This window comes from Cryptomeria japonica, chromosome 11 (genome assembly GCF_030272615.1).
Source record: "Cryptomeria japonica chromosome 11, Sugi_1.0, whole genome shotgun sequence".
Classification (NCBI taxonomy): Eukaryota; Viridiplantae; Streptophyta; class Pinopsida; order Cupressales; family Cupressaceae; genus Cryptomeria; species Cryptomeria japonica.
Genome location: NC_081415.1, coordinates 455,902,294 through 455,974,382, shown reverse-complemented (window position 1 = coordinate 455,974,382; position 72,089 = coordinate 455,902,294). Strand labels below are relative to the sequence as shown.

The following is a 72,089-nucleotide window of genomic DNA, read 5'->3' as shown; positions in this document are numbered from 1 at the left end:
TATATGAGTCATATTACATTCTGCCATGTTGGCTTACAAAAGATTTTACAATCAATTACAAAATATATCTATACAAAATTCATGTCAGCCAGGGTGTCGATAATCTTCTTTTTGGTGCCGGTGAACTGTATGCTGGTGTAGAGTTTGTCAATGTCGGTGCCTGTGTCTGCCTGTCGGTATCACATGATTGTAAGGTTGGCATCAATGACAATACCTTCAATCACCTACAATTTCTTATTGGAGTGTGCATTTGCCAACAATCTCCCCCTTTGGCATTGATGGCAACACTCATGAGAAAAATAAAAAAGTGTCCAAAATGATGTCCAAAAAGAATATGCCAAAATTGTCTTACAAAAACTATGTGCCCAAAAATGTATGCTCCCCCTGAGTTGATGATGTCATGTTCTGATCATTTTTCTCATCGCACTACTCCCCCTTTGACATCAATGACAAAGGTTATCATTCGCTGTCAGTGGAGTGGGGTTCCTGCCTAGATTTTTGTAACTGGTGGGTTACAATCTCGAAAATATCTGCCAAAACCAAATTTAAAATGTCGCTAAATATTTTGCTTTCTTGTAATGCCTCTTGTGTTCTCTGAACTGTACCGGTGAGTATGTGCATTTTCTCTTCTGATGTCTTAAGTCTGGGAACCAAAGCCTCGGAAATTTCTTTTCTCAAAGAAATGAGGTAATCTAGTTTAGGACCAAGTTTACATTTTAAGCTCTTTGCCTTATCCTTTATTCTCTCTTTATCCTTTTCTAACTTCTCAATTTTATCTTCAAGATCTGCAATTTTCTTTTCTATTTCCAAAAATGAATTTGATGTGCCTATTAGATTGTCAGCAATATTGTTAATCTCAGTTTGTGTTTTGCTATCTCCAAATCTATGTCTTGTGTCAAGATGTCAGTTTTGTAAATATCCCTGTACATTTTCTTAAAATCCAAAATTGTTTTTCCTAGTATCGGTAATAAGGTTTCTGTTTGTTCCTTATTTCTTCTTCACTTATTCTCCTTAATCATCCTCTCTTTGAATGTGTCTTCATTTATTTGATCAACAGTCAAAATGTTGTCGGTGATGAATTTAGACAATGTATCTAGTTGACCTAAAGAATCTTTATTATCCACAATGCACTTGGGTGCTACCAATTTGAGAATAGGAATTGTGTCATCGATAGCCTTATAGGCTTGTGCATTACACTCTGTGATTTTCTTTATTGAGTCCAGTAAGACCTCTGTCACATTTGTAAACCAGAATTCTGCTATTGAAGTACCAGATGTCTACCCAACTATTTTCACAATATCCATGCTATCGGTTGTAGTGATAACCTTGCTTGTTTCGACCTCTGGTAGGTCAGTTTGTGTTTGCATTTCTATTAGCAAAGGTTTAGGCTTTTTAGTTGTAGTCGATGGCACTATCTCGATCTGAACCTGTGTCTGAACCTGTTTCTGTTCCAGTTTCTCCATCTGTGTCTCAGAAGGTTTCTCTAAGCTCTCAACTGTCAGTTTCTCAAATGTAGTCTCTGTATGCACTTTCGGTTTCTCTGTTTGTACCTCTGCACTGTCCATTTCTGATTCTCCTGATTGTTTTTCAGTTTTATCTACCGGTTCTTCTAATATTTTACCAGTGGTTTCTTTTGTCGGCTGCTCTATTTGAGTAGGTTTTTCTATGCTTATGTTTACAGTATCATTGACCTCAACCTCAACATATGGAGTTGGTGGCTCAGTAGCCACATCTTTCTTTTTATCCTCAGTGGTTTCTCTGTCAACCACAACATTTACTTCTTGTGTGTCTATATTCATAGTGTACAAAATTTCAAACTCAGGATTTGTATCCTCTTGAGGAGTCTCCATACTCTCTGTAGCTGGTTGATTGTCTATAGTTTCTACTAGTGGAGTATCTGAAGGAGGTGGGGGTAAGTTATCAGTTATCTTTAGGCTTGGAGGTCCACCTACCTTACCTTTTCCTTTATCCTTGTCCTTTTGGTATACCCTAATGGTCTTAGGTCTTAGTAGCTCTTCTTGTTTCTCTTTTTCAACAGAGAATATGTCCCATTGGTCTGTAGTTTCTTCTGTTATCTCATTCACTCTTCCTTCCATCAGTGCTACATGTCGGTGAGCAGTTGAAAATACTGTCCGGTTGGCCTCAGTGATTAATTTGTCTATCTCATCAGGTGAGTTTACTGGATGCACTGCAAGTAATTTTTCAATTTTTATCTTCTTGTCCAGCTCAACAATGGCTACCCTTCTAGCTTCAAGTCTTCTGTAAAAATCATTGGGTATTTCATCAACAATTTCCATAAAAAATTTCTTGTATATATCCAAGTGTAAAATTACACTATTTTCTATACTTTCTTTGTCATCAGCGAAAAGTGTGTTGTATAGTTTGCTAATGTTTTTCAACTTTCCATCTTCTGTTATTTCACTAAGGAGTTTATCTAGTGGAGCAATATCTTGTTTTACCTTCTTCTTCTTCTTAGGGGTCAACTTCTTAATTGGAGGCCTCACTGCCTGTTGCTTTTGTCTTGTTTTTCTAGGAGTGGGTGAGGGTACCGGTGAGGGTTTTCTTTTCCTTTCCACCCTTTTGAATACCACTGGCATATCACTCTTAGAGGAAGTTGCAACCGGTGAAAGATGAGTTTCCAGTTGAAGTCCTTCCAACTCACTTTCTTTGATACCAATTTGCTTCAATACATCTCCCTTAAGTGCTTTTGCTTGTCTAGTGCCTTTCCTTACTATTTGTTCAACTTTCTTGACTCTTTTCCTAGATTGAATACCACTTTCTATTGTTTCAGCACTACCAAAGACTTTCTCAGGTGGTTGTTTTGGTGCTTCAAGGAGCGCTTTTGCATAAGTTTCAATAATGTTATCATCTGTTTCATATCCCATTTTAGTTACCTAGATTGTCCTAGGTACAACTGCCTCCATCCAGATTTCATCCTTTTTAATTACAAAGCATATTTCCTTCTGATACTTATCTAAAATTTCCTGTGACAGACTTATTCTTGTTTTCATTCGAGCCTTCAGTGCTTGAAAGTGTTCGTTTATGTTTTTCTCTTTGTTTTCTCTCATATTGTTTAATAGATCCAATAGTTGCTTTCCTACCGGTATATCAAAGCCAAAATCTTTTCTACCAATACCAGGTACTTGCTTAGTAATGTACAACATTAAACATACAAGCAAATTTCCAAATCTAAAGGTTCCTTTCTTATCTACTTTGATCTTTTCCAAATTGTCTATCAATTCATCTTTGAGCCATTCACACACATCTATTCTAGCATTATCATTGACCATGTCATATGCAATTTTAATACATAGGCTAGATATTGAGTTCAACCTATTTGCATGTGTAGCTTTGTAGCCTAAGACCATACTAATAAATCTGACATTGATGTCCTTCACATCATTTACCCTTAGAGACCTTTTGTCAAATGTTGTGCCAGTTAGATCCATCACTGTGTCATTTGAGACTCTTTTAGTTTTGTCAGGTCTATTACCGGTGGAAGGTAACCCTATTACTACTTTAACGACTTCTTTGGTGATTTTATGAATTGAATCCAACCAAAAGAATTCACCATGGACTCTGCTTAGGACTATTCTTATCACATCTTCAGGAAAATCAGGAATGCTAAAAATATCCAGAAAACCTAGGGTTTCTACTACCTTGTGTTCCGGTTTGATATTACCATTTTCATCACAAATCACAGTTCTATACATTTTCTTAATTTCATCATCTCCTAATTCCTCTATATGACAATGTATGTATATTATAGGATCTTCAGTATATACTACTCCTTTAGGAATTTGAGAGAATGCACCTATGTTATCATCTTTCTTAGCTATTTCGAGAACAAGCTTGAATACGAGTCTAGGGTGCTTGATAACCTCAATTACAGTAAGGTTTGCTATAAATTCAGGAACAAAGGAGGATGCCATGTTTATAAATACCTCAATCTGCCTTATGGATGAGTGCTTGGATGAACTTCTTCTCTTCTTCACTAAGAATTCCTTCACTCGGGAATTTTTGCGCTCTCGAAGATTTGAATGCTCGGTGAACAAAAAAGAGTCAAAACACTTGCTTTATAATGTTATTTTCTCCAACTACCGCATTTAATGCTTGTCGGTTAAGTCTCAACTTAACTCATCTACTGGTAAAGAAGTAATTCAACTTCTCACCATCAACTGAGGGTATAATAGCATATTTTTCAGTTTGTTGCTAAACCCCCAAAGGATTTTCCTTTAGTTAGATGAAGAGTCTCCTACCGGTGGAGTGTTACTTTGTTCTATTGGTGGAGGAGTATTCCCATCAACATTCTAATCTGAGTTTCTGATCCATTGTTTTGATAATTCTTGCTTTACCTCTTCAACCTTTTCTTTACCTTTTAAACTAGGACCTTTGTTATTTGTCGGTGGGGTCTTGCTTCTACAAAATTTTGCAATATGTCCATTCTTGTTACAAGCATAACAAGTCACATTATTTTTCTGAATATCTTTCCCATATCCTATGCTAGTATGTGTTCTGCATTGATTAAATAGGTGTCCAAATCTTCCACAAACATAACATCTAACATTCATTCTGTAATTTTCTGAATTATGACCAACTTTGTTGCATTTAGAACATTGATCGGTGGGTGTATTAGTGTTCTAATAATTTCTAGATCTACACTGATTTACTCTATGACCATACTTGTTACAGTTAAAGAATTTCCCATTGATTTTGTAAGCATTAGGTTGTCTTATCAGTTTGCTATGATCATGATTGTTTGCAGTACCGGAGCTTTCACCAACTTCAAAGCCAAGGCCATTTGTATCACCATTAGGTTTTGGATTCTTTAGCATGTCAACAAGTTCTTCTGAACTTTTCTTGAATTTCTCCTTGTGTTGATTTGCAGCAATCAGTTCATTCTCCAAGATTCCTTTTTGTCTCATGAGTTCAGTTCTGTCATTTTGTGTATGCATCAAGTTTGTCTTCAACATATCATTTTCATGACTGAGTCTTGTGTTTTCATTTCCAGCATCATTTAGTCTTCTAGTCAAATCATCTTCATTCTTCTTTCTATCTTCAATATCTTTACAAAATATCATAGTCATATCTTGCATCTCATTCTTTATTGTACAGTTATCTTGTCTCAATTGGTTCACCAGATCATTAAGAGTTTCCTTTTCATCTTCCTCATTCTGCATCTTCTCACAAAGTTCTCTTCTTTTATTCCTTTCTATAGTGAAATTTTCTTGAAGTCCTCGAATAATATCCTGTGCAGCCTTCAGATCATCCTCAAGTTTGATATTCTTTACTTTTTCTGCATCATAGTCTGAAAGAGCTATTTCTAATTGCTTTCTCAAGTTTTCCATCTCTACCGATGTCAAGATCTTCCTCAAGTTGTTAGGCTTTTGAAAATAGAGGACCAAGCTCTGATACCAATTGTTAGGATTCCCAACGATACTGAGAGGGGGGGTGAATCAGTATTTGACCGGTAAGATAATTTTCTTAACGTATAACATGAAAAACATATTAAAACTGTGTACCGGTAAACCAGAAATAATGCAGCAAATAAGAACAACAACCACAACATGAAAAGCACACCATAACACAATATTTTAATGAGAAAACCCGGTGTGGGAAAAACCTCGGTGGGATTTTTGACCCACAATATTCACTTACTGGCTAATAAGAGAATATAACTGCTTACAATAGGGGCTTGCACATGCAGGAAGGCCAAGTGCCTAGAGCTCACTGCTCAGTTACAAAAGAAGTCACATTGACTTACAAAAATGGATTATACTAATCCAATGTCTTGTACTACTTCAGATTAGCATCTGCTATGCTAGATTTAGTACCGGTTTAAGCTCTACAATATACATAAACCCTTATCCAATAATTTACATATTAGGTCTACTACCTTCTTTTCATTCTTCACATTTTTTCCTTCTAAATGATCTACAATGATCTCATACATATATGAGTCATATTACAATCTGCCATGTTGGCTTACAAAAGATTTTACAATTAATTACAAAATATATTTATACAAAATTCCTATCGGCCAGGGTGTCGGTGAACTGTATGTCGGTGTAGAATCTACTGGTGTCAGTGCTTGTGTCTGCCTACCGGTATCACATGATTGTAAGGTTTCCATCAATGGCAATACCTTCAATCACCTACAATTTCTCATTAGAATGTGCATTTGCCAATAGACACATCACATATACTGAAAACATAGTCATAAACATTAACACACAAAATAGTCACAAAACATTATCACATATTATTAAAAAATTTGCCTCTAAATATGGTCAAATCAGCTTTTGGCTATTTGATTATACAAAAAGATGTCTTACAAATCATCTCATGGGATTTTATACAAAACTTGGCATTACAATATGTGTGATTCAACTCATCGCCATTTTGATATACAAATCATCTCATGGGCTTTTATACAAAATTTGGCATTACAATATGTGCAATTCAACTCATCGCAATTTTAATATACAAAATTTGGCATGTACATATGTACAAATCAGCTCATTTCCATTTAAATATACAAAATTATGCCCCTAAACTTGTAAAAATCAGCTCATGGGCATTTATATATACAAAAAATGAATATAGAACAATTCATCGATGATTTATACAAAATTCTCAAAATTATTCTACTCTGAACCATAGAATCAATCAAGTGAGCCTTCAAGATCGGCTCTAACCTATATTGTGTCAAGTATTGCCTCGTGGTCATATTCACAAACTTTCCATAAAATCTTGTTATGAGGTCTACCACGATACTTCATCAAATGAATATTTGTTGCAACAACAAGGTTAGAGAAATGAAGAATATGTCTGTGTGTTTCAAAGTCCTCGAACAACCAAACATTAGAATTATTGATAGGGTATCTCCGAAGCCATGTTCCCATCACGACAACAGACCCTATTAGGTACTCAATACCCTCTCCATCAATGATTGTGGTTGTCAATTTTCTTTTAGGCTCAACACAACGACACAAATAGTAATTTGTTCCTTCTTCATTGTTCTCTTCTGTAACAACTGCATACACATGACCTGCATTTTATAAAGTGTTAATTAATACCAAAAATAAAGTATGATGTACAACAAAATGAACCAAAAAGAATACTTGCAAAATAATTAACTCAAAAAATCACCTGAATCCACTAGGTCGGATACATGGTCAAAATCCACTAATGTCTCCATCTAGCTCAATTTGTAGTACTTTGGGAATTTGATATGAACCAATGGGAACCAACGGTCTACAAGACCATTTGTCAACCCACTCTTGTGATTCACATTCTTCCCACAAACAATACATGCATGAAGAGAAAAAACATACCATCTATCTCGTATAAATTACCAATGAACTTGAATTTGAACTCACAAATGAGTGCATGTCACTCGATCCTGCAACTGTACAACAATCTAGATAGTTTTCAATGTTAGATTCAGTGATCAACCAAAAATATCTACAAACCAATGACATACCTGGATTACCAGGACTCATTGTAGACTTACACCATCGCACAATTGTTTCTACATCTACTAACTCAGCACCACCTTCGTACTTCAATTCTTTCCTAGCTAGGGCTCTTTTCACACATGCTCCTACACCATCGTGCTCTCCCTTACCATGTCCAGCCTCAATGAAATTCCAAAAATCTTGTACACCGCTTGTCACATGCATCCTTGTAAACCAATAAAACATCCTTGCATTCTTGAATTGTGCGGTGCAATTATCTGACCATATTAACTGTCGGTTGTATCGTATGTTCCTTTCCCTTAAACTATCATAGAAAAATTTAAAGCATCCTTGTACAAACTCTGATGAATGAGTATGATCATCACTTATGTAGAAGTGATACTCTCTTACAACCTTTCTATCCTCCTCTGTGCTATCATCTGCATGCATGAATGCTATGTGTACAAAAATAGAAACTTGTGTAGAGTGATAATACATGGATTGCACTTCATTTTGAGGTTGTAGTGTATAATTTTCAGCGAAATCAATGGTAGAGACAATGGTGCCAAGATGAAATGTGTCCTTACATAACTTGAATTGCTCATCTAACCATCGAGCTCTATGTGTATGCATTATGTACTCATTAACTAGTTTCTCTTGAAACATTTTCATAAATTGAGCTACACATATATCATTTTTCACTAGCTCACATCTCTTCAAATCTTTTCTATCTTTAACTCCATATGTGATTGTCTTGTATTTTCCAAAAGAAACTAGTTTCATACCAATTTTATGTGTGCTCTCCACATCTTGGTAAACGTTGCAAACCACCACATATAGCACAAGAACCTTCCAAACAAGACATCTTATAATAAATGCAACCATCATGTCTATTACATAGCACACTTGAAATAAATTCTCTTACCGACTTAGGAGGTGCTTGTATATTACATTCCTGCAAAACATCGTTAGTGTGCAAAGTAGAACAAATATGACGAAAAATATCATAATGCATGGAAAATTCAATATGCATCCTACAACAACACGTGGTGCGTACATGATTAATCTTAATATAAAAAGGTTTTTCCATTTCAAAAAATCTTTGAGAAATTCTTATTTGAGGAAATTTTTGAAGGAATCTTTCATAAAATTTAGTTTGAGTCATATCCAAATAGTGTTTGGCATGTGGCTCGTGATTTTTAGACCTAATTCGCCTTCTAACAACATCTCTTTGGTTGGGCGATACTCATGCCAAAAAATTTCAATTAATGTTTTTAGTGCATCAACAACAACCTTGTCTTTGCGTGGTAGTCTACCCGAGAATGCCCAAAGAGAATTATTGCTAGGTTCCTCTATTTGTTCCCGCCTCTTTAATGCTTTACTTAATGTTGTTTTACTACCATTTAATGACTTACTCGTTTTGCTTATCAAACGATCTTTTTTTTATTTTCTTGCTCATTATGGTTGATGTAATGACATGTCGAGTAGCATTAAAATCTTTACTACATGATTTTGAACCAAAAGATTGATATGCATCAAATAGATTTATGACAATAGTTCTTTCACTGTTACTTTCAGATGAACTTAGGCCTAGAATTTTGATTATCTCTCTAAAATTCAAATTTTTAATCATTTGAACAATTAATTGACATCTTGCGGTTTGATTTAAGTTTTTAAAATAGTTTTGCCATATTATTTTTACCAATCTCCTACAAGTTCGTTCATTCATTTTATTGGCCATTGACTTCAATATATTCTCATCAATGTCAATTATATACTTTGGTTTCCTACGAATGATTCTAGGAGGTGTTAACATCGATGCATTATGTACATTCAATTCATCAAGTAGAGAAGGTGTAATATGTTCACCATTTAATTGATTATTCAATGTGGTATCTTATTCAATTGCACTAGGTTCAAATGGTAAATTATCAAATGTTTCTTCTTCAATTGCATTAGGTTCAAACGGTAAATTATCAAATGTTTCTTCTTCAATTGCATTAGGTGCATTATATTCGTTTGGTAAATTGAATTGAGATGTTGAAGATGACATACCTTCTTCTCCCATTGTTCTTATTTCACGCAATTTCTTCATACGATGCCTTTGTCTTTCCTTTTGAGCCTCTCATTGTTCCATCGTTCCTTGCTTGTTCTTTCCCATGGTTGATATCGGTTGACCTAAATAGAATCATATTACACATATATGTAAAGAAAAGTTCATAAACAAACAAATAACCATAAATATGCATCTTATCACTATTTTTTGGAATCAAACTATTAAACAATCACAATTCAATCATTTGAAATCATGCAAAAACAAAAAAATAATAAAAACAACAATTCAATCATTTGAAATCATGCAAAAACAAAAAATTCACTTACTTTTATGTATACAACAGTGATAGAAATGCAGACACGGTTCCAGTGGGGTCTTCAACGACCTCAAAAACTTCTTTTGAGGTCGTTGAGGCTCTTGGGAAACTAAAACTATGTCTATAAACCACGTACGCACTACATTAATAACCGCGTACACGCTATTAGACCATAAAATATTGACAAGCCCAATAGTATTCTTTTTTCTCATTCTGGACTGATAAGTAGCGCGTACGTGCTACTAAGCCTAAAAAATGTTATCGCAGGGTAACAAATAATGGGAATAGTACCCCATATGCGCTTATGAGTAATAAGTACCACGTAGGAGCTCCTTTGCCTTAAAAAATTTATGGCACGATAGTGAACTAATAGTTTCAGTACCCTGTACGCGCTATTGGTAGTAGAAAAGATGTGAATGAAAAGGGAGAGGGAGAGAGAGAGAGAGAGAGAGAGAGAGAGAGAGAGAGAGAGAGAGAGAGAGAGAGTAGGGGAGAGGGAGAGAGGAGGGAGGGCGGTGGGAGATAAAGAGAGGGGGGAGGGAAGATGAGAGAGGGAGATAGGTAGAGGGGGAGAGAGAGAGAGAGAGAGAGAGAGAGAGAGAGAGAGAGAGAGAGAGAGGAGAGAAGAAGGGGTATGGAGGAAGGGAGAGAGAGAGTAGGGGGGAGGGAGGGAGAGGAGAGAGGAGAGGGAGAGAGAGAGAGAGAGGGGGGAGGGAGAGGGAGGGCGAGGAGAGGGGAGAGGGAGAGAGAGGGAGAGGGAGAGAAGAGGGGGGAAGGGAGAGGTAGAGGGAGGGAGAGAGGGAGAGAAGAGGGGGGAGGGAAGGTAGAGAGAGGTAGAGGGAGGGAGAGAGAGAGAGAAGAGGGGGGCTGGGAGAGAAGAAGGGGTATGGAGGAAGGGAGAGGGAGAGAGGGAAGGAGAGAGAGGGAGAGAGGGAAGGAGGGAAGGGGAGAGAGAGAGAGAGAGAGAGAGAGAGAGAGAGAGAGAGAGAGAGGTAGAGGGAGGGAGAGAGGGAAAGAGAGAGAGGGAGAGGGGGAGAGTAGGGGGGAGGGAAAGAGGAGGGGTCTTAAGGGGCCACAGGAGGACACCATATGACCTCTTAGGAAACAATACAACCTCTAATGATGCTTAAGGGGTCATATGGTGGGCTAATAAAATGATATATTAAATTTAAAGTTATGAATAGAACATCATACAACAAGACTCCAAGAAAACAAACAATGAGGCTTCGCTAAAAAGCAAGTGTAAGAGCTTGACCTAACCCTAAGAGTACTGCCTAAGTTCTAAAACATATGATGCTATTAAATTTGCAAGGTTATAAGAATGATCTCGATTGTGACTATAGGAATTACACACTTGATTTCTTTCATGGGAATGTACTGTTCCAAGTTGTTTGATAAGTGATGATCATCATATACTACCATTGCCATGCATACAACAAACTTTAATTTCTTTAGGTGACAGGTGTTGTGTAACAACATGGGAACTCTCGCATACCCACCACTATCATTCTACAAGACATCATCTGTGTTACTCTTTATCTTCCTACCTATTGTTTCCTTCTGAAAAACATATTGCAGGTACTCTGACTCATCATGTTGCTTTACTGACACTATTTTCCATATATGCTCTACTCATTAAAAACACATTCTTGAAGAATATTGCTACAAGTTTCCTTGTTTGTCACGGTAATACACCCATGGTTCAATTTCAAACCCTATTCCTCCCATTCAATATACACACACAAATCCATGAGTCATCGAGACTCCAAGTGAACAAACAATGAAGCTTCACTAAAAAGCAAGTGTAAGAGCTTGACCTAACCCTAAGAGCACTACCTAAGTTCTAAAACATATGATTCTATTAAATTTTCAAGGTTATAAGATTGATCTCGATTGTGACTATAGGAATTACACACTTGATTTCTTTCATGGGAATGTACCGTTCCAAGTTATTTGACAAGTGATGATCATCATATACTAGCATAGCCATGCATACAACAAACTTTTATTTCTTTAGGTGATAGGCGTTGTGTAACAACATGGGAAATCTCGCATACCCACCACTATCATTCTACATGACATCATCTGTGTTACTCTCTCTCTTTCTCTTCCTACTTGTTGTTTCCTTCTGAAAAACATATTGCAGGTACTTTGACTCATCATGTTGCTTTGTTGACACTATTTTCCACATCTGCTCTGCTCATTAAAAACACATTTGAGAAGAATATTGCTATAGTTTTACTTGTTTGTCACGGTAATACACCTGTGGTTCAATTTCAAACCCTATTCCTCCTATTCAATAGACACACACAAATCCATCACTCATCGAGACTCCAAGTGAACAAACAACGAGGCTTCGCTAAAAAGCAAGTGTAAGAGCTTGACCTAACCCTAAGAGTACTGCCTAAGTTCTAAAACATATGATGCTATTAAATTTTCAAGGTTATAAGACTGATCTCGATTGTGACTAGAGGAATTACACACTTGATTTCTTTCATGGGTATGTACCGTCGTCATATACTACCACTGCCATGCATACAACAAACTTTAATTTCTTTAGGTGACAGGCGTTGTGTAACAACATTGGAACTCTCGCATACCCACCACTATCATTCTACAGGACATCATCTGTTAGGGTTTCAAGCAAATCTGAAGCAAATATGAACTAACAATTATATGTAGATCTAAATACAAAAGATAAAGAAATAAAACAGGACATAGATAACATAGAGATTTAATGTGGTTCACCCAGATTGGGTTACGTCCACCATACACAGTCGTCCAATCTTTCTTATTATCCAGCAAAAATAGTACATCAACCTTCTAATGCCTTAAGCATCCTAGCCACTTATAACATGCATTTTTAGGGCAACAACCAAAGTCGGCCTTTTTAGGGTTTTATTACAATGTCGGTTTTCATCAACAAAAAATACCCCCAAAATTTTTTTTCTCGGGGGCTCTCGCCCCCGAACCCCCGCTTTTCTTGGGGGCTACCGCCCCCAAACCCCTGCTCGGGGCTTGGACCAGCCCCAAACCCTAGCGAGGATACGTGCTGAGTGTACAGTACTTTTTTGATCAGTCGCCACATTTCAACATCATCTGTGTTACTCTCCCTCTTTCTCTTCCTACCTATTGTTTCCTTCTGAAAAACATATTGCAGGTACTCTAACTCATCATGTTGCTTTGTTGACACTATTTTCCACATCTGCTCTGCTCATTAAAAACACATTCGAGAAGAATATTGCTACAGGTTTACTTGTTTGTCATGGTAATACACCTGTGGTTCAATTTCAAACCCTATTCCTCCTATTCAATATACACACACAAATCCATCACTCATCAAGACTCCAGGTGAACAAACAATGAGGCTTCGCTAAAAAGCAAGTGTAAGAGCTTGACCTAACCCTAAGAGTACTACCTAAGTTCTAAAACATATGATGCTATTAAATTTGCAAGATTATAAGAATGATCTTGATTGTGACTATAGGAATTACACACTTGATTTCTTTCATGGGAATGTATCGTTCCAAGCTGTTTGACAAGTGATGATCATCATATACTACCACTGCCATGCATACAACAAACTTTAATTTCTTTAGGTGACAGGCATTGTGTAACAACATGGGAACTCTCGCATACCCACCACTATCATTCTACATGACATCATTTGTGTTACTCTCTCTCTTTCTCTTCCTACCTTTTGTTTCCTTCTGAAAAACATATTGCAGGTACTCTAACTCATCATGTTGCTTTGTTGACACTATTTTCCACATCTACTCTACTCATTAAAAACACATTCGAGAAGAATATTGCTACAGGTTTCCTTGTTTGTCACGATAATACACCTGTGGTTCAATTTCAAACCCTATTCCTCCTATTCAATATACACACACAAATCCATTAGTCAATTTTTTAGGAGAGCATACATGATAAAAATCAAAGAGGAAGTTGCAAACAAGAAATAAATTCACTTACTTCTATAGAAGTGCAGACACAGTTGCAGTGGGGTATGGAGGGAGGGAGGGGGAGAAGAAGAGAAAGAGGGATGGGATATGGAGGAAGAGAGAGAGAGAGAGAGAGAGAGAGAGAGAGAGAGAGAGAGAGAGAGAGAGAGAGAGAGAGAGAGAGAGGCACCTTGTATGCATTTGAGAGGGGGAGATAATACACTTACACGTGTATATATATGTTTAATATATTATATATACATATGTTATATATATATAAACATATTATATATACAATATCATTTTATATATTACATATATTATATGTATATACACATATTATATATAGAATATCAAATTATAGAATAGTGTGTACGCGCTGTTTATAGTAAAGGTAGCGTGTACGTGCTATTTATAAGGAAACAAGCGCGTACGCACTGCTTACACTATAAGTAACCCGTATGCGCTTTTGAATGTTTAGGCTTGCAAATAGGCCTGGATGACAAAGCTACAGTTTGGAAGTTTGATTTCCCTCCATTTCTCTCATTTTTGACATGTTTTATTTTATAAACTTGGTTTATCGACTTTGTCATCATCAGGTTTACACTTTGTAAAGTGAGTATTTCTAAAATTGCCACCAAATTTTCACCCATCTTTTGAGCTTTCTAACCATATATTTTTTTTTCAATTTGAACAACAATAACATATTATTATTGAATTTCTTTTACCAGTGTCTCCATAGTTCTCACAGACATAGGTGCACCATTTTTTGAATAACTTTTGATATACTTATCTAAATTTTAAAAAAATTATATATTATTGTAGTGCACTTGATTCTTTACAATTTAAAAAAAGCAATTGTATTTTTTATTTGTTTAGTGCAACTTATGCTTCGCACACGAACATGTACCTAATTTTCAAGATGTCCTCGACTGGAAAAATCATAAAAAAACAAATACTCAACAAAAAAATACAAAAAATACACATCTTCTAGTGCTCACTCTTAACTATCTTTTTGCCAAAGGATTTGTCAAAATACTAAATCTAACTATGACTTTTTGATGTGCACGTCAAACACTATGTTATGTTTTTCAGAAAAAATCAGGGTCATTTTTTCGTGCGCGAAGAATTTGACCCCCTTAATCTTATCCAATTTTGAAAAAGTTTAGTAGTTTGGAAACTAGATTCAGAGTACTACAATATTTGTTCTTTGATTATCTTCATATCTTGAGTGGATGACTTTCAAATTTTGCCTCCAAGTTCAGGTTCACCTTATTTTAGAAAAAAAAGTGTCCACTTATACCCCCCTTTTTAACCACCATCTTTGTGCACTTACCCAGGAATTGATGCTCTAAACCAAAGCCAATGGTTGAAAGAGTTCTTAGATGACATGTGTTGGCCAAGTTCAAAATCCCAAGGTGTAGAGGTCACCGGTAAAGCATGTTTGATGAGTTGAAGCCTTTTACTCATCTTGAGTAGGCCTAAGCTTAGTGAATGTGTGTGAAGTTTCATCCAAGGTGTAGAGTCCTCCCTTGCAATACCCTTGTGTGTAGTTAGGGGGTCACTATCCTAACCTTGTTTGGGTTTATCATTAGGAGTTTGGGTAGGCCTTTGCATCAGTTTTGCATCTTACATTTCTAATTCCCTTTAAGCATTTAATTAATTAATTTAACTAAATCTAAATTCATATTTCATCACTTCATACATTATAAAGTTGGGCCCTTTTACTTTAAGTGTGCCCCTTTTATTTTATTCCTCCAATAAATCATTAAATCATAAACCCTAATTATATCTTATTTCAACCTTTAAGGCTCGATTCCGCATGTCAAAACATCTCAAAATTAGCTATAACTTCGGGATTCACTCTAATATCATCATGTCTAACAACCCTGAAAATTTGGTGAAAAGTTGGTCGGATTGTGCGTAAGTTATGCACAGTCCCCGACATTTTTCCCGAAATTTCAGGAGCACAATTTTATGATATTATAATGCTTAACCCCATAAAATTGGAGGAAAATTCAAATCCTAGGTCAATCTAAATATGAAATTAAGATCTAGGGTTTCATACATAAGAGCTCTCTTTCTTCATTTGAAGGCGAAGAAGTTTTTGGCTAAGTTTTCTAGCGATCACAAGGAGCCTTCTATGTAGTGAAAGAGCAGGTCTTTTGGAGTCTTCAACAATATTTAACAACTTCTATCAATCATTCATCAAACATTCTTTCATCTATTGGGGGCTTTTGAAGATGTAGGAAAGCAATAGGAGATTACCGACTGAAGATTTGCTTGTACCCCTCCCTTGGGGTTGGGTATGATTTCATGTTATTTTCATGTCTTTGTATGAGCTTCATTACATCAATTTGCAAATTTACATTTATGCTTTATATCACTTAGCATCATTGATTTAGAGCATTTACTTTGTCAATTACAAGCATTTAGGGTTCACTCTTTAAAGCATAAGGTTACTCTAGATTATTTGCACACACACAAGATTCCTGCACACACTATTTTACTATACAAATTGGCTATTTGTTGAGGTGGAAATCACCAAAATAGGAGTTTAACTAAGGCAAAACTCCATATAGCCACCCAAAACCCTATTTTCAGTTACAAGTGTAGGTACAAGATCTGATCGTCACTGCAAATTTCAAGTCTAACAGAGCACACAAACATAGTCCTGAGGATCAAACTTGAGCAGAAATCACTGGGACAGGGGCGTGGTGCCCTGGTCCTACCCAGGACAAGGGCATGGCACCCTAGTCCTCCCAGTTTCTAGTGGATTTTGGTAGAACAACCATTTAGAACCTTCAGATTCCAGTCTGTCAGTTGCAGCTTCTTGTTTGTAGAATCAGGGCAGGGGCGTGGCACCTCTGTCTCGAACATTCTAGCTCAGATTTCTGGTGTAGGTGTACCTCTTAACTCACTTCCTAATATGTACTTTTTAGCTGCACATCAGTTAGTTTCAATTCTGCATTTTCAGATTAGGGTTGCTTGTGTATACTTGCATTCTAGATTGATCATTCAAATTTGCACTTTTACTCCTCATTTACAACAAAGGAATATAAACCCTAAGAGGTAATCCTTGGCTCTCTATTCCTCACAAGAAGTAGCCAAAGTGTGTTACCTCCCTAGGCTCTTTTGTATTCCATAGTGTGTATATGAGAGTGGGATTAAGACTTGTTTGCTTAGTCTCACTTTTTCCCCTACACACTCTTATATAGAGAGTACCTTAGAAATGGAGGGATAGGACTAAGAGGTGAAATAATATATGGTCGACTAGGATTAGAGGGTAGGTATAGAAAATAGGAAAATATTAGAGAGGTGGTTAAAGGAAAATTAAGAGATGAATGACAAGTGTCATGGAGGGAAAAATCTAATGAATTAATTAAATAAGTAAAGATCTATTTAATTAATAGAAGAAGTAGGGTCAATTAAATAAATAAAAAATATATTTAATTTAGGGAAATGATAATTTAAATAAATAAAAATCTATTTAATTAATAGATGGCTTAGAATAAAATAATAAAATAATAAAATATTTACTTAATTAGGCTAGGACAATTTTAGGTGTCTACAATTATGATTCATCTATGTTATGTAATAGATTTACTTAGTGTTGTATTGAGTTAATAGATGGTTGATGTATTATATTTCCTTTTTAAAAAATTATTTATTTTCTATGTGTTTTGGTTGATTAGTTGTTATTCCTCTAGGGTTCCTTGGTGGGGCGTTACAATTTCTAGTGTAAGGGTTTTTGTTTGGCTAATGGTTTGGGGTTCTTTCCTAAACTCCTTAGTTCTGAAAATGTGAAGCAATGGGGTTGAGATCCCGATTTCCTCTGGTTTATTGCTCTGGTCAGAAGCTTCTCTTTCAAAAAAGGGTCTTCTCTTTTTTAGGTTTTGGTGGTCTCACTGCTTGTGAGTTCCTCCTAGTTGTCCGCTTAGTTGGGTGTTATGTAATGGTTCGGACCCTCTCTTGCTTTATCTAATAAAAATAGAAATAAAATGATGAAAAATATGCATAGACTTTATATCAATGTTAATGAACTATGTTTAATAAATTATGAACTATTTTATTTCTAAAAAAATATATTATGGAAATAATAATACTCATTAAAATTATTGCATAATGTATAAAAAATAAGATTAATAAATTATGAAAGATTAAAATCAATAATTTTTTTAACATATATATTTAAAATCTTCACAAAATCTAAAAAATGATTAGCATACATTATCTTCAAATTCTTAATAGTTTGCTTGCTATAAGTGACAAAAATAAATAATATAGTTAAAAATGTTGATAGCAATGTAAGAGAGATAAAGATAGATTAGGTAAGATTGACAATGTCATTGCGAGCTAATAATTGGCCTAGGCTAGGCTAAAAATAAATTAAAAATTATGGTTATGTGATCACCATTGAATTTATGAAATTACAACTTGTTAGATCAAGTTAGATCTAAAATAAATATGTAATAGCATTTGTGTGTCGACATCTAGCTATATGTCATTGCCCCTTTAGTGGTTAAAAGGGGTAGGCCAATCCAAGTGATAATGGTGATTGGATCACAATAGAGAAAAAATTATTTACCTCAAGAAGACGCTTCACTACTCAAAAGGATTACTGCATTAATGAAGGAGCACAAGTAGAAAACAATATACACACTTCTTAGGAATTCATGACTACATGAAACCTACAAATCACCACTAGAGCCATCTTTGCCACCCCCACTATTGAACACACCTTAAATTTACACTAGTTTTGAACTGTTAACTCAATCTAGGGATCTAACTGAGGCAGACCACATAAACAACCATTGGGCATCACTTTTTCCTTTTAGTTATAAATTGTAGGCTCAACCTTAAAGGTTGCAGAAGACACTTCTATGTGCCTTATAGGAACACTTCCCTACCTTAGAAGATACTTTAATGCCTAAAATGACACTTTTGGAGGCCACCTTTGTGCTACAAAGAGCACCTCGCACCTTATAGGATACAACTAAACTTGTTGAGATATTATCATAGATTTTAAGAATTTATTAATTGTGGTTTATTTTAAACTCAATATTAGTGATTGAAAACCCATTGCTATAATTTTCCAAACATAGACAACCCTTGGGCACCCTTTTCCTTTTAGTTATAGTTGTAGGTTCAACCTTAAAGATTGCAATAGATCAACACTTCTCTGCATCAAGAAGACACTTTACTACCCAAGTTGACACTTTTGGAGGTCACTTTGTGCTTTGAAGGACACTTTACATCTTATAGGACACACTTGCTAAGACATTATCATAGATTTTAAGATTGTGTCAATTTTGACTTTTTAAAAACTTGATATCAATGATTTAAAACTTATTGCTATCATTGTCCAAAACATTCTACTATGTCTACAACCTCCAAATTAGATATATCTAATTTTTATAGCTCTGCTCAATTGTTGAATGCACCTAAGTACTACATGAAACCTAAATATCCACCACTAGAGCTATCTTTGCGACCTTGACCATTGAATGCACCTTAAAATTACACTAGTTTTGAATTGTTAACTCAATCTAATGATCTAATTGATGTAGACCACATGAACAACCATTGGGCACCACTTTTTCCCTTTAGTTATAAATTGTAGGCTCATCCTTAAAGGTTGCAGAAGACACTTATATGTGCCTAAGAGGAACACTTCCCTATCTTAGAAGAACACTTCCAATCTTAAAAAACATTTCAATGCCTAAGATGACATCTTTGTGCTTCGAAGATACTTTGCAGTTTATAGAACACATCCATACTTACTAAGACATTATCATAAATTTTAAAACACTGTTGATTGTGATATTTATAAAACTTGATATCAATGATTGCTATCATTGCCCAAACAAACTACTATTTCTACAACCTACAAAATTAGATATATGTAATTTCTGTACCTCTACTTTTTCTTCTACCAAATTTCTTTAAAAACCTCAACTAGAATATGTTTCAAGTTTAATGTACATTGAGATATAAACACCTCAACATGGAGGAAACTTTAATTTTAATTACAGCAAGGTGCAATCCGATTACTGCTCTACGATAGCACGTAGTTAGCCGAGATCATGATGTGTACTGCGTATCGTAGTGACGTCACGATCCAGGCATATACCGTCTGGGTTAAGAGCATCGCTAGGGCTTTTCGATGAAAAATGTGTGAAAAAATGGTTTTTGCATGCAAAATGTCTTTCAGAGGAGAGAAGGGATTTGTGAACATCGTATATGGCGATGATGCGCTTCATGATAAATATGATGAATAACATTGATTTATTCGTATTGCCATAAACATGATATATAATAATAATAATAATAATGCATATACTGTGTTGTTGTTGCTATGCTTTATACGTGCGCTACACATTCAACATCATCATGCCGTCGACCACGTTCACTGCAGTAACCTGACACTAAGCGTGCACGCCTACCTACCTCCTCTCCCTTAAATTTCTTTTTCCTTCTTCTCTTCGTCTACCTAATAAACAAACCATGCTTAGAAAGTGAGTATGAATGAGTTATGCAAACCAAACACGCCCACCGCGACTGCGTTGACGGTTGGAATTTATGGATTGGCTTGTTTTTTGGCTTTATGCGTTGTGTTAACTGATCATCAAGCTTTCAGTTATCCTCGGGAAGGCGGCTGTCGGCCTTCAAAAGATTAAGTTGCAACAAAACATCTCGAATTCCATGGCCTCGATTCAGTGCTTTGGAAAACGGTGAGCCCTGCCTTCTGCCTTCATTCCAATTTGGTTTCCTTCTGTTTTAGCATAGTAGAGATGGGGGATGGATGAATTGGAATTGTTAGGGTTATGTGTGTGAGTGTGAGCGCACTAAAGAAGGACAGAGGGGCATGATGATGATGATTTGGTGTTGTTGGCCGTGGCTAATCTAATCTAATCTAATCGGCTTCTGAGATCGAGGAGGCGGGGCAATCTGTACCATACGTGAGTATAATTAAGGCGTCTGCCACAAACCCAACAGATTGAACCTCCCAACATAAATCCACTAAGGAAGATTTCATAATTGTGGGGTGTGGAAAGCCCAGAAACGAGTCAGGACCCAGAAGTCGTGACTTTGTCTTCTTTGTTTGGGCCGGCTATGTTTTCTTCCTCGGCCACGTTGAAAAGAATTTTGAGATGGAAAACTGAAATGGAGGACTCTTTGGACTCTAGCTTCTCATCTCGTACTGCTCTAATTCAAGTTTGTCTGTTTGTGATCATTCTGATTCACCCAGTCATGTCGCTCTTGATCTTCACAGAATTCTTCGTGTGCTGCACGAGAATCTGATCTCGTCTGCGTCGGAAATCTACTTAGAAACCAAAACCAAAACGAAATTGCTTCATAAATCTGCCCTAGTATTAGGAGAAATTGAGGCTGCTGCTGGATGTGGTGTTGGTGTCTGGAGTGAAAGCTTTGATCTTGTGCGGAAAATGTTCGGCATGGGGTTTTGTAGTCGGAAAACTGAAATTCTCTCCGGAAAAGGATGTCGGCTCTGGCAAGGCTAAAGGACAGAATTTTAAACGACTGTTCTTGCTCAATTTTGTGTGTGATTCGTTGCGATTGTAAGGGAGGGCGAACGACATGTTAGAAAAACCGAGCAAGATTATTAAGAAAGATTCACCTGCAAATTTCGAGCTTGCCGGGAGCAGGCAAAGTCCAACTTCTGTGGCTGAGGTTTCACTTTACACTACTCATGCGAGGTTTTTGAAAATTCCTTTTTATTTTTCTGTCTTAATTTTTTTGTTGTGTTATTTTATTTGTAGCCAGGTAGTTCCAGGTGTTGTCCAATTAAATGCAGCTTTCTGTGTTGTTACTGTCTCTGGTTTTACCGTTTATAAACAGAAAATAATCTTTGGCCGCTCTGTCATGGATGCTTGTGAAATGTTTCAGGTCAGAAAATCCGGGAGAAGGTGCTTTTTCCCAGCTGTTTGATAGATGTTCCAGTGCAAATTTCGTAGAAGACGGAGGGGAGTCGATGCCTTGTCCTCCTTGTCCTGAGATTCAAAGAAATTTCCAAGTTGCGTATGAGAGCTTCAACTTGGAGAAAATCGAGCGGAGAGGCCTCAATATCCTACACGCCTTGTCTTCTGGATATGCTGTGAAAAGGAATCACGATTGCATGACACGGCTCAATTCACCAGAGGAAGAAGATTTTAGTTCCAAAAGAAGTAGGTGCAACGGACCACGAGTTGAAAAGGGAGGATTTATTCACGAGAAGCACGAAAATGCGGGAGCGGCTGATCAATCAGATTCCACGGTGAAGGTCAGCAGCGGAGATTCGGATCTTACAGCCGAACGCATGGCGGAGGCCAGTTCCAGAACAACCAGTTGTTCTGATAACAATGGATGCACTCTAAATCGTCCGCCGTCATCCGCAACCGACGCCTCAGGGATCGCCATACACCAGCTATCTTTTATCGCTACAGAAAATATCCAAGTCACTTCTTCAGATTCAGGATTTCAAAAGTCAAATATTGAAGATTGCCAAACAGTGCACAGATCCGAGGGTTTTAGTCCTTCCTCGTCCAAGCTGATCACTGAAAAGGATCAAGAAGACTGGCTTGCCCTAGGACTCGGCTGCGGCCATGAAAGTCGTCAGCCCAAACATTTCTCTAACAGCCCTCACCTGGACAAGACAAAAAATCGCAAAGTTTCAACAATAAGCGGGAATGAAGATCAAAATAGAGATGATCATGGACCACTACGCCCCCAAATGCTTAATGTCGGCCATACTAGCAAATCCACTACAGTATTTCCACAATCTTCAGCCATTCCAGGCCAACTGCTTTCCCTACACAATACTAGTAATTCCTTCACTCAGCCTCCCCAGCAAGCCAACGATTTCTCCAGGTTGAACCTTTTGCAGCCGTGTACTATGCTAGATCATCAAAGATCACTAAATATTACAGAATTTCCGTCTGTAGAGCAAATGAAGTTCAACTTTGAGCGGCAACAAAATGGAGTAGCGCCTAGGCCGTCGAAAGGGGCAACGCATTGGCAAGGATTTTACGACCGCATCTCAGAGGTCGGAAACCCTATCGGCGCCGGCGCCGGTGTCTCAGAGTTTAAAATAGCAGCTTCGCATCAAGGAAAGCACGGATTTTCTCCAGGATGGAAAAGTTTCGTTGCCGGGAGTGTTGCCGCTTCCTCTCGGCAGAATCCATCAGGTGACTGTCCTACCTATTACGGCAGCCTTCCAGACGCGGATGTATTGCAGCAGGCCATTTTAGAGAAAATGCAATGCAGAGTGCAGTGGAACTCTAGAGATATGTCATCGTCATGGTATCAGCCGGAAATAAGCCATGGATCTTTAATCAGGCCAAGCGCTTCAGAACATGTTTCAGGGAAAATCCCTCGTGCTATTGGAATGGGCCCTTTGGGAGACCATCAATATCAAATGTGTGCAACTCCAGTGGAGAGAAGCATGCCGCCGGACCGTTACGGTGAATTGCAGAAGATTCCAGGTCCATCATGGACGGAAAATGTAAGAATTTTAAGGCCTCCAGGTTCCGCTCAAACTGGTGTATGGTTCACGTTGCAGGCGTTAAATGATCGGTAAGATGCTTAATTTTTGGAAAATATTGTCTGATCTGAAGCAGATTTAACTTCATTTAAAATAAATAGGCAGGATTTATTATGTTGCCGGATTATTTGGAGCGGTCTTTCTCAGGTTTAACTAATAAAAGTCGAATGCAATGACAGAAATGGAGACCGAACGTTGCCGCAGATACGAAAGAATTATTTAAGGATCAAGTAAGATAAACTGAAATGATATTGCAGTCCTTCACATTTTATTTGAGCTTAATGCAATATTTTTTAAGTTTTTTTTTGAACGCCGCAGAGTTCACGGATGTCTGTGAGACAACAAACTCAAGGCATCTAAGTTTAGGCAGTTGAGCAGAATATTATTTGATGATAATGGAAACTTACGGAATGGAACGCATGTTGTTCAGGGACGGATCAATGACAATACTTGTGGTTAAAAAGTACCTGGTGAACAAGCTGGGCCTCAATAGCGAATCAGAGGTACCGTCCATATTTATCTCCCTCTAATTTCGCACATTAGTAGGATTTTACTTTCTGCAATCCAAAACGTTCCTAAATTTAAACAATATGTTTTCAAAAGCTTTCTATTTGCATTCAATTCATTTTTTTGACTTACATGAAAGGCAAATCTTCTTCTTCTGGTATCTCGCAGTCCGCAGTTAAAAGGTTTAAATTTTAGGTTTATTTATAAAGTACATCAGTCATACAGCGAATTCGTCATGCTCGATTCATTAATGATTTGTACGAGGCATATTGTTTATACCTTTACTAAATAGAAAGATTAAAGCGCTTAAATCATCAATCGTTTCTTTACGCAAACATTTTAATCATGTCAGATCCTCCACAATAATATATTTTTATCTTGCGCTTATCAATTTTATTTTCTTTTAGTCGTCTTCCTCGTCAGATCATAATCGCGCTTCTGTGTGTCTGTAAATTTGATGAAGACTTAAAAATGTATTTTTATGTTTAAAGTAATTCTGCATGAACACGCGCACAGGATTTGACAATCCAGAAACGGAATGAAAAGAACCGTACAGTAGGAAAAATACAGAGTTTGAATTTTCCCTACAGATTAGAGGGAGCTGCAACTAGCTCGTGGCAAGCCATTATCTGGCCTGCTGCAAAATATTCTGGTGTACCATGGCATAACGGGACACAATAAAAGCATTTTACCAGGGCTTTAAACAGACTATTACAGATGTGTGATGTTTTTCAGGAAAAATAATGAATGCTTTTAAGAGTAGTGACAAATGACATCAACTTAAGGCATGTAATTGCATGCCCAGTGCAACAGGACCGAAGCTCCGATTTGGATAAAAACTCCTCCACTTAAATTTGAATAGAGAAAAAACAAAGAATTGCATAATTAGCAACGCAATTTATTTTTAAAGTTTGCCTTGTACTTTTAAACATAAAAGTTCGTTTTAAAGACTGAAACTTCTGAGCTTGCATCGCATATTTTTCAAATAAAGCCAAGGATATTTTATTTGGGCGTTCATTACAATGGCTCAAATAACCATACAATGTAAGGTTCAGATTCATTCCAGGGAGCTTGGAGTGCATACACACTGCCCCGTATGGTAGTTATTTGAGCTTCTTTGTGATGTCTAGTATTATTATTAATGTAGGTTATGATAGTAAAGAATGTAGGGAGAAGAATAGAAATTTCCAAGACATCAAACATTCAAAACATTTGAAGATCATCATTTGAATGTCATAATATTTAGTTGCGAGTAAACCTGTAAACAGTTCCAGGATAGAAAAACGATAGATGCTATGCCTTGAAGACTGAAGACAATTAGGATTGCCTGGAACAGCAGAAGAATTTTGAATTTAATTAGATTGAAAAACAACAGATGGAAGCAGTTGCAATCAATCGTTTGTGTATGATTTGAGCAGCAGATTCCAATACAGAAAACCTCGTTTAACAAAGAAGCGTTAAAAGAAACAGTAAAGAGGCGAAGTGGAAAGGCAACTTAAGGACTGTTTAGGTGGGAAGCTTGCCTCACGCAAGGTGAGAAGGCATTTGATGTCCCAGCGATTTACATTCAGCCTTTATTTTCTTCATCTACTCTTAGAACGCTTTAGAAGCTAAGTTTGACAGATTGAGAGACAAATCATCAGGAAGTAAGCAGATGTGTAGGGGAATGGCTATCTATTTCTTACAATTGTTACCAACTAAAGATTTCCAGAAATTGTAACAACTGAACAAATACAATCAAATGCAGAAATAGCAGCAAAAAAATCTACAAAACTTTCATACAATTTCTTTCTCAAATATTTAATATATAAGAAATACAATACATAAAATTATGAAATAATAATTAGAAAACCAACCATCTATTATAATGTACAAAAGATAATGATGTTTTGATGCATTCTAAAGACTGGATAGCCATTTCCAATTTATAAAGAGACTCAACTATATTATCTGTAAATCAGAAATTAAAAAAAGAAACACAGCCGAAAGCAATTTTAAAACTTTTAGTAACTCTTATCTATAGCTGTAGATATATATAAGAGATGTTATCTATGTGTACTTATTTTTTTATTAAATATATTATTCATATGTACTGTAGAGTATTTATGTATAAATGATCATATTTAGTTTACCTAAAATATATATTTTAAAATGTTAATAATGTGGTTTTGAGGTATTTATTATGGCATCTTTATGTAGATATAATATATGTATTGGAGGTTAACATTTGAATATTGTTTAGATGGTCATATTAACATATATAATAAAATTTTGGATTATAATATAAGATCATTTATTATTATTTAATGTTTTTCTTTTCAACAATTCAATTATTAAAGTTATGTGTTTTCCACAGTCCATAATGTTAGCATTAAATTCATTTCTAGATTTTTGCTCTCTAACTATTGCTTTCATCTTGATGATGGATCATGTGGTATGGTCTGAAATGTCGATGATGATAAATATGACACAGTGCAATTCAGAAATGAATAATGCTAACTCAATTATTACTCACCACCATTATTCTCAATTATAAGTTACATTAATTGATATAACTAATAATAATATTCTTAAATGCATATAAAAAGATGACAATTCTTCTTTATTTACATATATATGAAATCATTTGACCATGCATTATTATATTTTATTTCATTTTATCATTCTAAATACATAAATGATAAGGTCTAATAAATAATTTTCATGTTGATCTTTAAATACTAAAGATATTTTAGACAATTTTATTTTATCTATTTAATAAACAAGTTAGGATGAATTTCATCCTTATAACATATGCTAAAAGACAAAAAGGAAAAAATGAAAAACAAATAGAATTGAATGCTAATGACTACCATATGAAGTTACAAAGATGAATGATATTGAACCACCTTTTTACAAAAAAAAATAATAAATTAGTGAAAAAGACTCATTAGGTTATTCACAATTGTGTTATATTCTAGCCTACTTAATTTTTCATCTTTTACGTAGTCAATAAAACTATTCAATGTAATCTTGCTCCAATCAATTCAAATACCTTTTCTCCTTTTCTTTAAAATTCTATCATTGAACTTACATTTTTGCACTTATCAACCTCTTTTAAAATTTAATTTGACCATCTACATGTCCCTTTTCTCCTCTATTTTAAAATCTTACTCATTGAAATTTATGTCTTCAATTTTTGTTCACACTTAACAAACCTTTTTTTAAAATTTGAATGATCATAAATTATATTCTAAATCTACATAATTGTTGTATCAACTCGAATTACCTACAATTTTCAATGAACTCAAATATATATTAAGTTATAACATTTTATAAAGAAGTAGGAACTTTTATTGATGAGCCAAGCAAATAAATGGGTTTTAAATTTTTTCCCAATACAAAATTGATCAATTTCATCTACAAACATTGATGGTTAAGAATAATGAAATATACATGGGCATAAAGGGTAGAGAGGAACGTGATCTTGGAGAAAATGAAGGTGCGAAGTATGATAGGTAAGAAGCTATTGATAAAGATATGTGAAGCTCACTTTCTAGAAGTTTAAAACTCATTTTAGCCAACGTAATTTGACATTTACGTACATAATCATCCAGTCTCATTCTCTTCTTATTCACATTGTGCTAATCCCATGTGTGAATTTAGACTCGATATTGTATTAGAATTGAGTAACAAAGTTAATAACTAAGTCTAAAAAAAAATTAATTGAAGCAAGAGGCAAAGGATAAAACAAAGTGAGTGCATAGTACTTTGGGCTTGTTTGAAATAATCTTGCAAGAAAATTTTCATCATAAATGTAGTCTAAACATGTTGCATTAAAAGGAAAAAAATGAATTAATGGGCCACCATTACCAACACATTGTAAAACTATGTGCCACAAATTCTTTTGGTAGACATTTAGACAAACATGTTATGTACCAATAAATAATGCTATAACTCATTTTTTATTTTCTTTGTAAGAGACTCTTACAAATCATTAAGATAAATTATGATTTTTAAAAATCACTCATGATGGTGGTTAAAATTTTGGGTTGTGTAGGAGTGATTAAGGGAAAAGTGAGATAAATTTTGAGAGTATATGAATAGATAGTGAAGGAATGGTGGAAAGAAAAGGTTTGTCTATAGTGAAAGGGAGAATATAAATAGGTTAAAACACAAGTCTTATATGGCTATTACTAGGTATATAAATAGTTGTGGAAGTAGGAAACAATTAAAAAACATTGGGGGAGGGAGAAGAAGGATCATAGGAGGGGTACAAGTACACTGCATATATGAATTTAAAAGACAAACTATAGATTGAATCTAAAGGATTTTAAAGGATTTATAACATATAACATACCATATAGGGATATTGTGTATCATTAATGATTTTTACAATGGGATTTTATGCATCCATGGTATGTGTAAAGATTGAAGAAGGTGTAATGGATTGATCATGTGGATTTAGCATCATTCTTAAATGAGTTAAATAAATATCGAAATCATGATATTATTTTGCTTCATGTATTCGTAAGCCATGTGTTTGCTTATGTTGTTTAATGGGATATGTAAATGAGTTATCATTATAATAATACACAACATAGTTCTCAAAAGACACATTATGAGAATGAATAATTTAGTCCACATAAGTGTCATTATAGATATCTAAAAAAATGTATCATAGTAAAGATACATAAATCCATAATAACTTATAAAGGATGGCCACTAGAGGTTGAAAGATTAGAATCACTATTCAAGCCCACTCTAGGAGCAATGCTAAAATAATCTATGGAAGTACATTGTGAAGAATGAAATGATGTATAATATGCTAGAAGCACGGTTGTTGTTGCACCAAAAGATCGACCTGTTAATGCTTGATACAACCGTGAGATTTAATGAATCCATGAGAGCCGGTTAAGCCATGTCGCAAACTCAAGCACTACACTGCATAGAACAAGGAGACCAAGGGCTCATGCCTTGCAACAATTCCCTCTCGAGCACAAACGAAGGATTTGAACCTATGACCTAGGTTATGATACCACTTGTTAGAAACATGGTTGCAGTTGCACCAAAAGATTGACATGTTAATGCTCAATACAATTGTGAGATTTAATGAATCCACGAGAGGTAGTTAAGCCATGTCGCAAACCTGATCATGGTGCTACACAACACAAAGAGACCAAGGGCACACATCTTGCAACATAATATATGTGAGATGAATCAAACAAGTGCCTTGCTTTACTAATTAAAGAATCTATAAAGGCATTTATGAAGGCAACTCTTGATGTATAGAGTTGTATTGTGAAGATAAAAATGATCTAATGTGTATTTGATTACAACCTCATTTCCCCTACATAAATTTATCATTAATTTTTTGATAACATATGTCTTATAGAAATAACATGAACCCAATCGTTATGAAACAATAAATCATTAATAATATCATGTGAGGTAGAGGATAAACAATGTTTATTAATTAAGAAAGCATGACGAAGATCCTCATTAGAAAATCCATAAAGGTACCATGGCTTCAAGGATATAGAGGAAGGAATATCATAGTGTATATATTAGGAATATCATCATTATTAAGTGTAAGAACATAATTAACTATGAAGTGGCAGGAGAATAAGGAGGTCTAGGAGGAAATCTCTGACGGTGGGATGGTGCCCTTTTTGGAGAGACTCCATGGGACCATTCTGCCCTAGTTACTGAAAGCTTTGTCAAAGGATGGAATAAGGGTGTGTTGGCTGCTTATGGTGCAGAGTTTCAAGTTGACGAAACCCTGGTTGCCATTGTTATTGGTTTGGTTATGAAAGGCGGGAAATTATATAGAGACGAGAAGTCAGGTGAGGAGGCCATTGCTGCTTTCTTTGATAAGGAAAAGGAGTGATAGAGGGTTTCGAAAATGGCAGACGATGGCTACAATAGGAAAGATTTGAATTCCCTCTGGTCTGATATGGCAGAATTCATCATGAGGTATATCACCCTTGATGGTAGATATGCTAGTATTTTCTCATATCATTTTACTATCTTAAACCATTTTAGGCATGGTAGAATTATCTCCATCCCCTTCTATTTGGTTTCGTCCTTGGAGAATAGTTTAGTCAAACATGTTGAAACCCATGATAACCTAGTGCTTCATGAAGGGCTTATCATGTTAATCATGGAATACGCCAAAGCTCATGAAGTGAAACCCTCCCCCAAGGATAAAATCGGTATTTACTCCTCTAACCCTAATGTGCAGTTTTCTTTTGACACGGAGATGGATGAGGATGACAGTTGTACTGCCATGGATTGGTGTGACATCAAGGATTCAGAGGACCTTGAGTATAGATCGGAGAAATAAGGGGAGCTTATGGTGACTCCGGGAACTAACAGTAGTAGGAAAACCAATCCTCCAAGGTGGGCGACAAGTAAGTTCAAATCGAGTAGCAGGAAAATGCAAGACCTGGAGGTCCCGACCAAAAAGAAAATGAAATTAACCAATTCAAGTGAGTCCAAAGACTTGGACCACGAGATTAGGTTGGACATCCCCATCAATGTGGATAATGAGAAACAAGGGAATGCAAATAAGGAGAATGAAGGCGAGAAAAATGAGGAGAAGGTGCTGGAAAACCTGTTTTTGGAGGTCACTAGAAGTCGGGATAACTGCTGGAAGTGGGTGGATAAGGAAATTGGAACCCTAAAAGATGGGATTACGAGAATTATTGAAACTTTCACGGATTCCCTTGGGCCCAGTAAAACTGAGAAGATCATGAGCATGATCTAGAAGATATCTCAGGATGTTGAAACTATGAATATCTTCTACGAGCATAGAATTGATAAACTAGAAGAGTATGTGAATGATATCAAGGAAAGCCTAAATAATATGGTGGAAATAAACAGGGAGGCGATGAATAATAGTGCTGATGGTTTGGAGAAAATCAATTCTATGATGGCCGACTATAGAACCAGACCCATGGCTGGTGAATTTTCCTTGGGGGAAAAACATAAAAAGAATGCTTCGGAGGGTGGCTAGAGTGCTATTGGAGGGAAGACTAGTTCAGGTCCCTGCACTAGGACCAGGAGCTGGAGCCAGAGCCAGGACTAGGGAGCCTCTAGAGTCATCATGAAGGATTTGGAGAAAATCAACAAGAAGATTATCCAGAAGAATAATGAATTGGTGCACTCTCCCAGTTGAGTGCTTTGTCATGTTCTCTTTTTGGCTTTGTTTGTTTTGTTTTTTGGCGTTCGGTCTGTGTGGGGTGTTTCCCCTGTTTCTCTTAGGTTTTTTGTATGGTTGGCTATTGGCCTTGGTCTGTAAAACTCTGGGTTTCAGGTCCCTGTAAAACCTGTTTATCTTTATAAAAAGCATAATTAACCACGAAAAAAGATGGAACATTATTATCATGGGATAAATCACTATATTATTGGGAAACTTCACTATAATAATGAGATGTTCTTACAATCAAAATACTATTGTATGACAAAAAAAAAGTATCATCATTATGAATCATATTGAAAAAATAATGACTTTATTTAGGATGAAAGAGGTGCGCATGCCTAAGATATAGTATGAAATGCATAAAGGTGATTGATAATATACAAACTATGAAAGAGAAAAGTTTCTACCTGCAAAGCAAACAAATGGACAAATATATTTGAAAATCAATTGTAAAATTAGGAGAATCCTAGATAAAGAACTTAGAAAAAATTAAAAAAAATGTATCTCAAAGGATAGTTGTTGTTGAAGTTATAGACCTTCACCATTGAAATGTGAGAGAAAACACAACCTAAAATTAATTTAGATAGTTTGATTTTATGATAAAATTCTAAACTAATCATATAATTCGAGATTGTAAATTGAGATTGAAAATAAGATTTGGTAATCTAAGTATGCTAAAAGGGAATTAGGGTGTACTTGGAAAGTGCACCAACATTGAATTTAATCCTTGAGAGGCTACGATATATAGTTAACTAAAATTTTGAATTGGGTTAATAATTAACGACTCAAGATTAATAAAATTTGAGATTTTTAGGGCCAAGATATAGATTGTGCTATGAAATCATCCTTGGACATGTGCACCATGCAATTTAATACAATGTACAATTTTCCTTCAGCACTTGTACAAATTGTTTGCTTGGATGTATATTTGTGTTTCAGAAATGGTGGTGGTAAGAAGTATGTCTGGGAGCCTACTATGTATACATATGAGAGTGATTGAATTTCTTGATGATAGTTAGGCTACTAGATTGATTCAACATAATTGAAGCAAACAAACATGGTATGTTAAATGTTGATGTAAATTGAGGCCTCTACAAATTGATTCTATTATGCGTGTAATTGAAAATGATTTTCTCATACAATTTAGAAATGAATGTGTCTTAAGATAATGTATATAAGTGTAGAACCTTAAACATGAATTAAAATCATTTAAAACCTACCTACACTCAAATAATTATAAAAGAGACCTCCTTATGGACATAAACACATACCCTAAAATCATGGTTTAAGGCCGATTATTAAAGGGTTTCGGGTCCCTTCAAACCCTATTTTTACTGCAGTAAAAACCATATATCTTATAATCATAGATTAATAATATTCACATAAAATAATATAAAAATAAAAATATCAGTACACTATTTTTTCTAGAATATTATGATTTAACATTTATTATTTTATAAAAATAATTATTTAAAATATAAAAAATTATAATATACCATCGCTATATTATATCAAAGAAGTATGATAGGTTAATACATTCAAATAAATTTCAACTTTCAAGAAATATTTCTATTTAGAATATAAATAAAATTTAAAAGAAATTTTGATTAGATATAAATATTTTTTAAAAATAATATGATTCTTGTTTAAAGGGGGAAAAATGCTTTTGCCTAGAAGCAATTAACAGTGAGATCACAAATGTTGATTAAACGTTCAACAATAACCCCCAACAAGGTTTGAACCTTGAAGACAAGAACAACAACAACACAACTTAACCATTACACCATGCGGCCAATATTAACAATTAATATATGATTCCTTGTTATGGCTATATCTTTTTAAATAAATATATGATAATAAAAGGACCAATTTATTTTGAATTTAATTAAAGTATTTCCTCCATGCTCATATAAATTTGACATAAAAAAATTGTTTATCATGCTTCCTATTTTTTAGTTTATTTTTTCACATTTTATTTATGGTGTTAAATAAAAACCTGAGATTATTTGGACGAGGGTCCTAGTTTGAGAAGCCTAATCCCTCATCTCCATGGTACATAGGTCGTGTCACACCAGTGTCATCAATCACATTAAAAAGTTTACCTTATGCATTAGATGTTATAAGGGGCTGAGTTTTAGTATTTTATAATGAATTCATATTTATTATAAATTTTAATATACAATATAATCTAGATATAACTATTTTATTTAGTTAAGAATTATTTTATTTTATTTTAAGTTTATTTTACTCTATATATATTTGAATACATAAATTTTAATGTTTAGTTAAGCATTACTTCATTTTATCTAGATTGTTTACTTTATTTTTATTTGAAGAGTTATTTTAGTTTTGTATGTAACTTTTACTTTTAACTTTTTGAAAAAGTTACCATTCATTATTTCTATAAATATAATATATACTTATTAATTATCTTTTAGGAGTTTATTTGTATGCATTGATATCTATTTTAATAAATTTATGTCTTTATATTTAAAAATAAATAATAACTTTTTTTCTACTTTTTAAATTAGTTTATATTTATATTTTATTATTTATAGAGTAAAATAAATATATATTTGGTTTGTTTTATGTTTATTTGTTTTGTTTCTATATTTGATTATGTTCACTATATTTTTTTGTTTTATTGTTTTAGTTTTTAAAAAAATATTTCTTGATTGTTATGTCTTGATGTCAAAATATGTGAGTATAGAGTGTTATAGGGAGTGGCTCTTTGTGACACATACAATGTTGGCATTTTTGATGATTATATTATTTTTGTCATTGTTGACAAAGAGGGAGAAGTATAAATTTTGAATGTTTTGATGTATACTTTCATGTTATTTCTGTTAAGAAGTAGTATACATTGTATTTTCTGCAAAAGGGATAGTGTATATGCTTAGGGGGAGTAATTTTGATTATGGCATATTTTTGTTGTAAAACACTTAGATGTCAAAATTTTCCTAAGTGTTGCCATCAATGCCAAAGGGGGAGTGGCTCTTTGTGACACATACAATGTTGGCATTTTTGATGATTATGTTGTGATTGTCATTGATGGACACACACTTGCATTAAGATCACTTTTGTATGTATAAGTTAAAGCTCAATCGGTATTTGTTCCCAACCGGTATGATGCATTATAGTCCTTAGACTATTGGTGTTTTGCATAAAATGATTACCGATCTGAAGCGGTATGTTGACCCCAAGCGGTTCGAGGATCTCAAGCGGTACGAAGGATCAAAGTGACAGAACACATATTTCCCAGTCTTCATTTTGTCAAACCGGCGACCAGTATTTTCCTTAAACTGTTATTTTGTATGAACCGGTAATACTTTGTGATGAGTTACCAATCGACATTTTGTGATGAGTTACCATCCACGGATTTTTTGACGGTGCCGACACTTCAACGATGCTTTTTGTGTCGTGTTACAAAATATATCTAGATGCATTGAACCTAGGAAATTGTAATGTAATCCTATTGGACCGACATGAAATCAGATTCCTTTATAAGGACATCATGTCTAGGGTTTTTGCGGTTGCTAGGGTTTAAGGTGGTTGATGAGTTGGAGAGAGTGTGAATGTGTAGAAGACTGAAGCAATGCTGGAATGCATTAGGAACAAGCTATCAAGGATGTAACCAAGCAATCTGTGCTATTAGCTAGATCACTCACTTGTTGATTACTCACATCTTCGACAAGTATGAAGCTCTTAACCGAGTAGGCCCAAAAGCCTTTTGTAAATCCTCTAACAAGGTGGTTCACATTTGTGGATCTAAAATCCTCTAGCAAGGTAGTCTTTAATTGGACTTATCTCCTAGCAGAGATTGAGATTCCTAACAGGATTTGTTTTGGTAAAGAACATTGTATGACCTTAACCAGTTTGGTTCCTATTCTGCAGATAGTTACTTGTGAGTTCCATCTCACTTTGGTTTTTCCCATTTGCGTTTCCATGTCAAAATCTCATGTTATGGTGTTTGTGCTTTTGTGGGTGAATGCATTATTAGCTATATGGTTTGCATACGTGCTAACCGGTTTGTCTGCTAAACTGTTTTACCGGTTTGCTGGTAGTCTAGTAAAGTGTTTAAGTATAGTGATTTTTGGTATACTAATTCATCCCCCCCTCTTAGTATTCATCATACAACGTAGGTGGGAGGGATTGAGGCTAGTTGGAGGGGTCTCAAGATATTGTCTTTAAGGAATATGTCATATAGGAATATTATGCCCTACTTTGGATATGTTGTTCATGACACTATGTTGTAGTGCTTGTAGTCTCCAATTTTTTTTATAGGATTTAGATGGTTGGAGAAACAAGAGGTAGAGGCTCAAAGTAGTGAAGGAAGAACTATAAGAGAGGTTAATCATAGAGAAAGGCTTTTGTTGTCCAAATTATGCTTCAATTGTATTCCCTTTTTTTTAGAAAAGTTTAAAGCAAGGAGTGAAAACGGATTGGGTATGGTGGGAACACATATGGAAATGTAGATGTTATGGAGTAGATAGGATGAGTATCTGGAATAATCCTTCCCAAATGTAGGGTTTTATTAGAAAGTAGATTTATAGATGATGCCTATTCTCTAGGTTTTCATCATGGTACTTATCCAAGACACCATAGGTATGATTTTCACCATTAGACAATGTTTTCTTTTTACTTTTTCAATAATTTCTTGTATTGGTAGATAGAGAGAGAATAGATATGAGATTTGATGTAGGATATGTAGGCTCAATTTACAATGAGGGGTGAGGATATGGAGTAAGGAATCAAATGTTTGTTTTCATTGGTGTGGTGATAGCATGGACCTTAGTAAATAATTTTTTGAAATGAAAATCGCTTATTAGTCTCATGCTTATATATTTTAATAGAAATATTTGTTCTTGGATTCTCCAATATGCTTGACATGGTACCATTGAATAGCTTAGACATTGTAAGATGTTGCCAAGGGTGATGGAAGGTAGGGTAGATGGAGGGTGATGGGAATTAGATGAAGGTTGGGATCAAAACAAGTGGACGAAAAAATAAGATGAAGAATTTGTGGAGAAATCGCATGGGATCAAGGGGAACTTGGTCAAAAGCTGCACATGCCACATGATTGATGCTAAAATTTGGGATTATGATGCAATATTCTGCTTGTCTAGATTTTTAAATGTTTATATTTAAATGGGGGAGAACTACAAGTTTTGATTTTGGAATGTAGGGACTCAAAATGTATTTGGGATGTTTAGGACAAGGATTCTTGGACTTAGATGAATGGTTTGGGGATCAAGATAGGAGATAGGGGTTCTTTGATTTTGGGTGGGGATTAGCTTTTGATTGTGTAAATTTGGATGCATCCCTTTCCTTTTTGACCCACCTTGTTTTTGTGCTTTCTTTTTTAGCTTCCTTGGCCTTTTTGAATTGTTTTTCTTCAAGGATCTGAGTTTTCTTAAGTACTACTTGTTGGTGTTGCTACATGGTGATCCTTAGATTCTTGTGGATTCTTTTCTTTATATACTTGTGCATCCAAATTGCTTCCAAATATGATGGTATGGCCTTATGGGGATGTATGATCTTGACATCCCATGAATTGGAATAAGTCCAATGATGTACATTTTTTATGTCATGTTGGTAATCTTAGTCAATGGATAACTAAGGCTAGTGAAAGGATTTGTTGTGGTGGCGATAAGAGTGACTAATTTGATGAATAAATAGACAACACAAATTATTGATTGGAGTGAAGAGAGGTACCTATTTAGATGGTGGATGAAGTTCCCTAGCATTTGTGAGAGCTTTACCAATGTCTTTTTGATGAGATCTTTACCAATGTCTTTTTGATGAGATCTATAGCCAAAGCCTTGTAATCTTGGTTTTTTGTTGATTTTTGTGGGTTCCATGATGCCTTTTTCATGAAGGCCTTAACCCTTGCCTTGATAGTGCAAGATATAACAAATCAAATCTATGATAAAATACTTGTTTCTTTAGAAACAAGCCACAAATAAATTTTTGGATGGTTGAGTAGTGGTGGTTGTAATTTCCTTAGTGTTGAGAAAAATAAATTAGATGAAAATAGTGGAACCAAGATGATAGGATTGTGGTTTAGGGATGTGTTTTATGGGGATGAATTGATATATTTAGAGGGTATTCATGATATCATGAAATGGGTTAGTGGACCTAGATGCGTGGCTCATGATTTAGGCATAAATATTCTTCGTCACACTTTGGAACAAGCTCTTGATATATTTGCATTTGTTTGGATGATCAGAAGGCCCATTACCATTTTGCATAGCTAACAATTAGTACATAGATGGACTCTTTGAGTTGTGGACACAAATGGGGAAGCATTGTGGACATTTATGGATATGGGTTTAATGTATTTGAGGGATTTAATGGATGGTATTAAATGAGAGGTATTGCAACATTCCATACCTTAGATTGTGCAAGTTATGGGTTAGGAATATTTAGAATAGCCCTTATATGAAATTCATGAAGGTGATGTTTGATTGGTGGTACAGTTGATGTGATGTGTTTGATTGTAAAGGTTTTGAGGATGGATTTATACAGGAGGGGATGCTACAGGGCATTTGCGTGAGGTGGCCGGATGTGAGTAATGGATGTGTCTTGAAGGGATTGGGAAAGATCGGTGTTTCCATTGTCAAATATACCATAAGAATGACCAGCAAATATGCATTTAGGTTTATTGAAATGGCTTGTGATAGTTGGTTAAATATGTCTATGCATTATTGATGGTTTATGTTTGGTTGTTTGGAGCTTGTGCAAAGCTTTCTTAGGGCAATATTATTTAAGGACTCTTAATTGAATTGATCTTTGGTCCACAAGATTCTCATTAATTTCACAAGGTAATATATTCATTTTTAATTTGGTGATGACATGATTAATCAAAATAAAATAGTCTTAATTAAAGAATTGGGTTGGGATGAATGATGAGTTGATTTGGGTTTAGTTTTAGGAGTTGATATCAAATTATTTGGTTTTAGGTTTATTAAAACTCAAATTTTAGATAAGTTTGGGTTTTTGGTATTGGTTTGGATGTGATTAGGGTTGGTTTGGGTGGATGAAAAAGGGATCAAGACCTTAAGATGACATGAATTGATTGATAATTTATATTTTGGATAAGCTGTGTTCATAAGAAAGATTTGAGTTTTGATGACTAATGAAAAATAATATTCCTAAGTAAGGATTGGATTTGAAAGTAGATTTTAGGAAAGTTCCTAGGCATGATACATTTGTGATGGTATTGTGTGATCTTAGGGTCTTGATCTTTATTTCTAGTTTTTATTTGGATAGGTGAGTATTATGGTTAAATTGGAAGATTTGGATTAGGACGAATGGATGAGAGTTGATTACATTACCTAGGATATTATATTTTTCTATTTTGTCATGGATTACTTAGGTTGTTGGATTAGGATTTGTGATTAGGTATAAGATTATGATCCATAATTTTAATGGGTGGATTTCAGTTAAGATGATTGATTGAGATGGATGGATTTGATTATAATTAGGATGAGGCTTTCAACCGGTTTGTAAGAGGGTTTTCCTAATTTTAATTTTGGTTTCTCCAAAGGTTGTATTTGATTATATGTTTGATGGATAATTATATTAGGATAGTTTATGATGATTAAGGATTCGATTTGAGATTGGAATTTGAGGTTTAGTGATGAATTAGATTTTGGATTAAAGGTTATGGATTTCAACCTTTTATTGATAATTCAATTTTAGGATTTTGAATTTGATTCAAAGGTTGGAGGTTGATTTTGGATGGTTATTGGTTGCAAATGTTTTTGTTTTGACTTTAAGGGGTGATTACGAGGTTTGACAAGAAAATACACCAAACAATTGAGCAACATAAGTTCTTCAAGTAGGAGTGTGAGTGATTGTAAGATCACCAATATGCCTTATTTAGTTGTGGAGTATGGGGCATATGATGAGGCAACCATCATTATTTTATTGAATCCAAGATCACTCAACGTGAAGATGGGAGAAAATACATGCCCAACAAACCAATTTCTAGGGCCAGGAGGTAAAAAATATTTAAGAGATCATCGCTTATTGGTGCATTATAACGGGAAACAAAACCAATAGGTCTGCTCTAGGATGTATAGTTGATTTATAAGGGATATCTTCATGCAAGACGACAACCCATTCCCTTCCTTCAGTTTGCAATGTATGAATTTCTTGTAAACTTAGACTACAATAACAAATTACCTTCTAATGGGAGAGTATTTTGATTCTCTACTAAAGTTGTATATCTTGTCCAACATGAGGGTTAAAGTAATCTTCTTGGTGATGAAATTTAAGGTAAACCTACTAGAGGAAAGAAAATGCAAGTGATTTCGATCTTTAAGATTGCCTTGTAGTGTAAGGAGAGCATATATGATTTGTTTTTGTTGGGATTAAAAATAATAAAAGAGAACAAAATGATATTTTTGATCTTCAAGATCCTTTTGGTGTAAGGAGAGAGATGATACATACCACATTTCCCTCACAAACAAAACAAAATGTTTATATTCCTTGGAAAATAAAATGTGCAACTAAATTTAGTGGAGAAATGATAGTGACAAGTAGTTTTACAACAAAAATGTATGCAATTTCTCAAAGAAGTCTTGGACTAGAAGGAAGTTATAAGAATATGGGGTTAGGGTCCAATTTATGACTATTTAAATGTGCAAACCATACAAAATGGTAATATTTTGGATACAAAACAAATATAATTACTAGAGAGAAAAAAAGTTGAACCTAAAGATTAGATAATTGAAAGAGACAAAAATACCAAAAGATGATCCTTGCACTTACCAAATTTTACTTGTAGATGTACCAAAGTAAATATATATGCCATCCTATGAAAAGCATAAACGCCAAAGTAGGGAAAACATTCCAACTGGGTGGTGTACACAACATAATGCATGAAAAATATGACCAAAAATCAAATAGTTGCAAGTTTGTAGTAAAAAAAGATAGAGGGAAGGTAGATAAGAAAGATTAGAAGATAGAAGTAATGAGAAAGGAAGAGAAAATGAGGCCCAAAACATTGGAAAAGATGATGTTAAGGATAGGATGAAGAAAGTCAAAAATTGGAAAGGAGAAATGTCACTTTTTGGCAAAATTCCAATTTGTGATGCAGAACCACCAAAGTACAGTGGAGACAGAAAGAACTATAAAAAAATGCAAGACAAGGGCTAGAGCTGCAAGAAAATGCAAGAATGAAAATTAGGTTAAGAAGGTAAGCCCTTACAATTTTTTTTTAGAAAGGTGTCAAAATATTTAGAAATGAGGGAGAGAATGATGTTCAGATTATTGGCTTGAGCATTCCTAGAACAACTAAAAAAAATACCAAATCTAGGGTATAAATGCCAATCTGTGATGTAAAAAAGATGATGTGTGAGGTATAGGTGCTAAAGTAGAGAAAATGCACCAATATGGAGCATATTTGTCAACTTGTGAAATAGAAATAACAACTAGGGTTGTATTTGCCAAACTAAGAGCTTGTGATGAAAAACTCAACAAAACTCAACAAAAAGTTATGTGGCTCCTATTGGGCATGCCAAAATGTGATAAAGAAAATGTAGAATATAAAACAAGGACTAATTTCATCATAAACTTCTTATTACACACAAAATATGTGCATTGTTATGCTCCAATGGATTTGTTCTTGAGATGTTGAGACATGGTTGTAGAAATTGGTAACATGACTTCACACTTCATGAGGTTCTTAAAAATAGCTTCCAGGAGTTGCTATCTATTTATAGATTATATGTATGGTTGATCAAGGGTTGAGATTTATTTGAAAGATTATGGATTAGGTTGATTGAGAGAATTGAGAGAATGAGAAGCCTCTAAGTATTCACCTTGTGAACTTAGCACACTTGAAAAAATCCAATATTAAGGAAATTTGGATGGTTAAGAATATCTTGGAAATGACTAAAACGATAAATTAATTAAAAAAATGATTGAGATTCATCTAATTAATTCTAAGAAGATGGTTGGGAAGTTTATTAAATAGTTAGATTTGCTTAATTAATGCTGGAAGTGGATAACATCAAGTGTGATTAGGATGTAGACAATTTTAGTTTTCTACACAAAGTCTATACTTGAATCTATCTACAGACCACTTCGTACTTGCAATGACATGTAAACCTATGTATTTTTTGCATGGCTTTTTACCTAAGTTTGCCATACTCTACATATTAATCTGTACCTTCCCACATCTCATTATCTTTGGCCAAAAATACATCCCCTTGTTGGTGTAATATTTATTCTAATATTGCACATAATAACTTAAGTAAATTAGGGAGCCTTTATTAGTTATCTATCTTATCATCTAAGACATGGTAAATCTTTTCTTTCCATTCCTATATTATAGGACATTTTTCTCATGAATATCTCTTCTTAAAGATATTTCCTTTTTTGACATTCTTTATCTATAGGACATTTTCTCTCATGGATATCTTTTCTAAAGTTTATTTCCATTTTAGGGGATAATTTTGCTTAGGTACACTTTTCTTTTTGACTCCTTGTGCACAAAATTCCATGCCACTATTCTAGTTGGTAGTTTCTATCTTGTGCACTATATTTGTGTGTATAATCTTCTTAAGTTGATTAATTCTATCCTAAATCATTTGAGATTTATTTATTTATCACACACTTTCTCTAATTCTAACTCTATAGGGAATGTGATTGTTAAAATTATGTGGCCCAACTAGTACCACCATTTTCATTAAAGGATTCAAGTTCTGACATAGTATCAGAGTGTAACAGGTTTGAACAGTGGTTTAGTATAGTTGCTTAGTTTACACTGAAAGTTATTTACATTCAAGAAAGAAAATTATCTTTGTTTCTGTCTATTCTTGAGGGAAATATATTGGTAGGTAGAAGTCAAATACCTATGAAGGAAACTATGGAGGAAGATGTGAACATCCATCTTTGCATGCAAGCTTTATTTCTAGAATGCTCTATCTTTGCATATTCTCATTCATTTTTGCATGTCTTATCTTTTCTCCCATCTTTTAAAGGGTTTTTTTTTTAAATTGTTAGTGCTAATCAAACACTACATGATAAATTTCTAAATAAAGGGAAATTTTGGGGTATTGTAATCAATGGAATTCAACAAAGTTCCATTGTTGAGGGCTTAATAAATAAGAAAAATTAGGAATTTTTATTATTTGATTTTCAAACTCCACGATTCCTCTAACCAACATCCAATAGGGGCTAGGTGCTTTTTAATTTTTGGATTTATCCCAATCGAAGGGTATCTCAATGGCTATCCACTTTAGAGTATGAGTTTACAAAGCAAATCTTCATAATTCAGACGATCAAATTCTACATCCAAAGAATGGGTACTTTTATATTCAACCCAATTCAATTGAGTAGTGCAAACTATGTACCGAGTATAATTTTGATCATTTCAGAGTATCATGGAGGTACTCGTGCAATAGTTTCTGACTTTGATCTTAATCCTATTGCAATGTGTCAATTCGTTTACAGTTCTTCATCAACAGATGTAGTTCTACTTTCCAAGTTTAGAAATTTCTAGTTAGGAGTTTTGTTCCCAATGGGTTTTCTCCTTTCCATCTATTTGTAAATGGGTACCTAATCTTGCCTTGTTTTCGAGATCGATCCTTCTTTTTTAGCTTGAGTATGTAGGCTTCATAATTGCAAGTTTAAGGGGGGTGTTGGAGTAATATTTATTCTAATATTACACATAACAATTTAAGTTAATTATGGAGTCTTTATCAGTTGTCAATATTATCATCGTTGATATGGTTGCTTTTTTTCTTTCCTTTCTTATATTATAGGAGACTTTTCTCATAAATATCTCTCCAAATAGATTTTTTTAAAATTCTTTTCTATATTATAGGATATTTTCTCTCATGGATATGTTTTCTAAGGGATATTTCTATTTTAGGGGATAATCTTGCTTAGGTGGACTTTCTTTTCTCACTCCTTATGCACAAACTTGCATGCCACTATACTAATTGACAATTTTTGCCATGTGCACTATATGCGTGTGTTTAATTTTCTTAAGTTGATTAATTCTGGATCCCATATCATTTGAGAGTTATTTCTTTATTGCATGCTTTATTTAATTCTAACTTCACATTGCATGTGATTGTCAAACTTTAATGGTCCGACAAATGCAACCATTCTTATCAAAATATCCAATTTATAACACTCTACCAATGCTATTATCTTATTTTTACCAAAGTGGCCATGCAAACCACCACTCTGAAGTTGTCTCACAAGATTTCCTCTCATAGACCCACTAAAATGCATAGTTGTTTTCCTATGAAGAGATAACAATAAAATAATCATCACGAATAATACCAATCTCACTAAGGATTATTTCTTGGTTCAATATTTCCAAAAACTGATTAGAACCATGCAAGTCCTTGATATTCTCAAACCTAACTACTTCACCAAATTAGTAATGCCATACACTTGCTTAAAACATTAAGTACCAGAATCTTCTTCATTGAATTATGCTTTAGGAAAAAAAGTATACACGTATAATGAAAGAAACCCAATTTTGATGTTTACTAATTAATTTCTTCTAAGAGTTCACATACCTAAGGGCCTCATGGTTTGTCAATAGATTAAACTTCATAGGCATAAAGTAATATTTCAAAATGTTGCATACCACTTGTACAATGGCATAAAATTAAACTTCATTGGTGGAGTACTTCTACCATACCTATTAAAAAAAATCACCATGCTATTTAACCAATCTATCAACTTCTATGGTTTTAGTCTACCCCAACATTTTGAAAATTTAATAATTATTCCTTCATATCTTCCTTCTAAGGCCCTTATCAGTCTTTCTTTTGTTATTGGTGGTACTAGTTGCTCTTCCTCATTTTCTTGAATGAATGTTCAATCTTATTCTCTAACCTTCTCTCCTTTCTCTCTTTCTTCATTTGAATCATTTAAACGTCTTTGTATCTATCTTTGTTCATCAAGAATTTTGGTAAGGTATTCCTCTTGCCTTTGTATAATTTGCATATTTGTTCTCATTTGTGCACATCCTCCTCATCATCTTGGAATCATGCTAAAGCTTGTATCTCTAACTGGGGATGGACTTTCTTTAATACCAAAATATGTATCTAGAAGTACAATAATTTTGAGTACTAAAAGAACTAAAATCTCTATTCCATTGTTCAACAATTGAACCAAAACTATGTAAGTCTTGCTTTATAAGGAAATTTTCTAAAGACCTACTATCTAGCACAGTTAAGATGCACAAACAAATTATTAAAATTACAAAATTATAAAAATATCAAAAGCTAACAAATTATAATTTGGAAGTGGTATTGATTACTAGGATTTGGTGCTCTCCAAGCTCTTCAATTTGAAAGAAAAATGGGCTTTGTTTGTGTAGTGTCCTAAATTGTACTCGCTTACAATTTTGTCCTCACTTGGACCTCACTTTGGCACTTCGGCTTCCAAGGCCTAACTGAAGTGTTGATTCTACTCATATAACATATCAAACATTCCTTTTCACACTCTCCACAATCTCCCCCCAAACCTGGAGCCATGATTTCTAGGACCATGGCATCAGACGCCTTGGTCCTAAATCAGACCATGGCACCCAACACCATGGTCATCTAAAAAAGGGCCCTATTTGGGTCCTCATAATAGTCACATAATTTTAATGAGGACCTAATTACACTTTAGCAAATTCAAGTGAGAAAGTAATTAGTCTTTCATCAAGCATTGGAGTAGAAGTGAAGTAAAGTCTCAGACATTGAAAATGACATCCATGATCTATGTTTTATGAAGTCAACATACATGAAACCCTAATTCCTTTGTGAAGGTCAAACAAAACTTCATTGAGGTATATCATTAGTGCTTCAATCATTTTCAGCCTTTCGCTTAAAAGGAAAGCATTTTACTGCAATCTTTCATTTACATTTATCAATTCAATTTCATGGTTAATTCCAAAACCAGGTTTTGACCTAAGGCAAACCCCTATTCCCCAACAATTTTCCCTTTCTTTATGTGTAGAAATAGGTACATAGTTGCACTTAGGAGGATTGATAGAATTCACAAAGACAAACAGGTTCAACTTTTGACAATGGAAAATTCAGAGGACCGTGGCAAGTTGATACTACCTGATCTTGAAAAATCAAGCCAAACATCTGAGAGAATATTCTAGACAGCTCATTTTTCCTAGATCTAGGTAAGTGGCTCTGTGTGACATCTGTACAACTTACTGTTTCTATCAAAATACTTCAATTATGACCTTTTTCGCTAATTATCAAACAGTCAAATCAATTCAATCTAGGAAGGAGAAAGCCCCTACCCAAAGGAGCTTGAATCTGATCAGAATCTTATTTTTTAAGGCTAGATCTATTAGATTCCCTCTCATTCCAAATTTAATGGTTAATTGGGTCATTTAGTGGTTCTATTATCTTAATTTAACCGTAACCCTAATTTTTCCAACCATTACAGTTTGCTACTTAGATCAAAAGTTACATCCTTTAGAAGTTATACTCTTGCATCATGTGCATAGTCATGACATGACTTCATAACTTGTTGACATTGTTGATGCATTATCATAATTAGAAATAATAAATATCATACTCTACGGGAACTTGAAACTAGGATTATGGATTTACAAAATGACTTCATTTGACTGTTCAAAATATAAGATGAAATTAATTTATATTATAATTTTCATAGACGCAAAGAAGAATCCATTGAGAATTGGATTTAAGTCTCAAGGAGTTCTATTCATACATTTAAAAATAATACAGTTTCAATAAAAAATCAATATACTCTAGAAATAAAACATGCTAATATACTTTAAATAATATATATGCATATCACATGCAGTTAAAATAATATTAATAATAAATGATAGTTTTATTTATATTTATAAATGTCAAATTATTTATATTTTTAACCTATTTTTCTAATATAAAATAGAAAGAAAATGAGATATAGATGTAATGAAGTCACTATGAATATTAGATGATATTCATAATCTTCTACAATCAATGTACAAGGACTAATAATCATGGATGGTATACCAGACCAATATATTTAAGAATGAAAGGAATTTCCAAAATCACATATATTCGTGAATATTATAAACAAACCAATACATTTAAGAGATAATTTGCCAAAATAGGACATTAAGTACTGTACTTAATTTTTCCATCATTTTATTCTTTGATTTGATTAAGAAAAAAAATCTAAAATAGACTTATAAATAGAAATGATAAAAGAAAGTATATTTACATTTAAACAAATCAAACATTTTTTCTTGAGAGTTGTAATAATTATAAATATTATTTATAAATATTTTGAAATACCTTATTATATTTTTCATTAGAGTCAAATAGGTTTTGGAGGGATCCCAAAACCCTTAACAAAAAAGGAAAACCAACACTAGGAGAAAACTATATGCAAACTAAAAGCTGATCAACAACAAAAAAAAAGGAAACCAAAGGGTTGACGGATCCAAAATCCTACTGAAGATTCTTTAACATTTTTGTAGCTTCTACATTCTTGTGAATCACTCCTTCATTGATATTCTAAACATCATGGATAATATGGACTTGGTCAATCTTACCTTTATCATGGTGTGTGTTCTAGTTGAGGGGCCAAGAATAGGTCTTGTACTCGTGCCATGTTGATCTACAACAACATCCTTCCCTTTGTCCTACTGAAGATTCTTTAACATTTTTTTAGCTTCTACATTCTTGTGAATCACTCCTTCATTGATGTTCTAAACATCATGGATAGTATGGACTTGGTCAATCTTACCTTTATCATGGTTGTGTGTTCTAGCTGAGGGGCCAAGAATAGGTCTTGTACTTGTGTCATGTTGATCTACAACAACATCCTTCCCTTTGTCCTACTGAAGATTCTTTAACATTTTTGTAGCTTCTACATTCTTGTGAATCACTCCTTCATTGATGTTCTAACATCATGGATAATATGAACTTGGTCAATCTTACCTTTATCATGGCTGCACGTTCTATTTGAGGGGCCAATATTAGGTCTTGTACTCGTACCATGTTGATCTATGGCAATATTCTTCCCTTTATCCTCCACAGTATCAAGAGGGCCAAAATTACCCTTTGTCAAACCTTTAAGGGTTGTGCCTTTTCATTTAATTGTTTGAGACCATCGACTAATCTGCATAGTTTTTCTACTCATAGCCACAACAACACTAAGCTTATCATGTACCTTATCGATACATAGTTTTTCTACTCATAGCCACAACAACACTAAGCTTATCATGTACCTTATCGATGGTCTCTTCTAGAAGCCTGATCTTTTCCTCACGATCCATCTTCATAGTTTTCACATCGTTGGCCACATTTTGGATAAAGAGAAAGCATTTTATCAATGTTGTCCAAAGTAGGGATCTTGTTCAAACTATTCTACCCTAAATCCACTTTATCATTAAGGGTATTAACCCTATCTTTAAGTAAGTTGATTTCATACACCATCCATTTGAAAAGGTTGTTTTGCCCCTCCGTCACATCCTTGGCTACCATCAACATGTCCCTTGTCTCGGTGGTAGAGGACCCCTTTTTCATTTCCACAAGGGTACCTTTCTCTATTTCAACATGGATTTCTATGTGGACTTCCATCCTCTACGGGTCCATCCCAGAATCAGGATTGTCTGCCTTGGCCCTTGCGTCCTCATCCATCATCTTTTTGACATTCACACTTGATTTCTCCAAAGTCTTCTTGACATAGGGGGTATTGGTCTTCCTTTTGTCCCCGATCACTGAATGAGACAAATTAGGGCCTTTATATCTTATTATGTTGATAGGTGTTATACAATAGTATTAAGGTGTAGATTATCATGTCATGACTATATATATAAAAACTTAAACACAATCAACTTATTCATATACTTATTATCAACTATATAAACATCAAAACTTTAAAATATATATTAGTTTGAAATTATTAAAAAGTAACATACAAGTATATAATATATTCCATGATTTGTAAAGTAAAAGCAAAACAAATAATATTGAATTAATGGATTAATTTTATTTTTTCAAAAAGTAAAATAAAATATGTATAAAAAAATAAAACAAATGTAATACCATAAAATAACTTTTCAAATAAAAATGAAGCAAACAATAGAAATTAAACAAAATAATTCTTAACTAAAAATATTTTTATATATTTAGTTATGTACCAAATAGAATAGAGCATTTCTAAAGTTAAAAAGTATAATTTTTTATTTTTTTTTGTATTAAGTATCATAGAACAACATTACAATAAAGCTCATTTTTTGCTCATTCGAGCATCCACGTTACAAACTTGTTACAAATACCAGCTCCTTTCGAGCAAACTTATTACAGATACTAGCTCCTTTCGAGCACCAAACTAGAAACAACAATTGGAAGACCAAGGGTCACAACTTAGAAATTCACTTTAAACAATGTGACAAATACAACCAATGGAAGACCAGGAGTCACAACTTAGAATTCCACAAAGGTGTCCCTCATGGGAGTTGAACTTGGGTCTCCACATTGAGAGCTCAATTATATATATATATATATATATATATATATATATATATATATATATATATATATATATATATATATATATATATATATATATATATATATATATATATATATACTTTTAAAACAAATGTATTTAAGATATCTATATAAATTATTAATTATTTATGTTCTATTCTCTATAGAATGTGAGAATATGTTGGTGGACAAGAGATTGTGTCCAAAATTCAAAGGGTTTGTTAAGTCAAAGTAGTTGAACTACTTGACAAGTGATACATTAGAATAATAAACACTAATGAAATGAATCAAGTATGCTAAATGAAATAAATTATTGTAGATCTAAGGTTTAAGCGTGAAAGTTGTTTGATCTTATTTAGACATTTTCGTTGTGAAATATAATCAAAATTTTAGAAAAACTATATGAGAAAAAATTTCAAACAAACTATCAACATTTGTATAATTTATTTTGCTATATATATATTTATGATTTTATTTATAAAGAATTACATCTGAAAAATAGCCTTAAATAATAAATTGTTGTAATTTTTTTATTCAATAATTAAAAAAATAATTATAATCTCTCTAAACTCTTTAAATTTTAGAGAGAGGGAGTGAGTGAATATATAAAACGTTAGACTAAGGGAATGGTAGCCATTATAGCTAATTTTGTGCACCCTAAGTTTCTAATAGTACATCAACTTTTGATGATTTTCTTATGTGACTTGAGAACTTAAAACTATTGTTTCAACTTTTGGGTAGTTATGAAGAATGTTGGATGATTTGTTACGTGCATAAAGGTCAAAAATTGGTCATTTAGAGGTGTTGCCCGATATCTACATAAATATGCCCCAATAACTACACACTACAACCATTTGAAAAAATTGCACAATTAATCCAATACATATTTCTCTAAAAACCAATACATTTTCCTCTAATAACTCCTTTTACCAATACTTATGCACAAATGCCCCTGCATTATGGAAACCAATAAAGTTGCCCTACTCCTCCAATTAAATATTAAAATTTTAACTATTAGAAGTAAAAGTAGCTAGCTATTGATACATGCGAATGATTATTAAAAAGTGGGTGATAACTTACTTATATAATTATAATAAAACAAACAAAATATAAGAAAAAATCATTAACTCTAAATTTACATACCATAACATCACATGCTTAATTAATAGGCAGTATGTTATGCATGTGCATTTTTACATTTTGAGTGTTAGACTTTATGTTATAGATATCATAATTGATATAAATATAAAATAAACATATGATGTATATATTTCTTCTCTATAAAATTATTTTGAGGATTCTTATTTTATTATTTAGTTTTAAGAGTTAAGACCACTTTCTATAATGGCATATTTATATATATATTTAAAAGCATGTTGTAAAATCTAACATTGTTAATTGTTTGAATATTTTTATATCATTTGTTTCTTTATATAGTTAATATAATCATTTTTAATTAATATAATAGATTTTGATGTTTTATTTATATGTAATTAACAATTGTATCACAAATAAATTTACTTCTTATTAATTAACATATTTCCTTTTATTTTGATGATGCGTCTTACAATAAAATAATACATTCGGATGTACACTGTTGAAGATAAATATAAATGAAAGTAAAATTAGACATTGAAGAAGAAAGAAAAGAGCTAAGCATCTCTAATATTTGTAAGAAGGTTTGGAGTTATACAAGTCTTTTAAGAGGAAAACTAATAGCGTCGAGTCTCATAGTAAAGAAATCATTTGAAAAGACAAGGAATCTTAGTTTCAATCCCCATGAAACAAAATTGAGAAATACAATAAATATGATAAAACTAACCAATCTAATCAAACATCTATTTGTCAAAAAGCTAAAAAAAAGCTCATATGTATTGTTACATATGTTGTGATATTGTGAACTACTTTTTGTTAAAATATTCTTAGCATGAAACATATAGAACCCTAAGACATTCATACCAGCCTTTCCATATATATTAATTTTTCATTAGTAGTAAATTCATTAATAGTAATAAAAGGAATAAAGCTTAAATTTCTTCAATATTACACGGTTGAGAAAATAATAACAAATAAAGGGAATAAAGGTTTCATGAGTGGGAAATCTATCAAAGTGTTTGATTTTTCTAGTAAGGTAAAAAATGATTCACCTTTCTTTTTTCTTACTTATTTGTCCAAAAAATAAGTAGCATAATTTTTATTTTACTAACAAACATAATTTATTTGTAAAATATTATTTTATTAATAAAAGATAAAAATTGCACTCATGAAAAATAAATATTAAAAAAGATCCCATTGTTGTTGATAAAAGAACCAAAGCCATACAAAAAGCTAGATAATTAAGAAAAGAGAAAAAGTGATAATTGTATGAATACCATACAATATTATAAATGAGACCTTTTTTGGATAATTTTATAATAAGTAATGTGAGTTCAAAATGAAAGTATTAGAGAAATGAATAGTATGTATGAATCTTAGATCTACCTAGAAAAGAAAACTTATATCTCTACAAAATATAATTTAAAGAAATTATTCTTAATACTATTATCAATTCTTATTGATCATAATTAAAGGTCTTTAATTTAAATAATTATTTTTAATACTATTTTCAATCCTTATCGATCATATTTAATTTTTTGTAAAATTAATAAAATATATTAATTCAAATTAATTATGTGCAAATATTATAAAAGAATAGGAAATACCCATAGAAAGTCTCTAGGAGAATACAAAATCTCTCATGCATATTAATTTAAATCAAGGGACTATAGAAAACTTGGAAGGTGTCAAAATTCGCTAGTCAAGCATTGGAGGAATATAACTAAGCACGATTCAACCAAGGAACATGAAGACTAGAGGACTAAATTCAAGTGCTTGCAATTAGAATGATATGCGAGTCATAAATCAAGTGTGTGTTTTACAATGTTAGGGATATGGAAAGTGAAGTAGGCAAGTGGTCAAATGCAAGTGATTTTATACAAATGTTTTAATATTGCATTTAAAGGGAATATTTTTTTTATTTTTATTTTTAGAAAATTGTGTAGTTAAATCTAGTGTTACAAAACATATATCTAATTATAAAGTTTAATAAAAATTGTTTAGAATAAAATTAATAAATATAATTTCTAATAGTTGGGAAATAATATATTTTTATTTTAAATTTTAAAAATTTATAAATAAGATTTTTAAAATTATAAATATTTGATCAAATATTTTTTAAAATTATATTGTTAATGTTGAAAATGAATCATGATTTTATTTATAATATTGAAAACAGTTACTAATATGAAATTAAAAAAAAAAAAAAGTTTATATAAAAGATAATAGTTATTAAATTATTTAAATTTTAATATAAGATTAGGCTTTTGTCTTTTATCTAAAAAGGAAATTAAATTATCAAGTATGTGAAAAAGTCATACATTGATATATTGATATTTGAGGGTCTTATAGGTATACATGATTTGTAAAGGTTGTGGTATGAAAAAATATTGTATAAAAACTATCTCATTTTCTTTTATTGATATTTTAAAATGCAAAAAGTTATATGTATTTTTTAAGAAGAGAAATAATGTAGTTGTTAGATTTAATCTCTTTGTTGAAAAACAATACACATACTTTTGAATCTTTTCAATATGATGGATTAAAGAAAGAGTTAGTTGTTAGATTTAATCTCTTTGTTGAAAAACAATACACATATTTTTGAATCTTTTCAATATGATGGATTAAAGAAAGAGTTTGTTGTTGCTTGTAACTCACCTCAACATAATGGAATGGAAAAAAGTAAAATATAATCACGTCTATATTATATTCTTGGGATATGGAATTGAAGCATTGGACTAAAGATGTTAGCTGCAGCAATATTTATTTTGATTAGGACCTCTATTAAAGTAGCATGATGTGCAACTCCATTAGAATATTTGGAATGCTACTATTTCACACCTTGATCTGTCTTTTTGCAAGGCTTGTGACCATCTATATGATAAGAATGAAGTAAAAAACTAACATTTACATTTTAAGATAAATATAAGACTTAATTAAGATTTCTTTTTTATGATGATGCAATTGAAAACAAATTTTTTATTCAACATCAATTATTGTTGAAGAATAACAATATTGATACTATTGTTTGAGTTGTCAATTATTACAATTATTACAGATTTCCTTTAGATGTAATAGATTAACATGATGAAATAAATGTAGTAAAATAAATAGAATCTGCACTTCAATCAATCATTTTTAGTGATCTTTTACTAAATAAACAAAAAATAATATTAGTTAGATTTCACATTTTAACCATATTTAAACTCAAAAAAAAGTGTATCCATATTTTATAAATCTCAACAACCAAGTTGTGAGATGTTTGTTGCAAAGGCCATCCATTTAGATTTACCTAATGTTAAGCTTACCTAAAATTCACTAAATACAAGAGATCATCTCCGCTGTCAATGTTGCTCTTTGTAGCTTGCGAAGATTGTCTCTGCAACAGTCTGACATGAAAGCTTATTTAATACGATGGCAGATTTGGAATACTTTCCAAAAATACTCCAATCAAATTCAATTTTTAAACGTACTGTCCAGTTTTATCGTTATTCAGCCAATTGATTAACCGTATCTCAACTTCTAAACTTATCATTCAACCCATAGTTTATTTTTCCTTAAGCCACCGCCCATTTAATCAATAATAGTATATATATTCAGCCATCCAATCTTGATATTTGGTAGAGTCAAGTCTGAGGCAATATTGTCTTTTCACACCGTTGATTGAAAACAACTTCAAAGTGTGTTATGGTTGGAATTATGCAAGGTGCATGGTTCCGGTTTCAATTCGATCAATACAATCTAAAGAAGTGAAGTAAAACCAAATCCTAGAATCAAACGATCAACTTCTGTATGACGTGGATAGTGATTTATGCTCAGGACATCTCGTATACGTTTCATGCAAGCATCCCAAGTCACAAGTGTAACAAAGAAAGCAGCACCCAGATGTGCCAAAATAGTACGACGAAATAGTTTGCTTGAATTCTACGATCAAATTCAAGCGTGCACACAGAGTAAAGCATCGCGTGACTGCGTTCACATTACAGAAATCATGATTCATCATTCATCACAATGATAACGATTTTTCTGACATAAAAAACTTGAAGTAGAAGCAATGTAGTAATATACTAATCCTTAGTAGACATGTCAGGAAAATTTGTTCACAAATTAAAAAGCCCATCTCCTTACTGCCCATAAGTCATTTTCAATCTCAAATGAGGCCCTTCATTACTGTTTCCCTTTCCTCGCTACTCTAGTGTGGTATGAATACAAACATTAGAAGCGTGCGTTGTGAGAGAGACGTGCAATGAGAGATTATGACCGTTGAACAGACATGGCAAAATAGGTTTGTTTAGAATACAAAAAAATAAAAAAAATGGGGTCATAGACAGAACATGTCTAGGTAGGCATGATGACTCCACTTCACTTAAATACCAAACGGCGTGGACTGGTAGATTTCTCGTTATTATTGCATGGATTTCAATTGCAGTTTGGCCTGGTCTGGTCTGACATGAGACGTTACGTAATGTGGTGTCACGTCGACACCAGCTGCATGGCACTGGGTGTTGTTGGACATGCAATTACGTGAACTGATTAGTTTAGTAATAGTATTTATATTTATATATTTGTGGTGGGCAGGGTCTGATAATAGTAATAATCCTGTGTTGATGATTGATGCAGATTGAGATAATGTGCAAAGGAGAGGAATTGTTAGAAGGTGTGACATTGCAACATGTTCGTGATGTGATGTGGGTGAGCGAGGGAAATGAGAATTGGAAAAGTAAAAGTGTGGTCTCAATCTCCATCTCCAACCATTGTTCAGCAGACCATCTAATGGTCTTGCATTACCGAAGGAGCCGTTTTTCGGCACCTTCTGCTACTACCATTCAATTTTAACCTGCCATAGTAACAACAATAATATTTATTTTGCTTCACCACACCGTCTCATTGTTCAAGTGCATGTTTTAATAAGGATGTATGTGCAAATGTTTCCTCATGATGATGATTAAGATGATGATGATGATGATGGTGGTTATTTTTGTTGCAGCACGTCACTTTGGTCTTTGGAATCCCTATCTCTATCCCTATACCTATTTCTTCTGTTTGCTTCAATTATTGTCATTTCTAATGTTATCGTATTCTTGATTTTATGAGGGAATGGATCATATGCATCCGTCTCTCTGTTCAATAGTTCTAATTGAAAATGATATCATGCCTCAATTGTTAGCAAGAGAAGACAAGTTTTACGCATACGTGTCATTTAGACGTGATGTTTTTCTCCAGTAGATAAATAATTCAAGCAAGCTTCTGCATTCACACTATCCTCAGTCGCTTCTGGTTATTTTTGTATAATCAATTTCAAATTTCGTGGCCTTCAGTATTACTTTAAAAAACTTCTGTTTAAAATAATAAAAAGAGGAATCTATTTATTGTTTGTTATGGTATTCGATGACAACAATCACCTAATTTGTAAACCAAGACAACTCCATATCCTTTTTCACTTGGTAAGACATGATGGTTCAATCACAAGATCCAATTTTTTTTGTTTATTTTAAATTGAGAGAAGTGCTCGTTTTCTTGACCGGGTAACAAGATTATTGCCATCTATGCTTCTATAAGTGTTATTACTACTTGTTTATCGATTCCTTTTATTTTTTCTCATAAATTATAAATTATTTTAAAAATTGTAGAAAATGGTATATTGCGTTTTATTTTGGTTTGTTAATAGTATTTAATATTGTTGTAATGGTAGAAATGGTATATTCATGATATCCCTTTAAAAAAATGTCTAAGATCAATTTTAATTAGTATTTTAAATGTGATTACTAATTGTTAAGTGTCAAATATACTTTTGTGAATTTGATTCATGATATTATACATCTTCATTCTTTTAATTACTAATATCTAGATATTTGATTATGATCCCTAAAATTATTATTCGCTATTTGAGATCAAATCTATAGGTCTGGACTCGAATTAAGTCACTTTCATAGTGATGGATTTGGAATTCAAACTTCTCAAAGTCAAATTTCAAATTCTCGCCTTATTGACCACCTTACTTTTATGACTTTCATTCACTCATTTTAATTAATTTGAGAGTTATCAAAGAAATTGGTAGGGATTGACTATATATAGATCCAAGATCTAGATTAATTATATCAAAAAGTTATTCTTAGTATGATTCAATAAGAAGGAAGCTACATAAAGTGTGGTAGATAAGTACATAAACAAAATAAAATATTCATTTGTTCACTCATTGTAAGATATAATCATTCATATCTTTATTCATATAATTGGTCTTACACGTACCATTTCATGCCACAAGCATGGATATACACAATAAGCATGGGTAATTCACTATTACATAGATGTTCTCATTACATTCCCGTTTCTTAATTTTGTAAGTCTTATATCAATGTGAAATAATACATTACTATTATTGCCTAACAATATGTAAGGATGTGTCCCTAAACGCATCCTTGTACTTCTTCAACTAGTAGGAGGCACTATGAAACATTTTATATTGTCATAACCTATTTTTTATGTTTTGCATTGAACTTCATTCTATCATTTTCCAAGAGAGGGTAATCCTATAAGATGTAGCATCCAACTTTCTTGTGAGTTTCACCATCAACCCCATTAGGTTTCCCTTTTATATCTTCAACTTAATGGGGATAAATGTTGCTATCCATCTGGGATTTTGATAGAATCTATTAGGTCATTTGTTAGCTCTATAATATACCAACATCAATGCTCAAGTTAAACTATGTTTTTATCGTAATGGTATCTTTTTTTTCAAGTTTCTTTCTCAAAATTTGAACCATTTCTTCACTTGTCACATCCCATTTGTTTGCATTCTAATATATATGAAGAAAACTTCACAAAATTTTTAAAACTATTGTATTAGGAGAGTAGAATATTTTTATAATTTTTGCATCTATGTATTAGATGCATTCCAGTTAAGACATTGCTTGTTGGATGTCTTGCACGTGCCATGATATCAACATAAGTTCTCTTAGGGGTAGTCAAAGTAGATTGTTTGAGAGAGTAAGAACCAATTACTTAACTACTTGAACACATTAGGTAGTTGTGATTAGTGAATATCTACTATAAGAACAAGCTCCTTTATTTGGGCAATGGTCTTCAATCTCTAATCATTGAGTATGTTGTATTGGAATTGCATATTTTCCAATTATTGCCTTGAGATTCATTTATAATATTCATCTCATTGCAATATATAAAAACTTGAAAAACTTGACTCTCTAGGCCACAAATCTACATTTTACAGATTAGATTAGTATACAATGAATTGACATGATATTGATATAGGGTGGATGTGTTGTTGCATGTGTCCTCAATATGTTATCTTTCCTTATTTAGTTCCTTATAACTATTTCCCTACTTTTGATGTATTCTATCTAGTTTATCCATCTCTTAATTTTTAACATGTCTAGGGTTTTATTTATTGATTTAATACAGATCCAAGGTCTAGATTATTTATGTTAGAAAGTAAACCCTTGTGTGATTCGATAAGAAGGAATCCACCTAAAAAATATGGTAGATTAGCACATAAACAAAAGAAAATATTTATTCATTCACACATCATAAGACATAATCTTTCATGTCTTTATTCATATAATTTTGTTCTTACATGTATTATTTTATGTTGCAAGCATATTATACATATCACATATGTACTTAGGTTCACTATGACATGGATGTTTAATTACATACATTACATGCTCTAATCTAAGTTGTGTTAATTTATATCATTTCTAATACAATGTTTAACTATTTGAACCCATACATATGTAGTGATGTTTCCCTAAACTCATCCCTGTACACATGTCTAGTAGAGCTACCACGAAGCATCTTATGTTGTCACAATCTAGATTTCTCTATGATTTTTGATGAGCTTTGGTTTGTCATATTCAATGAGAGGGTAATTTTATAAGATAACTTCTAACACTATTATAGGTTTCACCATCAACCTCCATTAGGTCACCCTTGAACATAAGTGATCACTAAGAGGGGCGGTGAATCAATGATTTTCTAAAATTTTAAATCAAAGTGTACAAATACAAATATATAAAAAAAAAAACACTCAAAGACAAATCTCATAACAAAAGAGTTTATGAGGAAAACCCAATATGGCAGTAGCCAGCTCATTTTCCAAAATTCCCTTTTGTCTCATAAGTTCAGTTTTATCATGTTCCATGTGAATAAAATCCATCTTCAACATATCATTTTCATGACTGAGTCTTAGATTTTCATTTCCACCATCATTGAATCTCCTAGTCAAGTCATCTTCATTCTTCTTTCTATCTTCAATGTCTTTACAAAATCTCATAGTCATGTCTTGCATTTCATTCCTCAAACTCAAGTTTTCTTGCCTCAGCTTGTTTACAAGCTCATTAAGAGTTTCCTTTTCATTATCATCACTCTGCATCTTCTCATGAAGTACTTTTCTTTTATTTCTAGCAATAGTGAGATTCTCCTGAAGTCCTTGAATGAATTCCTGGGCAGTCCTCAAATCATCTTCAAGTTTGATATTCTTCAACTTCTCTGAATCATAGTCCACAAGAGATCCTTCTAATTGCTTTCTTAGGTTCTCCATCTGTACCGGTGTCAGAATCTTCCTCGAGCTGTTAGACTTTTGAAAATAGAGGACTAGGCTCTAATACCAATTGTTAGGATTAATGATAGTCCCAAAGGTACTGAGAGGGGGGGGTGAATCAATATCTAACCGGTTAACAAAATATTTAACCTTATTAAGTATTTTGCATTCTAAAACAATGTACTGGTAAACAAGAATTAATGTAGTAAATAGGAACAGTAAAGAAAGCATAGAAAACACACCATAACACAAGATGTTTAACGAGGAAACCCGGTGTGGGAAAAACCTCGGTGGGATTTGTGACCCACAATACTCACTCACTGGCCAATGAATGGATATTACTTACAAGAGAGGCCTGCACATGCAGGAAGGCCAACTGCCTAGAGCTCACTACTCAATCTACAAAATGGAAGTCTCACTGACTTACAAAATGGATTATGAAAATCCAATATAATGTACTGCTACAATTCAGCATCTGTTATTCCAGGTTCAATACCGGTTTAATCTTATACTATAACCATAAACCTTATACAAAATTTGTCTTAATATTCACTCATGACTTCTACCATCATGTGTCCATCCATACAAAATGATTTACAAGATCTCACACATATATGAGTCTATTACAATATGCCATGTCGGATTTACAAAAGATATTTATAATTAAATACAATAAAGAAAAGTTTGTTCCTATCGGCTAGGGTGCTGGTATACATTCTTGCTGTTGTCGGTGAAGTGTTTGTCAGTGATTTACCAGATGAATGCCACAAGGTTTCCATCAATGAAAACACCATCATTTTTCATTAGACTGTAGAATGCCAACATATCTTAACTCTGCACTTTCTCTCTCAAGAAATGATATTTCAGCTCAATATGCTTGGTTCTTGCATGCAACACCGGGTTCTTTGAAATATTTATATCACTGGTGTTATCATATAAAATCCTTATCGGTTTTGTGATCTTCAACTTGAATCCTTCCAGAATGTGCTTCATTCAGATTGCTTGGGTACAATTCATATACGCTGCAACATATTCAACTTCAACATTGGACTGTGATATACAACTCTGTTTCTTTCTGTTCCAAGATACAAGTCTTACTCCAAAGAAGAATGCACCTCCAGTTGTACTCTTCCTATCATCAACATTTCATGCCCAGTCTGCATCTATATAGACTTTCAAATAAAAGTTAGCTGCATATGGATACCATAATCCATAATCAACAGTACCTTTCAAATATCTGAATATCCTTTTAGTTGCAATCATGTGTGTCTCCTTCGGGTTCTTCTGAAATATGGCAACTAATCCAACTGCATGAGCAATATCCGGTATGCTGTGAACAACATAATGCAGTTTCCCAATCATAGACCTGTACTCATTTTCATCAACAGATGCGACATCATCCTCCTTAGATAGTTTACAGCCTGTAACCATTGGTGTCCCAACCAATTTACAGTCTCCCATTCCAAATGTCTTCAATACCTCTTTCACATATTTGGACTGTGTGATAAAGATACCATTCTTCATCTATTAAATTTGCAAACCTATAAAGAATTTTATCCCTCCTACTAGAGACATCTCAAATTCACTTTTCATCTCATTTGCAAAGTCATCACTCATGTCATCATTGCCTCCAAAAATAATATCATCCACAAACACTTCACTAACTAATATCTTATCTCCTTCAGTCTTGAGATATATATTATTGTCTTCATTGGTTCTCTAAAAACCTATTTTCATCGGGTATGAATGTAGTCTTTCATACTATGCTCTTTGTGCTTGCTTCAAACCATATAGTGCCTTGTGTATTTTACACACCATATCCTTTATATTAGTCAAATCATAGCCATCTAGTTGTTCAATGTAAACTTCCTCTTCTAGTATTCCATTTAGAAAAGTTGACTTCGCATCCATCTGATATACTTTGAATCCCCTATATGCTGCAAATGCAAGTAGAGTCCTAACACCTTCCAATCTAGCAATTGGTGCAAATGTCTTGCCATAGCATTCTCCTTCTTCCCATCCATAACCTTTGCATACCAACCTGGCTTTGTTTTTGACTACTACTCCATCTTCATTTAGTTTATTTCTGAATACCCATTTAGTGCCTATTACTTTTTTGTTCACCGGTTTGAGTACTAGGGTCCATGTATTGTTCTTTTCAATCTGGTCAAGCTCTTCTTCCATAGCTTTGATCCGGTGATCATCTCCCAAGGCTTCATTTGTTGTTCTAGGCTCAATGGTGGAGATCATACAAGAATTCTCTCTAATTCTTCTTATGGTTAATACTCCAACATCTTTATCTCCAATAATATGATCATGATTATGATTGAGTCTTACATAGCTTGGAATAACATGATCACTATCTTCAGGTTCTTCTTCCTCACTATCTTCATCTTCTGCAGAATCTACCTGTTCCGGTTGAACTGGTACTGTAGCATTCATTTCACCAACTTCTGGCTTCACCAGTTCTGGCTCCAAAATCAGAATGTAAGGTTCATCTTCCTTCTTCTCCTCACTGGTTTCTCCTCTAACTTTAGGACACTCATCCACTCGGACATCAACACTTTCAATTATTCTCTTTGTCCGGTTATTGTAACATTTGTAGGCTTTTCTCTTGGTGGACTAACCAAGAAATATGCCTTCATCACTCTTAGCATCAAACTTACCAACATAGTCACCTCTCTTGATAAAACATTTACTACCAAAAATCTTAAAATTACTGACATTAGGTGACCTACCATACCAGTATTCATAAGGAGTTTTATCCTTACCCTTTTTCACCAATATTCGGTTCATTATGTAGACAAATTCTCTCCAGAAAGTTTTAGCAACGCCTCCTTGTATTAACATAGTTCTAGCAGCTTCAACAACTGGCATAAGGAGTTTTATGCTTACCTCTTTTCACCAATATCCAGTTTATTGTGTTGACAACTTCTCTCTAGAAAGTTTTAGCAACGCCTCCTTGTATCAACATAGTTCTAGCAGCTTCAACAAGTGGCCGATTGTTTCTCTCTGCAATATCATTCCGTTGTGGTGTCCTAGGTGTATAAGGCTACCTCTTAATTCAATTATCTTCACAATATCTAGTGAATTCCTTTGAAGTAAACTCACTGCCTTGATCAATTCTTAAGCACTTTATCTTTTTGCCACTTTCCTTTTCAGCTAAGGCCCTGAATGCTTTAAACTTAGCAAAGGCTTTTGTTTTGTCCTTCAAGAATGTGACCCACATCATTCTTGAGCAATCATCAGTAAAGATCATAAAATATCAATCACCTTGAATACTTATAGTCCTTATTGGTCCACAGAGGTCTATATGAACCAAATCTAGCAAATTTTCTGTTGAGAAAAATTTGCTCTTAAAAGTTGAGGATGTCATCTTTCCTAATTGACATTCCTTACATAGATCATTCACTAGTTTGTCCAACTAAGGCAAACCTCTTACCGACTTGGACTTACTGACTTTGACAATGTTATAAAAGTTTACATGACAAATCTTCAATGCCAAAGCCAACTATCATCTACTTTAGCAATTAAACAATTGTTGACTTTAGGATTTAGGTGAAATCGGTTACCTTTTGTCTTCTTGCCGGTTGCAATCAGTTCACCTTTGCTCCCATAGCTTTTGCACATTCCATTCTTGAATTCCAATGGATAACCTTTGTCATTGAGTTGAACAACACTCAAAAGATTGTGTTTCAATCCTTCAACCTAGTAGACATCATCTGCACTTCTCTTTCCATTAAGAGAAATGGTTGCCTTTCCTTTTACCATGCAGGGTGAGTCGTTTCCAAATCTCACAACTCCTCCACCAAATTCCTTCAAAGTAAGAAATTTAATTTGCTTCATATTTTAATTTTCCAAGATGTGTAATTATGTGGAGTTAAAGGTGGAAATTTATGAGGACTCATTGCAACAAAAATGAAAGAGCACAAGGAAAGAGAGGCACAATCACACAAGACACTCCCCAAATTCACTCAATCAAAGAATCCCCCCAAAACGATGATTTGACACTTTATACTTAGTACATGTATAATGTGCCACTTGCAAAAAATGGTAAAGTGGAATTTTGATTTCAAATTTACAACTGTCTTAATAAGGCCAAAGGAGACTCACACTAATAATGCAAGTGATCTAAACTAAGATCCAAGAAAATTGCAAGTACCAAATAGGCCAAAAAAGACTAATATCTCAAAGTACAATATCCACTCAAAATCTCTGAACACTGATCATAGATTATGAAAGTAGATGAAAAATATGCACTTTAAAAAAAACGACACCTAAAAAGGAGGTCGTATGAGCTCAAACGAAGCCTTTGAAGTTGCAAAATTGAGGATTGGATAGGTACAACTGAGAGAATCTAAAAATTCCGAAAAATTGTATCGCCCGAATTGGGCAAAAAATTTCTCCAACACCCAAAATTTGACTTTCGCCAAAATAGGCCGATTTTATACTTGATTATTATGGAAATGGCCTCCTGGACGCAATGGTAAGGTCGAAAACGCTCTAAGATGCCTTCAAAATGCACAGAACCTCAGATCCGAAAACATAAGTCTTCCAAAATATCTCCTAAAACCAATCAATGAAGCCCCAATAACTTTGATACCATGTGAGATTTTGCCAATATCAAAGGCACAATGAAAAGCATAAAAGAGAGACAAAAGAATGACAAGAACAAACTATATTCTCATCAATATGCAAATGATCAACTGGATTAACCATACAATGAATATGAGCCTTCTTATATAGGTAAGGCCATATGGATATACGAGCACACAATCATTACATGTGGCTCAATGAGAAACAAGGGTAGGTAAGAAATACTAGGGGTAGGTAGGAGAAATAATATAATATTCCACAAGAGGTGGATGACTCACCAAATGTGGAGTGTAACAACAAAATAAGACCACAAAAGGTGGAATTTCTCCTACAAGCTATATCCCTATGTGTACACTTCCCTAAGTGTCTCATATCCAAACTACGAAGAGATGCATTATCTTAAGTTAACTTAAGTAAAGTGTAATAATATCCATGATGAATATTTATTTACATCAACAGATATTAATTCATCATTTATCTCCAACTTCCAAATTTAATGAAATATTGTGTACGTACACATATTTCTTAAATTTTCTTCTATATTCTCTCCAACATCCCTACATCTTAGAAAGGAATTGAGTCCACTTATCCTCTCATGCCTAAATCTTCTCCAATCATCCCTAGATTCCCTCAGTCAACAACCCAGTCAAGGTGAGATGAGTGGCACTTGTCTTTTCATTCCTTCTTTCTCTCAACCTTCACCTTTGTTCACAACCATCCAAATCTGCATATCTAATCATGACCGTTGATCTAGGCTACATCATCTTATCCTCTCAAAGTCTATAAAATCAAAAGTTTGAGTTGAGAAAGAGTTAGTCTTCAAGTGAGTTTTCAAGTTAATCATTTGTGAAAACTTATGCATCCACGAGTTTTAATCTTGAAAAAATTTAGCTTAATCGTTTAGCATTGCATATCATAGTATCACTTAACTACTAGTTATCAGTTCATTCTTCATATGTCATCTTGGAAACTACCAGTGCTTGTCTGAGAGCAAACCATATGCAACTAGGAAAAATAGAGTTATGACACAATGAGACTTAAATCATGAAGGTAAAAGTAGTGTTTTTATTTTAATATTCATTTCATGTAGTTTCATTAGTTGAGTTTGGATTTCCTAAGGCATTTCCTTTGTATTTTATGATACTAATATGTTGCAAGTAGTATTTTGATGATGAAATTCAAGTTGACACACTAGCAATTACCATAGCACCCTTAATCATCTTACATATTTCTTCATAACAGACTATCTGCACACCCACATCTATCCGTTTGCTCATAGATAACAGATTTCATTTTAAACCAGTGATACACAACACACCATTAATCCTTTTTATTTTACCATCAGCAAACTTGATTGTAACTTTACCTCGACCAACAATGTCTAAATTTGAATCATCACCCAAGTACACCTTACCCCAATTAAATTCTTCATATTTAGAAAACCAATCTCTAATGGCAGTCATATGAAAATATGCACCGAGTCAATTAACCAGGCATCATTACCTACATGAGTTGCCAAAGCTACAATAAATGCATCACCATCTTCCTTCTCGGACTTAGAATCAGAATCAATCTTCTTCTTTTTCTTCTTCTTTTCTTCTTTACAGTCCTTACAGATGTGACCTGGTTTACCACAATTCTAGCAAATGACTTTGGACTTTCCAAGAGATTATAATCTCCCTCTTGATTTGGATTTATTGTGGTTCTCATTCTTTGTGCCTTTCTCCTTAGGTTTTCCATGATCAGTTAGGGCTTCCTTCGAACTGTGGGATACCTTCCTTCACATCTCTTCACCAAGTAGGGAACCCAACACATATATCGATAGCCATAACAATAGAAGTACTACCGATAGCCATAACAAGAGAATCCCACAAATCAAGCAAAGAACAAAGAAAGATTTGGCATTTCTCCTCTTCATTCATCTTAACATCGACAGATACTAATTGAGCCACCAACATATTGAATTCTTCTAGGTGGTCTGCAACTCGTCCACCCTCTTTCATCTTCAAGGAATACAATTTGTTCCTTAAGAAAATATGATTTAATAAAGATTTATATTGATACATTTCATCAAGCTTAGTCCATAGCTTCTTTGCAATGTTTTCTTCCTGGATATTGACCAGAATAGAGTCTTCCAGGCATAGTCAGATTAGACCCTTGGCTTTTTGGTCCATAACAACATATTGAGATGCCATAGTAGGATCTGAGGGTCTTTGGACATTCACATCAACAACATCTCATAAATCTCAATCTATTAGCAGATCTTCCATCTTTAGCTTCCACATCTTAGAATTTGTTCCATTAAATTTCTCCACCTCTATTCTCCTTAACGAACTTTCCATCTGAAAATTCCTGCAACAAGATAAAAATGTGTCTTCTATAAAATCTCCCACTTAAATCTAGATTAGTTAAAAAAACTCAACAAGCCACAACTGAAACCAAAGGTGATCAAGCTTTAATACCATTTGTAAGGAAGTTAAGTAGTAGAATAACTTCCTACACTAACCTTGAGAGGAGGGTAATGCAAATTTTTTTACAGATGGTCACAACAGTTACAAAAAACAAAAATAGATATAATAACACTCAAACCATAACATAGTGATTTATGTGGGGAAAACCCTTTTGGGAGAAAAACCCCACACTCCAAAAGCCTCCCAATATATTATTTTGTAATAAAAAATAGATTACAATATACTTGTATAGAAAACTCTTCATAGGAGTACCACCAATCAGAGATTCAAAGGTAACTCAATAACTATAAGACTCTTACACACAACCTCTATCTCATGCACGTCATATATAGGAGATTCAATACAAGAAATCGTCAAAGAGTATTACAAAACCATGGGCAAAAACTACCCAATAAGGTGTAGCCGACCTTATCTCCCTTTTAGATACCCTATGACATGTCCCTCCCTTTTTTACAGCTCATTTATGTGTTTGATGTATTTTAAATTTTCTATTTTAAGAGTACAATTTGAAGGCCATAACTCGAGAACCGTGTGTTTTATTGATGAACCATTTGAAGCATCAGAAATCTCACAAAGTTCTCTATTTCCATGTAAACCACTACGCCATTTACACCCACTTTTTCAGGGTATTTCCGGGTCTCTAAATTCCTCAAAATAAAATTTAAACCTTTCATTGGACCCCTCCGAAACGAAAAATTTAATATCTACAAAACTATTTGTGATATTGCAACGTAACTTTATCGGAATGCTTATCTAGCCAACCAGAAGATTTGGGGATAATTTCACACCATTTCGTGCTTAAATTAAAACTTACTCTAAATAGTAATCTCATGTAAATGCAAGTTTGAGACACCATTTTCCAAACAACCAGATCGCCTTCAATCTGAAAATTTTGGGGAGCACTAGTAGCAGGGGATCTCTTTTGTTGCCGAAGACATTTTGGAGATAATCATCATAAGTCTCAGATTCAAGAAGTCTTCCTATCAAATGAGTTGATCTCATTTCAGATACAAGATCTCAAAAGTATGACTCTCATTTGTAAGTTTTGGCATTTCACTCCCCAATTTCTCCTAGTCTTAGATTTAAAATCATGGGTTTTTTTATCATTGGCATGGAGTGAACTAGGTATTCTACATTGATAAAGGGTCGGGGTTTTTCATTATGCTTTTCTCTTCCTCTCAGGATAATGATGATACTTTTTCTATTAAATCATAGTTTTTTAAAGGTTCTGGTTTATATATGCAAGCATGGTCTCCTAATTTTAATCCCTGCAGTCATCGCATTAGGGTTGTTCCATTTTGGATACAACTTTGGTCTCTTCCTTTGGAGTATAGAGAACATTTCATTGTAAAAATTTTGGCTCAATAGATTGGGTATTTTCTGGAACACGATATGGATTTTTTCCGCAAGCTTCTCCTGCCGGTTAGGGCTTGTGTCATGATAAACATGGATAAAGATATTCCAAAAAAAACTTGATCAAATCTTCTTCGGGTCTTTGGTTTTTAGAATGTTTTTTGGAAGGTCCTCGTAATGTTTGTCAGATTTATCATCTTTTTGGGCATTCCTCAAAGCATTGTAAATGGTTAGAGAAAAGCATTTCTCAGCAGGATGATAACATTGATAACCCTAATATTTGTCTCAACAAAGGAAAAGAGGTTATTGTTTGTTCTAATCTTAGAGTAGTGTCCATTTGAGAAATAGGCTCTACATCAAATGTAGTTGGGGACTCCTTCCTACTAGAATAAAACCCAAATCTCTATCAAGTTGTCAAATTTTTTTCCATATCTTGCTACTTTGCTAAACAAATTGGTACTCCATTTGTATGTTCCTCAGTTTAAGCCTTCAAAGGTCAAGGTTAAATGCCTCCATTATGACATGGGGTAATTTTAACTTACCCATTTCATTAAGTTTGGAAGGACAACCATCGTCCCATATGCCTTGCCATACATCTGACTGAGACAACAAGCATTTGTTTTTTTCTTTGGAAGGGACAAAGATGTCTGATTCCGATTCAAAAATGATCACATATTCTTCTTTACCAAGCTTAGAGGAGGGGCAGGTTAATCTCATTTCAAAGTTTTTTGAAAGACAATCTTTAATGGAATCAAAAGAAGATGATCACTACCATGTTGTTATTGTAGAGCCCTTCAATATGGAACTACCTCTTATGGAAATTGGGTCTCCCTTGTAATCTTTAGTGGTTGCAAGCTCCCAAATATTTGTTGAAGATGAAAAGGAGTTTACTTTCTCTACTGCTCTTGAAATTCAACAATCCCCTTTAATTATTCAACACAAATATCTTAATAAACGGGGAAGGAAAAAACTTGAGTTCATCACCCAACAAGAAATTGCCTCCAGTAGGTAGTTGACTTTGAATGATAGCATCAAAAAGAGTTTTAGGAGAGCCATTAGCTCTTTGATGTGCTTACGAAAATAATATCGTGGAATGTCAAGGGTCTCAATACCCCTGACAAAAGAGCTCATATCAAGCATCAACTAGATGCTTGTGGGGCGGATATTATTTATTTACAAGAAACAAAACTCTCAACAAAGTCATATGTTTCAGTATTGTCTAAATGGATGAGATGGGAAGCCTTCCATATAGCTGTGAATGGTGCCTCCGATGGATTATTGGCATTATGGAATCCTTCTTCAGTCACGTTGTAACATTTAGTGGACTGTCCAAACTAGCAAGCTTTTAAAGTTTTCCAGTTCGACTTAGAATTTTTTTATAATTAATGTTTATGCTCCTAATTCCACACAAGGGAAAATAAAACTTTGGGAATAAATTGAGGCATTTATTAAGACTTTTGAGGCTCTTAAACTGGTTATAGTTGGGGACTTTAATGCTATATTGTCATTATTTGAAAAAAAGGTGGTATTATACCTCCTACTAAAGTTATGAATGATTTCCAAAATTTTATATAAAACAATGCATTTATTAATATCATTCCTTCTAACGGTTCATTTTTTATTTATTTTTTGATAAAAGTGGTAAACTACTAAATTTTAGTAATATTATAAATTTTTACAACCTAGTTCAAAGAGCACCGGTAGGAAAGAACCAGACAAAGAAAACTGCCGGTCTAGCTCATACATAAAAACAGATAGAAGCCCACCCCAGATTACAAAATTGCCATGTTGGCCAACAAGAACCCAACCCCTTGTGATGAGTACACAAATTTCTTTGTCTGAGAAAGTTACAATGAAGAAATCATATACCACAAACTAGTGCTTTCCAATGGAGGAGAAGAAGGGGAGGTATCAACATCAACAAGAACTGCAGGAGGCACCATCTGAATAGGGAGAAGTGATGTTGGCGAAGACAGTACAATGTGCATCGAGTCTAGGAGGAAGTGGATACCTGAAAATATATTTATAGCTGCCACGAAACAATCTGGTGATACATGATCTAATAGAGCTACCATAGCAAACAAAGTATCATCACATAGGCTAGAGATCAAACCATTTCTCATAATTGAAAGAAGATCCCCATACTAGCCAGAAGATAATAACTGAGAATGAGATAGGAAATTAGCATACTCAAAATTACCGAATTCAAAATGATAAAAAAATAATGCACTATCCAAATCATCAGCAGTGTAGAAATTGGAGAGGAAGTATGCATCAAGAAGTTCTCTGACCATAGCAGAATCTAGAAGCACATCCATACAAATAGTGAGAAAACAAGATGCAATTTCAACAAGAAAATAACCTGCATTCTCCACTAGCCATCGCTTTCCCAAAACCTTGTGAAAAGCCGGAGCGAAATCCAGAGAATACACTTGAAACAGACGCCCAAGCTTTTCCTCATCAAAAACATGAGAATCTTGGAAGTCATATTGCTTGCGAAGCATCAAAATGCGATAGCCCACAGACTCCATAAAAGGATAATGCAAAACCAAAAGAGAGCACATGATTATAAGGAGATCAAATGCCATTATGAGAGAGCAAGATCGGCCACCAAAGGACACAACAATAAATATCATCCCAAACAAACCCACGACATTCGTGCAAAAAAGCAACCAGAGGCTGCCACCTTCATACAAAATGATGACCACTTCCGCACGAAACTCATAGCCATAAATCAACATAAGCATGCTAAACCATAAACAAGATAGCCACATGAAAGAAATACCCCACACGAAACGAAATAACTCAATAAAATGTGACAGCAAGAGATGAGGATAAATTAATCATTAAAACTATAAGCACTCCCCCTGGACCAAAGTACAATCATAAAGAAATCAGCACAACAAAAAACCCCATACAACCATCATGATATAGACAAACAAAAAACCACATGGCAGTAAAGTTAAGCACAAAGAAGATTTGAAGTGTGTAAACGGTGCAGAGCATAATTATAAGATGCTCCCGCACATTGCAAGTCCCAACCAATAACAACAAAGACAAATAATCCATACCCAGACTGAGATTACACACAAAAATGTAGACATGATGAAGTGATGAAGGCCAAAAAGGTCATCAACACTACAATACGCTGCATACTTGAATATAATCGCCAAATAAGGTACAAGGTCGTGCTTTTGCCACCTTATTAGCTTCCCTGTAACAATGGACCATAGAGAAGGAATTGAACAATTCAAGCTGAGCAAGTATTCTTGTCCAAGCAATACTTTAGATGCCAGGAGTGCGATGAGCGATTAGTGACCATGAAATACCCTTAGATTAGATCAAATACCCTACGAGAATATCTTGAGGAAAGTCACTTACCTCCACATTCTTAAATTGAGCACCAGAGTCAATTGCAATATTAGCCAAAAAATCTACAAGCTTATTAAGTTCTCTATAACAATGCGATATCAAGAATGTATCAAAGAATGACAACTTCTCCAAAATATAATCCAATATGTACTTCAATTGCCAATAATTGCTCTTACTGGACAAAACACTCTAAATAATGACCATCGAATCCCCCTCAATTAATAGGTTTTTAATCCCTAAAGAGATAGCCAAATCAATCCCTACAGACAAAGCTTGACACTCAGGAAAATTGTTTGACTAGAACCACAGGCATGACACTAAGCTGCTATCAAGACTGCCTTATGGTCAAAAATAGCCATACCAGCTGTAATGCCCCACCAGGAAACCCCGAAGGGATAAGCCAAACACATGAATAGAGTGCAATAATTTTTTTTTTTTTTTAAGTTACACCATATTAAGATACAACAAGAAATCAAAAATTCAGATTACAAAGCGGAAGACATCAACTAACACCTAAAGAGTTTCCCAACGAGATTACTTAAATCACAATTCACTTAACTCACACAATTAATCCAATAAGCGGGTTATTTTAATAACGAGATAATTCTTAATCAAGATAATTTCTTTCAGAAGATGGAAATATAAATCACAAGCAAAGATTCTTCCATTAAGATCTATTCATAATCTTCATTCAATCTTTTCATAAAAATACAAGCCATACATCTAATATTCTAACACACTAGAATTTCATCATAAACTTATGAGATCTTTTCAAGCATACTTAATTTCCTTAACAACAACTGAATATATTACATTACTCTAAGTTACATTCTTTCATATTCCAATTTATTGCACTTAAAAGACGATTGCATACATGCATCTACTATAAATCTCATCTAAACCACTTATGCATTTGATTAAAATGGCATTCAAGAAAGAACTGCATAAAAACATTTAAAGTTAATTCCATCTTATCCACTTATACATTCTAACATAAGCTATTCATACATGATAAAGTTGAATAAGGGAAACATAAGAGAAAACATCACATAACACCATAATGATCTCGGAGTTCACCCCTAAAGGGCTACATCTCCAGGTCTGCTCAACTGCAAGACCCCTCTGATAATTAATAAAGTTAAGAATAAAAGAGGTTACACCATTACAATCCGGTCATCAAGGCGAAATATAAACAATATACAAGCGACCGCAACGGTCAATTAATACATAAACGATCCCTGAAGAGAAAAGGATTCAGCTGAACATAATCAAAGCTAAAACAAAGGTCCATTGGAGCATCCACAAAACTGAGTCATCATCACCCGAGGTCTAACATGAAACCAAGTACTTACAAGGGCATAGACAAAAGGGCGACCCACAAAGGTACTCCTAACAGGACAAAACGACAACATACTAGCAAATGTAGGGACAAGTGTCATCACACAACCTGGTATGGTTACCATGGCAGGTCTTCATAGGTCCCGACCCCATACATTGGGTTACCTTGGCAACCTAATCCGAGCCTCCAGCCCATCCAAGCCTCATGTGGACCCACACATCCTCTTGTGAGGACAAGGATGATGGTTTGCCATTTCAGGCCTTCTCAACGCACGTCGAGTCTATGTTAGCACTCGTCCCATGTGTGAGGCACATTAATCTTACTTAGAGACTACATTCTAATCTACTGATAGGTTATCACTTATTAGACTCACTTTCGATGGTTTACCCAGCAGCCACTTTGGGCGCGGCCCCCAATCGAAAGCCACTTTCCCATACGACACTAGACTAAACTCGACGAGCTCAAAAACCAGGGAATACACATGGTCAGACGAACGAAGTTCAAGAAGAAGGGAACAACTATCTGGTCAAACACGAATCATCATTCGACACCCACACAAAGGATATGACCAAATACGACACTACCACAAAACAACAGTCAACTCAGAACTGAGGACTGAAACAGGTACCCCAAGTCAATCCATACGACAGGGTCCTATCAAACAAAGCACAACTTGCCATTACATAAGCAAAAGCGAAAATAGAAATTAAACTCGCATAAGAATATTCAGCAGATACAATCTTTCCCGAATTGATCTAAACATTAAAAGTCGATCAAGTTTTCTACATGATCTATGTT

General features: G+C 33.9%; 1 protein-coding gene across 2 annotated transcripts; it reads left to right on the top strand.

Annotated features, from left to right (window-relative positions):
* The first annotated feature begins 20,263 nt into the window (after positions 1-20,263).
* On the top strand, positions 20,264-54,750 carry LOC131068211 (uncharacterized). Of its 2 annotated transcripts, none has more exons than XM_058003406.2 (5): positions 20,264-21,468; positions 21,685-23,349; positions 23,497-23,547; positions 23,748-23,820; positions 54,224-54,750. In XM_058003406.2, the coding sequence occupies exons 2-5, from the start codon at positions 21,770-21,772 to the stop codon at positions 54,437-54,439; spliced, it is 1,920 nt and encodes a 639-aa protein (XP_057859389.1). In that variant the 5' UTR covers positions 20,264-21,468; positions 21,685-21,769; the 3' UTR covers positions 54,440-54,750. The 2 variants fall into 2 exon arrangements, with proteins under 2 accessions (XP_057859389.1, XP_057859379.1); XM_058003396.2 differs by having other exon boundaries at positions 20,264-21,494.
* The last annotated feature ends 17,339 nt before the right edge of the window (positions 54,751-72,089 follow it).

Coding starts and splice junctions, on each gene's coding strand:
- LOC131068211 (XM_058003396.2), top strand. CDS start 21,376: ATGTTAGAAAAACCGAGCAAGATTATTAAGAAAGATTCACCTGCAAAT. Junction 23,350..23,496: donor TTGCAGGCGTTAAATGATCG/GTAAGATGCTTA, acceptor ATGCAATGACAG/AAATGGAGACCGAACGTTGC. Junction 23,821..54,223: donor GCCTCAATAGCGAATCAGAG/GTACCGTCCATA, acceptor TGATTGATGCAG/ATTGAGATAATGTGCAAAGG.